This window comes from Cervus elaphus, chromosome 19, assembly GCF_910594005.1.
Source record: "Cervus elaphus chromosome 19, mCerEla1.1, whole genome shotgun sequence".
Lineage (NCBI taxonomy): Eukaryota > Metazoa > Chordata > Mammalia > Artiodactyla > Cervidae > Cervus > Cervus elaphus.
The window spans coordinates 41,995,438-42,067,526 of NC_057833.1; the positions used below are offsets into that span (position 1 = coordinate 41,995,438).

The window sequence follows — 72,089 nt, forward strand, 5'->3', positions numbered from 1 at the left end:
GTCCATGGACCAAATTTTGGACCACAGCCTTTTTTGTTTTTCTTTTTTCAAATCTCTATGGTCTATAAGCAAAGAATAGTTTTTGCATTGTAGGCAGTTAAAAAAAAAAACACAAGGAAGAATATGTGACAGAGATTATATGTATTCCATAAAGCCTAAAATATTTACTATCTGGAACTTTACAGAAAGATTGCCTGCCCCCTTTGTAAAGGCTTTCCTTTCTTTTCCTGCTTTCTTTACCCTTTCCAGCAGGAATCAACATTCCATCTCTTGCAATTCTAACTCCATCTTGACATCTTGCTCCCCAGAATACTTACACTGAAGTAATTAGTCTTTGCTACTACATGAAATTATTAAAATGTAATCATTAAAAATATTAGTAAAGGGCAGACTCAGGACCAAATCCAGGGCAGGTCTATGATTCTAATACACCAGACTTCCATGAGGATACTTTAGAGAATACTAGAATGAAATATTTGGAAGGTAATAAAAGATTCAATAATAGGTAAAATAGATTTGGTTTCTACTTTTATTGACTTTTTAACCTAGTGATTATAGGTATCGACTTAAGTGTCCAAAGTTTGGGGCATATTTTCAACTTGTTAAGTTATATGAAAATAATGATTGATTACACTCTTCTTTTTAATGTCCTTTCTTCATTTTAGAGTTCCACACCCCTGCCTTCTCCCATTGCCTCCTGAGCATCTCTACTTGAATGTGCAATAGGCATCATAAACTTAACATGTCCAAAATGAAACTTCTGATATTCTCTTCCAAACCTACTTTCCTGCAGCCTTCCATCTCTGGTTTTTAGCATCTCCATCCTATCAATTGCCTGGGCCAAAAATCTTGGAGTCATTTTTGACTCTTATTTTAACTTGCCATCCCACATTCAGTCAATTAGCAAAACCAGTTGGCTCTACTGTCAAATATTATCCAGATTATAATCACTTCTTACTACATGGCTATCACCAAGCCATATCTTGCAGGATTATTGGTAATAACTTTCTATCTGAACTCATGCTTTACTCCTTACCCTCCTATAGTCTATTCTCAACACAATAGAAAAAAAGATACATCTTATTTTAGATTTCATGTCTCCTCTGCTCAAAACCTAACATTATCCTTTCCTTTTATTTAATGACAGATGAAGTCCTTACAGGAGTCCACCATGCCCTATAGTTTAAATTCCCCTTCCTTTCAAGCCTTCGTCTCCTACCAGTCTCTTCCTAGCTTAAAGCATTCAAACTACACTGGTGTCCGTACTCTTTCATCCCTGGTAGCTCAATTGGTAAAGAATTTGCCTGCAATGAGGGAGGCCTGAGTTCGATCCCTGGGTTTGGAAGATCCTCTGGAGGATTCCCCAGTATTCTTGCCTGGAGAATCCCCATGGACAGAGGAGCCTGGCCAGCTGCAATCCATGAGGTCACAAAGAGTTGGAAACAACTGAGTGTAACTAAGAACAGCACCACTTTAGATAATTCAAATGGAAAGATCTTTCCCCCATATAATTGATTTTTTTTTCTTATTTTCCTATATATTGTTTCTTAAAAATAAGCTTTTCATTGAGGACTTCCATGACTTAATTATTTTATTTCAAAAAAGATTTATTGGAGTATAGTTGCTTTACAATGTTGAGCTTCTGCTATATAGAAAAGTGAATCATCTATACATATACATATGTCCCCTCTTCTAGATTTCCTTCCCAATTAGGTCACCACAAAGCATTGAATAGAGCTCCTTGTGCTATACAGTAGGCTCCCATTAGTTATCTATTGTACACATAGTAGTGGACATACTAGTAGTGAGTAGCATGGCAACCCACTCCAGTATTTTTGCCTGGAGAATTCTATGGACAGAGGAGCCTGCTGGGCTACAGTCCATAGGGTTGCAAAGAGTCGGACACGACTGACGGGACTTCGCACAGTGTATATATGTCAGTCCCAATCTTCCAATTCATTCCACTTCCTCTTCCTCTGTCGGTGTCCATAAGTTTGTTCTCTACATCTGTGTTTCTATGTCGGTCTTGCAAATAAGTTTATCTGTATCATTTTTATAAATTCCACATATAAATGATATTATGCAGTATTTGTTTTTCTCTTTCTGACTTATTTCACTCCACATGGCAGTCTCTAGGTCTATCCATGTCTCTGAAAATGGCACTATTTTGTTCCTTTGAATGACTGAGTGATGTTCCACTGTATGTATGTATCACATCTTTTTTATCCATTTCTCTGTTGATGAGATTTTTAGGTTACTTCCATGTTCTGGCTATTGTAACTAGTGCTGCAATGAACATTGGGGTGCATGTGTCCTTTTGAATTGTGGCTTTTTCTGGGTATATGCCCAGGAGTGGGATTGCTGGGTTGTATGGTAGTTCTATTTTTAGTTTTTTGAGGAACCTCCATATTGTTCTCCACAATGGCTGTTCCAATCTACATTCCCACCAACAATATAGGAGCGTTCCCTTCTTTCCACACCCTCTTCAGCATTTATTATTTGTAGACTTTTTGATCAGAGTCATTCTGAACAGTGTGAGGTGATACCTCACTGTAGTTTTGATTTGCATTTCTCTAATAGTTAGTATTGTTGAGCATCTTTTTTTGTGTTTGTTGGCCATCTGTATGTCTTCTTTGGAGAAATTTCTATTAAGGGCTTCTTGACCGTTTATTCATTGGGTTGTTTGTTTTTCTCATTTTAAGCTGCATGAGCCCTCTGAATATTTGTAACACTTGTCCAAGCTTCCCAGTTCTTGCCTACTTTAGTTTTTTTCTATATAGTTTATTACCATTTCTTATACTATATGTTTAGCATGTTTGTCTTATTGTCTGTATTCCCCATATGGAATGTAAGTTCTAGAAGTGAAGGTTTTTTTGTCTATTTTATTCATGGTTGGTTACATTGAACAAATCCAGGTCCACTGTTTCTTTTGTGGCAGAAAATACTTGGCTTCTTAAAAAAATATTATCAGAATGAATGAATGAATGTTTATGAACTCTGAATGGTAATAGTATATTAACATACACTTGAATGGAAGAAGAAAAAGAAATCAAAATTATTTTTACTTTGTGATACTATGAAAACAGTGAAAAGATAACAATCTCCAAAGCTTATCTTTGGGAAAGAAAATATGATTAGAGAAGATTGCATCAAATTATTAATTTTGTTTTTGAGTAGCACAGCACAGTATTGCTATTACAATATTTAAATAATTGTTTCTACCTTTCTATATTTTTCTACTTCATTATTAGTATTAGTTTTAATTTGTATTAGTTTTAATTTTATTATCAGGAAAAAAATATTGTGGTGAAAACTATCCTCAAAAATAAATTCTTTTGTCCTCGCTCTATTAGAGGTCATTTTTCTACTTGTATTGCACTCTCATCTAGAAGGAAATGTTCTCTGCTACCCCTGACCCTTGTTTCAGATGTCTGCTTGTTTCAGGTCTCTCTTAGGTTGTTGGATTTTTTTTAAATTAAGCAGCATCAGTAGCTACCTGAGGAAACCACAACATTAATGGAAACAGGAAACTTAATGGACAAAACGATTAAAAGAAAAAAAATGCCCCTTTGGGAGAAGAAAGTGCTCTAGTTCAGGTCATCTCATTTAAGAAATATTTTTATAGTTTTCACACTTTCTTCCTGCAATTGGTTTGTGTGTGTGTTTACTTTTTTCTTTTGGGGGGAATAGGCAATCAAAACAATAAGTTAAAGAAATTATGACATAAATAAAACCACAGAAATGTTATACAATTAAAAATAAATGTAGCAACATTATGCTTTGGCTAAGGACTTTTCAGAAATTTTCATATAACAAAGGAAAATAACTCAGTGATTATAATACAATAAACACTTACCTCCTTGAACTAATATTATTTGTTAAACAGAAGGCTTTCTTTAAAAGAGAATTTGCTTTGTATTAATGACTATTATGGTGAGTGATTTAAAAATAATAGAAAATGACAAGAAAGAAGGTTATTTACCAAAGAAATATGACAATAGCTTCTGAAGACTACCTCCTTTTAACTCCTTCCCTTCTTAAGTGAGCAGGACCCCTTGGGGCCTTGTGGAGGACAGGGACAGGTCCTTCCCCATACCCTCTGCTTTAGCTCCTCTCTGAAGTACCTAGTTTTTGATGTGATTTCCGGAGTTGTTTTGCAGATGAGAAAACCCCTCACCAAATAGAAAATGTTAATTACTCGATGATCAAGAACACATAACACCAGGCCTCCTGAAGCTTAAAGACTGTCAATATTAACCTCTATTACATCACCCTGTTATCTCACCATCAGCCAATCAGAGAATTGTGCACAAGTTGATCACATACCCTTTGACCCCTATTCCCTCATCTGGCTTTTAAAAGTGCTTTGCTGAAACCCTTCAGGGAACTCAGGATTTTTAGGACAGGAGTCACCCTTGCGTGGCCCTGCCATAAAACATTCTCTGCTCCAAACTCTGATGTTTCAGCTTGTTTGGCCTTACTGAACTTGTGCTAAAACTCTCACCAAAACAAACAAAAAAAACCTAGAATCATAAAATAGAACCATGACCTTAGAGAAAAGGTAAATAAACAACATTGTCATCTACTAAGCACCTGGATGTGTGTTTACACAGAAAATTTTTTGAGCACACTTGGTCCTGAGAGATAACATAACCCAGTGGTTCGCAATTCAGAAAGTGCATTAGAATCCCCTGGGAAACTCGTACCTAATACACTTTTCTCAGAAATTCTGATTCCCCTAATCTGGGTTTAAGTCCTTGGAAGTCAGAAGTTTCAAAAACCTCCAATGGTCAAAAGCTTCCACATTGTTATGGATAAGAACCACTGAGTGGGGCCAAGCTCTTCCTTTTACAAATGAAAAAATAGTGAATAGAGATCTCTATAGCTCACTGAGGCTGATCATTGGCAGAACCAGGGCTAGATTTCAAGTTCACTTTTCTTCCCACTTAACACTTCACCCTGCTGGGGCCTAGGAAGGAGTCTTCTTATTTATTTCCTATACCCTTTAGCCTTGTCTGCATTTAATGGCACTAGTCTATGGTAGGTGTTTAATAAATATTAGTTGAATAAATCCATATCTCTTGTCTAATTGCTGATATTGGCCATATGGGAAAAACCTGTCAATAGAAGATGAATATTCAAAATACCATGAGTTCTCCAGAGTTTCAGAGCATTGAGAGTGTTTTTCATTGTGTTTTTAAATCCAACAAGCTGTCCCTACAAAACCCTGGAAACTGCAGTAACTTCTGCCAGTTTCCATGGTACCAGCTAATTGTAGAGAGTTTAGGGCAAGTTGGGGGTACCTAAAGGTATATCTGGGGTTGGAAAGGAGACTGCAGAAATCTTACACCTGAGCTACACTCAAAAAGAAGGAAAAAAAAAAAAATCCATTACCAGATTTTACTAGGACCAACAGCAGGCTTTCAAATGTGGGAATATGGGGATGGCATGGAGTTGTCCCTGAACTTCTTGGACACAGATCCACATAGAAAGTACTAGTTGATGAGGAGGAGAGACAGCTTGGTTTGAGGACAGTGGCATCCAGAAGGAGGCGCCTACACAGAGGTGGGGTCTACTTGGTATGATTGACAACCCAGCTTTTCTCTTCAGAGTTCTTAGCAGCACTTAGGGATTTTATTTCCTCTCAAATTTCTTGGGCCTGGACCCATCCAGGAGAAGATTTCAATTCTGTAGAAAGAGTGGCGATCTGACACATCTGCCTAATTTAAAGAGACTGACAATAATCTTCATCTCTCGCCCTTAAGGCTAATCTCCCCATAGAACTCCACATAGAGCTCAATCCTTTGTTTACTAGCCTGTCTCTGTACTATGTAAATTGCTTAAGGAGTGGTTACAACTAAGGCTGTATCAATCATTGATACTTTTAGATAATGAGTGAATGAGTTTCACCACTTGCTTTCCTAAGAAGTAGTTTTGGTAATGTGTGTGTGCTCATGTGCTCAATCCTGTCGAACTCTTTGCAGCCCCATGGACTGTAGTCCAACAGACTCCTCTGTTCATGGGATTTCCCAGGCAAGAATACAGGAGTGGGTTGCTATTTTTGCCTCCAGGGGATCATCCTAGCCCAGGGATTGAACCTACGTCTTCTGCATTTCCTTCATTGGCAGGCAGATTCTTTACCATTGTACCATCTGGTAATTATTACAAAAACAATAATGGATTTCTAGCTGTCTTTCACTCTGCCAACTTGTAGGAAACACAACCAACTTAAGTTTTCACAGTGCTTTACAGTTGACTACTTTATTACTTAGTCATTCATTGTAGTATGTATCCTTTCTATGGATGAGAGAAATGAAGTAATCTCTCCTGACATTCTCTTCTATCACCACCCTTGATGAGGATGAAGCACAGTTGGAGAGCAATAGGGCATTCCAGTGGGTGGAGTCACTCAAATACTTGACAGGTGGCCCAGAGGCACCATAGCTATTTCCCAGGTATACATGGTGAGTCGGATCCTATCCTGAGACATCTCATCTTCCATGCAAGGCAATCTTGAAATAATTGATTAAAAAAAAAAAAAAATCTAAAGATTTATATTAAAAAAAATTTATTGAAAAAGAGTAATGCTTTATACAAATTCCCATTACAAAACCCTGAAATATCTATCCAAGTAGGGTAGCAGAGTACAAAAATATCAAAGTCAGACAGATTCTGGTGTCATGATTCTGTTGGCCATTTTGTACTATGGATTTCTTTTCAGAGTTTACCAACGAGTAACCACATGTATTAATACTTGCCCATCATTAGGATCTATGAAGGTAGCAGAGATTCTTTGAATTATACATTTTAGGAGCATAGAGTTTCAGGTGTGGAAGACACACTAAAATTTACTAGGTTCAAGTCCTATGATTCAGTCCTTTGGATAACTTCCCCTAGGTGGTTTCACTATGAGTTACATGTCTAAACTACCTATCCTAGCTATGTTAGCTGCCAGCTAGTAGCAATACCTCTGATAACATCACTTAACCAATATCCATCTTGTATACCCTTATAAGTTATTAAAACTAAAAAAATCTTCTATTCTTTGGTCAACACTTACACTTCTGTTTTATCCATTACATCTGCAAACTTGTTTTAGGTCAAGTCTGCATTCCTGAAAGGAGAAAATCTTGGCCACACTGATCAAAGAAAACTAAGACGTCCTTAAAGCCTTTTTTTTTTTTTTTCACTTAGCAAGTTGAAATTCACTTGTCTCCTCACTTGAGAGGTTGGTTAAAACAGGAAATCCATTTCTTAAAATTTCTCTTTTCAGTCATTTGAAAAGTAGTCTAAAATCTATGCACTTAAATTCCTTAATTCTTTCCCCCAGTACAATACTTTTCACCTTACAAAATCACATTTACATGTATCCTGTCTCACTGGATCCCCACAATAACCCTGTGAGGTAGGCAGGTCAGGCATTACAATCCTCTTTTTAGAAATGAAGCAATAAAACTAGGGCAACCTGTGCCTTGCCCAAACTGACACTGTAATTGATAGCACCAAGACTCAAATCAAGTCTCCAGACACTGAAGTCAACACCCTTTCCATTACAACATCTTGCTGAAGTGAAGGAGTTATTTTCCACAAACTGGAAAACTAAGAGCAATGGTTAAAATGGAACAGAGTGCCAACAAAATGGTGGCCACAGCTGAAAGGAAGGAAACAGGCCTGTGGAGACAGGAAGGTGCCTAACCATGGGAAGGCCTGTGTGTAGTTTTGGTTCAACGACTTCTTAACAGCCAATTTAGCAAATAGAAACACTACTTAGGCATATTTCATGTTCAAAGAATGAGCATAATATCAACTAATTAATACTCACACCACTCTACCAGCTGGTTAACTATCATTATCTCAATTTGACAGATGGGAAAAGAGGAGAAAGATTAAGTGACTTGCCCATAAGCTACAGAGAGAATATTTGTCATCAGATTATCACTATAGAAATTGGAGTACTTCATTCAAACAGTCTGTCCCTCTCTGGGAAGAGGTAAGCTATACAAGAAAACAATACAGTTAAGGAAGGGGACAAGAATAGGTAGTTTGGGAGGGTATATAACTGTGAATAAGTAGCTCAAAAAATTCAGTCAATAGAATTGTGTTACAATACTTGGAAAAGCAGCACACAGTTCCTCAATGGGACAAATATTTTCAAAGCAAATAAGTGTGTTAGAGGTCAGGGTACAGGAGGCGTATGGGAAAGTCAACAGGAACATACCATCTAGTCAAACACAGAAAGATTTGCTCCCAAAGCTCTGGTCTGCAAGAGACTCTTATTGACTTTAGGAATTAAACTATAGGCATATAAAATGTGTTAGATTCAAGAGTTAAGCTCAACCTCACAAAAAACAAAGGCATGAAGAATGATTGTATGATGACACAGCAAGTGCTAAAAGATCATGGTAAAAAAAATATGACACAAACATATAAAGAGGGCACATGTGAAGAACTGAAATAATTCATACTTGGTAAAGCAGGTCAGGTCTTCTGGGAAAGACACTAAAAGCTGCTGAAGGAGGGTAAGTCATATTTGACCTATTATATATGTATACATAAAGAAAGAAGAATTTGAAAAATACCAAATAAATGACTTAATCAAGAATTAAATATTTTTTTTCATTTTTTAGATATGTTTTAAGAATACTGGTACCAATACAATGAGAATAAGAACTCTTACTGTCTAATTTTTTTTTATAGAAAAACATGTTTATGTACATATCTATATATATTTAAGAAATGCTCTCTCTCCTCATTTGAGATGATTACTCAGTGGGAAGCAGTAATACAAATGGAAAAGCTTCCCCTCTGTATTGAGGAAAGGAGATAAAATAAGGCTAAGTCATTTTTAGCAATGGATATTTAAAAAAAATATATATGTTTTTTGCTGTAATACCACAGTTCAGACTACAATAGTCAAAAGCTAAGATCTTAAAGTCAATGCCAGTATTTCAATGTCCATTTTCTGTTGGTTCCAACAGGGTTGTCAGCTTTCGCTTCTATGTCACACATAGTCTTTCCCACTGGAAGGTGCTGGCTTGGGGTAGGGCCTGGGTGTTGGGTAAGATGTTGCTTTCCGGGGACAGGAGCAGCACAGCAGGGCACCTCCCAGAAGGCAGAGAGAAGCAGCGGCCCAGCCAATGAAGAGAGCCTGACCAAATTCATACCTAAAAAAGGAAAGGTGATACATTTGCTTAATCAATGAACCATTGGAAACTTCTCTAATGTAATTAAAGAATGAAATCGATATCACACTCATATTTTTTTCCACTTAAAAAAATCCCCTGTGATCCCTTTAAGTTTTATGAAGTATTTTAAGGTTTGTAGACACACACACAAGAACGTTCACATTGCAGTTGTTGACAATTTGCAACAGTAGATCAGGCAAGGTGGTGGTGGCAGGTAACACCAGGTTAATTACACAAATATTTCCAAAGACTTTTTCATGTGTAGGAGACTTGTAAAGCATGCTACATACCTTAAAAATCAAGTTTGGAACATGGTTCCTAGGCTAAAACTTAACAAGTCGTGCTATCACCAAGTAGCAACAGTATTCTATAAAAAAAACCTGCCAGAGTGTTTTGGAGACTATTAGACTTTTCAACAGTTAACCCTTGATAAACACTGAAATCTGACCTATGGTTTTGAGGAAAAAAAACTTCTAAACAACCCATTGATTGTTCTAGGTTAAGTTGATCCAGGTGGATGTATTAAGCCATATTTCTGGGAGAAGACGTGTGACTGATGGTGGACAATAAGGAAAGAGAAGGGTTGGATCTAGAATGATAAGGCCTGAGTTTGAATCCTGATGCAAACTCTCAGCTGCTGAATTGTGGGCCACAAACTCCATGTCTCAACCTCAGTGGCTGCTTCTCTTAAAATGATCCTATCTTCCTCACTGTACTACTTTTAGGATCATGTGAGACAGTGGAAGTAAGTACATAGTGCCTGGCAATTTATAAAGTGCTTTCATATCCAATAGGTAAAATTTTAGCTTATTGACCTCCAACAGTTTCTGTCCCTACTTTGTAGTCTTATGGGATGGGTTCCAACACCATCATGGCAGTATGTATTTTCCTATACATGGGTGATTATAAACAAAGAAGCACACCTTATCTCTCCACCACTAGCATTTTTCATCCATTCATCTTAGCACTCAACAAACAATAATTACATCTTAACTTCCCGACTCTGAATATAGTTATTAGGTTTTAAAGAAGTGAACACAGTGAGACAAAGAACCTTGTCTCTGATCAAAGGGTATCATTACATGAGAGCCAAGAGTCAGCTCTTTAACTTCCAAAACTTGCAATATTAAGAAGGATGCTCTTTCTAAAATCATTTTATGGATGTGATCAAACACAAAATTTCATAGTGGTAACATCCTTTTCATAAATAAAATAGTTTTTTAATAAATAAAATTGTTAAGAATGAAATTTCTAACTGTTAGAGGTTATTAACCTCTATAATAGAACTGTTTTTTCGATCAGTCATAAACTGTGTTTTGTTACAAATAATCACAATTAAGTGTTGTATCAGAATATACTTCAAAAATGAAGTTTCAAATATATTGGTATCTTAATGAATATTAAACAAAAATTAAAAATATGAAAAAAGGTCCAGCATACTTCTCCATTTGGAAAGTATACAGCTTGGAACTTTTCTACTTTGAAGTTTATTTTGTCATATCAATACATGCTGTTAAAGTAATTATCAAACTATTTTTAACATGTCACAGGCCATTCAAGTTATTTTCAATTTTGGCAGAAAATTCCATAAAATTCTGGATAGCAAGTCTGAGAACTCACCATACTAACTGGACTTTACAGAACATAAAAGGGTATTTTCTCAGAGAACAAACAATTTTATATGTGACTATCATTACCTGGCATTGACTGGGGTCATGGGGTCATAGAATTCTTGAACAATTCTATTGCCATACCATGCTGTGGCAACTAAAATAGCCAGACCTATGGAAATTCAAAACAAAAGACTGTTAATCACCATGAAACACTGAGCATAAATGCATGGCTCATTAAATTTATATTTTACAAGAATGATTTTTCATCAATAATGCTGACATTTTTAATTTAGTCAATTTTAATTCAGAAGACTTTAATTTAGGATGAATAGAGGTTCAAACATGATTTTTTATAAGTGTTCTCTTAAGACAGACAAAAATAACTAGGTTGAAGTTAGGCACATGAATGTTCATGTCATCTTATTCATTTACAGTTTAAGGTCCCTAGCACAAATAACATTCTTTTGGAAACATTCAGGAGATTCATGTCATTTAAGATCTCTTTAAAATAGATTGTTATAAATTAATGTGCTAGACTACTTTTGATAAAACCAAAGACCTTATTAGTAAAGCTCGTCACTTACAAAAGGGAAGGTAAAAATTCTTCTACATTCTTCTTGGCCAAAACGCAAAATTCACATTTTTGAAGGATCAAAATGAATGTAAATAGTTAGATAGCAGGAACACATTGGACCTGGCTCAGAGTACACCAATCACCTAAATTTCTACACCCCTATTGGCCAGATGTTCCAGGTCTTGCCATGAGATTCACTGAGATGCCACATCAGATCAATGTATGCAGCACACTCTCAATTTCTTATGCCTCTCACATTTCAGTGCTCAGTCTTTGTCTGGATTGTAGCTGGCCAGGTTCCTCTACCCATGGGATTTTCCAGGCAAGAATACTGCAGTGGGTTGCCATTTCCTCCTCTAGGAGATCTTCCAGTGATTGAACCCGCATGTCCTGTATTAGCAGGTGGATTCTCTACCATTGAGCCACCTGGGCAGCCCCACAGAAATCACTTAGTCAAAATAATATACTCTATTATTTATTAAAATAAGTATACAATACCTCAATTTTTCTTATCCAAAGAACTTGAATAATTTCTTTTTATAGTCTGGGCTTAGGTGGCGCTGCTAGCGGTAAGGAAAATGCCTGCCAATGCAGGAGATGTAAGAGACACAGGTTTTGATCCCTGGGTCAGGAAGAACCCCTGGAGGAGGGCATGGCAACCCACTCCAGTATTCTCACTTGGAGAATCCCATGGACAGAGGAGCCTAGCAGGTTACAGTACATAGGGTTACAAAGAGTCAGACACAACTGAAGTGACTTAGCACACAGTCTAAAAATTCATCAATTTAGACAGATTAAATATTTCTATGCTACACCCATTACCCATTTCCTCCTACAAAAAAAAGTGGTCCAAACTAATTGTCTCTAATACTTGAAAGGTAACACTGCTGCTTTTGGCTACTTGAGTAGAAAATACGAATACTCTGGAACTTGCAACCCTTACTCCTAGGAAGTCCGTGAGACTGCAGGAGTGATGGGTGGGAGTTACTAGAAGATCAGCAGAGGACAGGTTCTACTCAGTAAGTGTGTTCTTAGCCTTTGGTGTAAAACCTAAGTGTTGGGAATAAAATGCTCTGCAGTAGCAATTTGAATAATCTTTAACCAAATGTTTAGTAAAGCCACAGGCATTCTTCCTTCATTGTTCATGAAATCCACATACTTTTCTTAAAGAGAAAATGAGGAAAAAATCTAATTCTAGTTTTTCCTAGTGATAGATTATACCACTTTTGGAATTTTGGAATGTCATTTCCAAAAACAATAGACTACCATATATAGTTTATATAACAGTATTATTGTTGCTGTTTAGTCTCTAAGTCATGTCTGACTCTTTGTGACTCCATGGTCTGTAGCTTGCCAAGCTCCTCTGTCCATGGGATTTCCCAGGCAAGAATATTGGAGTGGGTTTCCATTTCCTTTTCCAGGCAATCTTCCCATCCAGGGATCAAACCTGTATCTCCTGCATTGGCAGGCAGATTCTTTATTGTTGAGCCATCAGGAAAGCATATGTAATAGTCTATTTCAAAACAATAGATACCTACTGTATATGACATATAATAGTCTATTATTTTATATACATACACAATGTTATATGCACACATTATCTTATTTAATATTAACTTTATTATAAGACTTTACAAATTAACTGTCCATGTCTTCTTCTGGCTCTCATTTTCTCAAAGGTCACATAATAAGATTTGAATAAAGCAATAAATACATATTTATTTTCTATGGAAAATGTAACCTCACTCTTTTATCAAGGTTTTTATTCCAAGACTTTTCTGTATTATTTTCTTTCTTAACTCATTTTTTCTCATTTCCTACCATTCCAACATTCCACCTGAACTCCAAATGCCCTTTCTTTTCATTTATCTATGGGTAAAACCTGTTCATTCCAGAATTAGTACTGCTTACATGGAATAATATCCTCCTCTTCCTCCAATAATCCCAGCCCCATTCATTCCATTCATTCACACCTGTATAATTACACCTTCTTCATGTTCTCTCTCACCATTCCCCATCTTTCCCATGTAGTATCAGTAGAGACACCACAGAAATTTTCTGAATTACACAGAATCGGTCCTCAGTATTTGCTAGATCGAAAAAATCTCTCCCTTCACTTGAGGAGACTGTTTCTAATGAACCAGTTGGCACCTGAAACCTCAGGGAATAGACCTGTCCACTGTGAACACAGATTTCAGATTTTTATTCAGTTCCCATTTGAGAATGTGAAAGTCAACTGGATTTAAAGTTTCTATGTCTTCATATTTTAAAGGAAGTGAATTCAATTGATTCAAGAGCAATAAAGCCAACATAAATCCAACATTATCTAAGGAAGCCAAAAACTAGACCTTAAAAAATGTCAGAAAGAGTTTGATAAGATCTAAGAGGGACAGGGCCTCTCTTACCTGAAATAAGAAAGATCACGCCCCCAAAGACAGCCATCCGCATCTTCTGTGCCTCATCGTCTTCCATGCACTTCATACACTTCATGCCAACGGTGGCCACAAAGATGGCTATTAGTCCCAGCAGGATGCCAATCACCATCAAGGCACGGGTTGCTTGCAGAGTGCCTGACAAAAAATATTTTAAAACATGTAACAATCATGCCTAGGCCAACAAGAGAAGAGTGGTAGAAAGTCAAGTATGTTTCAGTGTTGTATGGAAGACAGAAAACATAACCAGAAGTCAGGAGACCCCAGTTCTAGTGATGCCTTTGCAGGAAACCAACACAGTTTCTCCTCCAGAAAAACAAATATCTTACTGAATGATGAATAAGAATTCCTCCAGCTCTAACAGTTTATGTTTTTAACATTATATTCAAAACCCTCTGAAAAATAATTAATGATTTGGTTGAATAGGCTTAGAACACATTGTTAATTCTTACTAATGGAGAATTTCAATTCTGAAATAACAATCATATATTATCCTTAATGTTAAACCATTTATACTTTAAATGGTTTACAATATATCTTGGTAACAGTCAATAGCTTTACACTCCAGTCATCAAGCTGGGGAAAATCTGGGTGAGTGAATTTGGAAGACAAGAAATGAATTTCTCATAGGTTATCTTAGCTGGATAAGCAACACATATCTCCAGTGATGTGGGTGGGGTGGGAGATCTGAAAACCATTTTCTCAGAACAAAACATAATAGCCTTTGAGATGTTATTTTGGAACATAGTAGGTTTATATTCAGAATTATCACACGTGTTTAAAACTATTTAAATTACTATGTTCTAAAATGGCTGACAGTAATTCAATGTAGCACTTCTTAGGATTCCACTAATTTTCTAATTTCTTGCTCTTGTCATTGGTATACTAAGTCATGATCAAATATATAGGGCCAGGTTTGTGATATACCAGTAAATATATTAAAGAGTAAAAGTGTGATGCCATACCTATGGCATAAAGGCACAAATTTTCAAAGAAAAGTGAGTTGAAACTACACTGGTTAGATGAGTTTGACTTCAGATTTATTTCTTCCATCAAATAAAGATCATTATCTCTTTGACAGTGTTAACATATGACAAGTCTTTTTGCAAATATAAAAATTATTTATATTATAATAACAAAGTGTGCCATGTTATGGGTAAGCCAGTTACTATTCTTTGGGATCATGTTTTTATTATGTAAAGTATGAATGATGATATCTCTAACCAGGAAGTTGGAACAATTGACTTCCTAATGGTCTCAAAACTGGATGACATGATAGAAAGGTTTTATATCTCAGTATCTAACTTAGACTTAGGCTCAGTGTCAGTAATTTTAGGGTTGAGAATTTAGGCTACAAATCATAATTAACACTAAAGATTTCTAAAACATCAATTTATTTAAATTTGTTAATAATTCCATCCTTGCCATAACCAGGCAATCTATGATAAAATCATAGTAATCTCTTTCTGGAAGTATCAAAGACATTTTTTTGACTGTATATGAGAGATATTTGGGAAGCCAATATAAATTTTTACTTGATTTAATTAAAAAGCAAACTAAAAGCACTCTCATGCTCCCGTCATAGGTTCATTTCCCCATAAACACACGTGGGCAAGTGTGTGCCCAACTTATACACTTATTTGAAGATTGAAGGTTGGCACAAGAACTTCTGAATCAAAACACATTTCATGGATCATGGGTTACCAGGAATTATAGCTGCTTATAAGATTATTATGAAACCTCCCTTTGAATCACCAACAATACTATGGTATGAAGAGAAAAGTACCAAGGACTCCATAATTATGGTGTGTCCTTCCTTCTGGTTTGCCAACAGTTTTGCAAAGGCAATCATGCTCAGAAGGAAAATAAAAAATAAAATAAATAACCTCTTCTACATAACTGAGTTTTCCAATCTGGTCCTAAGTGCCACTCAGAAAGAAAGCATTTCAGTCAAAGGAACACTGGAAAAAGAGATGCTAAAAGTCTCAGAGATGATTCATGTGGAGGACAGGGTGACCACTCATCCATTTTGCCTGGCTCTCTAGGATTTAAAACTACAAGTCTTGCCTTCTGAGAAGGTCTTCAATCCTGGACAAACTGGGAAAGCTAGCCACTACTGGAAGATGGTTGGATGTGGAAAGTAAAATGGAGAGGGTTAGCAAGGTAAGCAGAAGGCATTTATCATGTACAATTTTGCAAGCTAGGGAAAAGGGTTTGGAGTTTATTCTAAATGTGAGCAGAAGCCATTTAGGGTCTTAAAGGAGGAATGAAAAGATTTTTTACCCTCTGTCTTCCTCTGACAGCCCTTCAAATATGTATAGCTTTTTACTTCTCTCAACCACCTTTTGCTCTGTCTGTCCATTAAGATCAATTTTCCAACCTTTATTGACCACTTTGGTTGCTTTCTCTGATGTCTATGTTCTCTACTTTGAGTTGTAGGGCTTCACACGAGATCCAGCTTCTATAATCATTCTGATCTGTACTTCATGTGTAAACAGCAGGCCACCAGCCCAGCAGGTCTGAGCACTTGGATCACAAGCTACTCTTCACGAGGAGTCTGCTGGGCCTCAAGCTCCTGAGTCAGGCCTGTATAAAACCACCCAGGCAGGGAGCGTAAATGGATCAACCACTTCAGGACTCCACCTTCAGTTGCCTGGGATTATCTCCTTTTCACAGTCTTCATCTCTTGAGTTTGTTCTCCTTTCAGTTCTCAAAGAAAACATATTTAATTCACACCCCATTTTATTCTTTCCACTACTTTACAAAATTTCTAAGGGAAAGGAACAGATATTTTGTTCTGTGTGCTACAAACCCTAGTAAGTCTTATAGTATAAATAATTATTTGCATAATGCATAAAAATAGCAGGAAAAATGGGGGAGAACCTATACTCAGGAATCGTATAAACCATATATTGCAAGGAGATCATGTTTCATTTTAAACAATCTGATAAAGCAATAGTGTTATTTTGTGAAGCAGTATTTTTTCATTTATGTCCTGACATCCACTGGCTTAGGAGATGTCTGTGTCTGTATTTTACAACACTAGATGGGCATCAAACACAAAATCTCATCTTGCTTCACTGGAGATATTTGGATGAATTCTTAACTATAGTGATATGTGGGGAGAAATGTAAACATAGGGGAAAAAAGGCTGAGAATCATAACAGCATGAAAACTCACTAGTTGGGCACATGTAATGGATTACAAATCAAAGTAAGCAAGTGTTACGTTACAAGTTATGAGGGTTTCACATGCAGATAGAATCTAAATTGCACAGTTTTAAGCTGGAACCAGATGAATCCTCCAAATTAATATCTTATGGAAGCTTTTTAAGTCAGAGAGCTAAAATATGTAATCATGGGCTCCTTGATAACTTGGCCAAATATTTGTTCATATTTCTATTCAAAGCTCTTAGAACAGTGCCTGGCAAGCTTCATGGATTATTCAATCCAGGATCAATTAATTTAAATTTGAATATGTCTTTATCTTTTAAAAATTCATATATAAGGTAAAAATATCTTTTGTGTTAAGCTTAATTTTTGAAATAATACTGAGAAACACCTCTTAGAAAGCCTCAAGATACTAAAATCTTGCTACATAAAGTCAGATCTAATTTAGATTATTAAAAGCTAGAAATTCACCTACGGAGAAAAAAAATCATACTTTTTGTTTAACCGAATCTAATTTTTTAAAAATTTCTAAATTATGCATCTAATGAGCTTCCAAGATGAAGTTTTTTCCTGGTGGAACAATGACCAGCAGGGCAGAGAAGTTGAGAAATATTTGAAAGCCACCAAATATTTTAGGCCAGAGAGATAAAGTCTTGAACTATTAACTCTGAGTTGACCTGAGTGGCTCCAATCTGAAGCAAATATGTTCCTTTCTGGCCCATTAAATTTGCCTCTACAATATTATTACCACTGATTAAAGCTGTCTTTGGAGAAAATGGTTAGCAAACATTCAAAAAGGTACACTATTTATTGTTCCTCATAATTATTCAGCAGTACATGGAGAAGGCGGTCTTTTAATTATACTTAGCTAGACTGATAATCTTGAGATTAAAGACTCCCTAAGGAGTTCTTAACACTTGCAACCTGAAAGTATAATTTGAAAACATATTCACAAAGATCTCTACTTACGAGACAAGAAATGAGTTAGAAGTTACTGATCTACTACAGAGAGGTTAATCAACATAGGCGAAGAAAGACAAGCAGAGACAAGTCAGTGGAATTTTTTTTTTTTTCTAAAGCATTTCTAAAGTCTTACTATACAAGCAGCAAAACGTCTTTAAATACCTGGCATTGTTCATGCTATTTACTAGCCATATTATTATATTATTACCCTATTATATGTCATAAATAAAGAAGAGTTTAATTATATCTCTATTTTCATGCAGTCCCTCTTTGCATCAGTAGTTGCTTAACAAGTATTAAGCAGATAAACTGACCACTGGGTGACTAGAACAAAAATACTCTTTTCTCTTCCGCAATTAAATGAACTCATCACAGACTGTCACAGAGCTATACTCCCATGACATCTTCACTTATTAAATTGTTCACTTTTAGTCAAGTTCAAAGTTTCTCAAGAGTCTTCACTGTTAGCATTTCCATTTGATTGATGTATGAACTGGTGGCCACTGGGTGTGACCTCAAGACTCCAACACAGTCAATAACTGTGGTCTGGGATAAGGCAGGACTTAACCGCTTTTCAGGATGTTCCAAACATCTTTGCTATCTTTTTTTGTTTCTTACAATAAATTGTCTCATGATTAAATGTGTGCTTCTATGTTACTTCTGTGCCACGTAATCATCACTTCAATCAAGGAAGCCTAAACTCTGCCACTTGCCTATGTCCTTTGCATCACGGCAGTTAGAACAAAGACTGTTGGTGCTGAAAGGAATCAACATTTGCACATTATCAGTCATCTTAGCTGCATTTCTAGGAACAAGGATAGGGCCTGGCTCATGCTGGTTGAATGGATGAATGAGTCATGGATTCATCTCCCTGTTCCTCCCACTCTGCCCTACTTTACAAGCGGGGAAACTACAGTCCAGAGAGATCAAGTGGCTCACCACTATAAACATGGACTAGTTCATGTAGAACCAGGGTCAGAACTGAGTATTCAAAACTTGGATTTTGACTTTTATCATTCCAAAAATGAGAACTAATTCTCAAAACAGATCTGAACACAAATGGCCCCTTAAACACCAGTGGTTCAGCAGGCCTAATGCAGTCTAGGGAAGTGTAAGGAGGTGCCCTCATCTCTGCCTCTGTGTCAGAGACCGTCCAAGTCAGTCATTTTATTCTTTGATTGAGCCTGACATCATGGTGAGAGTTCTGGGAAACTTCACCGACAACCAATACTCATTAAAGCGCACCTACACACATGTGGATTCATGTAAAGCAAGTTGAACAGGCCAGAGGAGCTTATAAACAAATTACAGAATCCTAAGGTTAGATGAGACTTACAGAGAGTCTAGCCTAACCTCCCATTTGTCTGGGACTTGGATTTTCCCTACAGCATTCTTTCAAAATGCTTATTTATTCCTCTGCCGGCACACCTCCCACCATGCAACCTCCTGGGGCAACCCAGTCTTTGGACAGCTCTAGCTATTAAAGTCAAGCCAGGAGAAGCAATTAACTAAGCACATGAAATAGGAACTAGCTTGCCAAAAGTTTGAAAACTGAATCAAAACAAGTCAAGATGTACAGTTTAATCAAGAAAAGCAACTCTATCTGGCACTCTCTTTTGCATATTCCAACTATCAGTCATCAGTGTCAATAAACATCGATTCTTGGATGGAAGTGAAACTGTCTCAGCCACAGTTAAACCACAATCCATGGTGTATTATTTGTTTACCCAGGAAGTTCCCCAATTACATTTTCATAAACTGCTTTGTAAGAACCATCTAAAGAAGCCTTGCTGTATCTCATTTTTGACATTGCCTTAAGCACACTGTATCCCTTCAGACACTGCCCTGTGCTCTTTGCAGCTGACACTAGTTAGAGAAGGGGAACCAGGGATTTTAGCACATCTAGTGCTATAACCTCTATAAATCCCAGAATCTGAGCCCTAAATTGCCAAGTGGGCTCCACTGGCAAAGAGAACAAGCTACAATTTTAAGAAACTTCTAAGTTTTTCACCTAAAAGCACTTTGAGGAGTGCAACTTGCTTCAAGGAGCACTAGTTATATGTACAGATAAGCCTGTTCACCTCTGGATATCACGCTACTACATCAAAAACAGCCAATGAATCACCTCCCAGGTCTCTACATCAGGTGGGCGTGAGCACAACTGTCCAGGTGGAGAAATGGAGACAGGTAGGCTCTCTGGGCTCCATCCAAAGGCATCTAATGAGTCACTGGCAGGTTGGGAAGTACACCTGTGAGTCAAAGCTCTCTCTTCTGAGAGCCAGTTTTGAGAGAAAGGCCTCAGCCCCACCTTCGATAAACACTGGCATTAACCAAAAGGAAAATAGGAACTGACATGGAGTTTAAAAAAAAATAAAAATCATCAGAAAGCAATCTCCAAAATGGGTAAAGGAAAGGTATTGTTTAGATTTTTCACCATAGCTTTAAAAATCATAACAGTTATGTTAACTAGGAATAAATGAAAATAAAACATTTTAACACATCATCATGTGTAGGGATAACCTGTTTCAGTGATTACAACATGGGTCGATCTGATTTCATTTGGCCGTTTAAGGAAGGTAAAAGGAAGTCTATTTGAACATGTTGAAAATGAACTACTAGTACTTTCCTGGTGGTCCATGGGCCAAGACTCTGCACTCCCAGTGCAGGGGAGCCAGGTTCAATTCCTGGTCAGGGAACTAGATCCCACATGCCACAAGTAAAAGATCCAAGGTGTCCCCAAAAAGATCAAAGATCCTGAGTGGCACAACTGAGACCCGGGGCAGCTGAATAAATATAATTTGAAAGATACTTAAAAATAAGAAAATGAATCATTTTGATCAGAGGAATCAGAGCTATACCTGGAATTGTCCTTAGAACCATCTCCATCTGCCAGGGCTTCAATATGACATGCCAAATGCCATACAATTCCTTACGCGTATTTACCCATGAGGAGATTCAATGATTATATAAAGACATATACTTAATGTACTCATTATATTTGGCATAAAAGAATCCTAATATGGGAACTCTGAAAAGCTGAAATGGCAACACTAAAAACCACCATGTGTACACTGACTCAGAAATTCCACAGGTACTCAAGAGTTTTAAACAGATTTGGAACAGAGTGAACAACTCTAAAGGGCATGGCTTTTGACAAAACCACACACAGGAGGTGGACAAAGCAACTGAAGTAAACTTGAGCGATGACTTGAACACTGCTTACCATCAGCACACAAAGGGGACTGGTGGGCAGGCTTGTTTGTCTAGGCCAAGGCTAAGGCAGCTTTTATTCAAGTTAGTTCAAGTGCATGACAGACACAAGTTCAGGACAACTAATGTCATATCTCAAGGAAGCTACTCTAGCGATGAATTGTTATTACCTAAGTAAGCAGGAATTTAATGAATTTCTGACAAAACACTCAGAAGTTTGTATTTTAAAAAGCAATAAAAGAAAAAATCCATCCTGTCACCCTTCTCTCCACCATATCTAGGACTATTTCTCTCTACATGATCCTGCACAAACTTATGAAAGAAAGAAGCCAGCAGTCATTACATAGAATTTCCTCTGTGGAAGACAGAAACTCAGAGAAGACCCGCCCTCTCTCTCCTGACTTCTGCATTCATTAGCTGTATCTCCTCAGTGGCTTCATTTTTTCCTTTATATAATGGAGGGAGATAATTTTGAATTTCTCTTTCTTCTCATCCTTTTTCCACCTGCCACCCACCTTCACTTTCCAAAATAAGACCATACAATCTACCTCCTCTGAAGACTCCTGGTCTGAGAGCTAAACTTTCTGGGGAATCTTAAGAGACTGACTTCTTCAAGGAGTCACTGGAGGGAAAGACTTCCTCACACTTGTTTAGTTCCTCAGTCGTATCTGAGAGTCTGCAACCCCATAGACTGTAGCTTGCCAGGTTCCTTCTGTCCATGGGATTCTCCAGGCAAGAATACTGGAGTGGGTTGCCATTTCCTTCTCCAGAGGATCTTCCTGACCCAGGGATAGAATCCAGGTCTCCCTCCCTGCAGGCGGATTATTTACCACGGAGCCACTGGGGAAGCCCCTCTTCACACTAACTGGATTTTAGAAGTCAAAAGAATCAGAAGATTCAAACTCAAGTGTGAGAAGACACTAGGTTGTGACAGTCTATGTAGGAACATGATTTCTTCTCATGATAACTCATAGTAGAGACAGAGAAAACAGTTATACTTAATAACTGGCATTATCTATTTAATTTTACAAACTGGAGATGCTTTCAGGCTCCAAACTTTTCAAGGCACATCATTTTCTTGCCCTAACCCTACAGTTCTTCAATTCTCACAGAATCTGAGAATGTCCAGGAAAGGCCTAAGAGCTCAAATTCGAGTTTGGCTCCCACTTGCTCAATTGCCACCCCACTCATGGGTATGTAAGATGAAACCCACACCATGAGAAGAGTGTCACTTAGGGAGTTATAGGAAAAATTAGAGCTTAGGTCCGGTTGTCCCTTTCCCTAAACCAGGGTTCTCTCTACTACCTTATGGCGGGGCACATGATCAGAAGACTTGATCCACTGACGGTTGACAGACATGTAATCACACCACAGAACCATTTGATAGCCACTACTCCAAAAGGGAGTCATTTGGGGTTGGGTCCCTGTAGCTCAGACAGTAAAGAATCTGCCGGCAATCCAGGAGACCCGGGTTCGATCTCTGGGTCGGGAAGATCCCCTGGAGGAGGAAATGGCGACCCACTCCAGTATTCTTGCCTGGAGAAGCCCATGGACAGAGAAGCCTAGCGGGCTACAGTCTGTGGGGTCGCAAAGAGTAGGACACGACTGAACGATTAACATTGCACCACCCTGAGTCACAACTGGGGGAGTGGGGAAGGCACTCACTGTTCAGATTCAGCAAGGAGTCGAAGACTTTGCACTGGATCTGCCCGGTGCTCTGCGACACGCAGGACATCCACAGCCCCTCGTAGATGGCCTGGGCCGTCACGATGTTGTCACTAGCATAGGAGTAAACCTTCCACTGGGGCAGCGCCGTGCTGACGATGGAGCCGATCCAGCCCAGAAACGCCAGGATGAAGCCCAGCAGCTGCAACCCCGCGTTGGCCATGACTCGCTCGGGCGCCCGCGCTGGCTCAGGCGCAGCAGGTGCACAAGGCGGAGTTTGCAGGTGCGCACCCGGGACTCCCGGGGGTGACGGAGTCTAGCGGAGAAAGTTATTGCAGGGAATCCTGCTCCCTGCGCTGACGTCGGAGAAGCTCCGGGACCCGCTCCGGGTCCGGGTCCGCGTCTTGGTCGGGGCTGCAGTTCGGAGGTGAGAAGCTGAGGCTGCTCCGGGACTGCGACTGAGATGCAGACCCGCTGGGCGCCGCGATTTAAAGCAGCCCCGCCCCTCGCCTGACCCGGCCGCCGCGCAGCGCCCTCTGGCGGTTTCTGGGCGGGTTGCGGGGAAGCGAGAGGCAGCGCGGGAGCCCGCGATGGGGCCCAACTCTGGGGACAAGGTCCTGCCAGCCAAGTGGGGACAACTCGAGGAGGATCAGGTACGCATAGCGTCCCGGTGCCGCTCTTTTCCTCTTTTTTCTCCTCTTGCCCTTTTCCTCTGTGAGCCTTCCCAGGCTTTGCGTTCATTCAATCCACATTTATCCAAAAATGACTACGTGTGTCTAAACACTAAAAAATGCCAAGATGAAAAATTAAGACCTCAAGGGACGCACAGTTTCATTTTCGACTTCCCGCCCGCCGATTAAAAGACATTTCTATGGTTCTCCACCCCTCTAACCTCCCTCACACACTTTCCTCCCTTTCCGTTCAGCCTCCTCCCCATTTTCCTTTCCTCCCAATGCCCTTTCTTCCCTTCGAAGTCTCTCTTAGACTCAAAAGAAATGTTGATACTTTATTCATTAGGAAACTGAGGCCCAGAGAGGAAACGTGATTTCCATAAGACCATACAGCAAGTTGATAGCATATGCAGAACTCTGGTTCTCAGCCCGCTCTGCCCAACCACATCTCAGCTTGGCCGAAATATTTGTCTTTTGAGCTTCCCTGGTGGCGCAGAGGTAAAAAAAAAAAAAAAAATCTGCCTGCCAATGCAGGAAAGAAAAGAGACACGGGTTCAGTCCCTGGGTCTGGAAGATCCCCTGGAGAAGGAAATAGCAACTCACTTTGGTATTCTTGCTTGGAAAATTGTATGGACAGAGGAGCTGAGTGGGTTACAGTCTATGGGGTCTCAAAAAATACCTCAATGAGTAGGACTTGACTAAGCACACACACCCATCCTTACGGAAATGCAGCCTACCCTCCACCACCCCTCACTGTACACACCCACACCCACACCCAGCCTACCCTCTGCCACCCCTACACTTGAACACACACACACACACATCATCATCATCCTCTTTCTCACAGCACTTTGTCTTAGAGCAGTGATTCATTCTCAGAGGGACCTGGCCACCCGGGCCCTCTGCCCCTCCAAAGGGTGTTTCATTAATGAATTCTTGGATGTTATTCATCAGAGGTGACAGCATCTAAAAAGTCCCCCCAAGTAGAAAGAGATCTGTCCTGGGATTAGAAGTCCAAGTTCTGGCTTTTGCGGTGTGACTGGCTGTGGCCAGCACCTCAGATTTTAGTTTATTCAGCCTTTAGTTTTGCTCTGTGGGTCTCTAAAGCTTCCTTCTTTGTAGTTGCTCAGAAGTACCTCAGATGCTGTGGTTTGGAATAATTAAAATGTTTTCCCAACCTCTCTGTGTGTGTGCTGCCAGTGTGGTGGGAGGAGAAGCTTTTATGGTTTTAATAAAAACAGAAGCACCTCCCAGGCAGAAATAAACTTGCAAAAGGGAAAACAAGATATGTTTCAATATTTCCTATGGCAACTGCCAGTTGGTATTAAAGAGGGAGTTAAAAAAATTTTTCATAGTGTGAATGAGAGCAGTGAAGAGAACTCTGCCCCTTGGGGGAATGTTGGTGATGCAGGAAGGGAAGCTATGCATGTGTGAGGTGAGACAGAATATGGGAATCTCTGCACCTTCTGCTCAATTGTGCTGTGAGACTAAAACTATACTTTTAAAGAAAATATAAAAAAGCAAAACCCCCCAAGCCCCACCACCCTCATTTCTACCTGGCTATCATCAGATACCTTTGGAAGGTTTCCAAAGGACAAGTCTGCATGGAGATTTAAGGACTAGCAATGAAGATGGTGGACTTCTTTGGTGGCTTAGTAGTAAAGAATCCTCTTGCAATGTAGGAGATGCAGGTTTGATCCCTGGGTGGGGCAGATCCCCTGGAGAAGGAAATGGCAACCCATTACAGTATTCTTGCCTGGTAAACCACATGGATAGAGGAGCTTCGTAGTCTACAGTCCATGGGGTCTCAATAGAATTGGACGCAACTTAGCAACTAAACCACCACCACCACCAATGAAAAGGGTAACACATAAGCTAGATGAAGAGATTTAATTTGGGATAAGCAAGAATTAAGCAAGTGGTGTCCTTCCTTATCTGAAAGCCTCCTCAGACCCTGGGAAGGCTCTCAGGCTGCTCTGTAGGGCAGGATCACATCCAGGCTAAGTCCTCAGAGTCTGGACCCAGAGTTATTAATTCTTTCTATACCCAGAGGAATGTTCTTTAGGGTCCTGTGAGAGATATCAATCATATTTGATTTATTTATTCCCCAGGACTGTTAAGCTCAGGGGAGGTTCTCAGACTTTGCTTAGGAGTGGACCACCATCATGTGAATCGAAGTCTTATCTTTTTGTTCCAGTCAATTCAGAATTAAGACTATTAAATTTTTGTCTTTGTTTTTTAGCTTAGGGTAATGAAGACATGAGTTTAATTCATTGAATGTATTTGTGCACAGGCCTTTTAATGTATATTAGGATCTGTTTTTATCAACCTACAGTTGTCAGGGAATTAGAGGGATGAACTCTGTGGTCAGTATGGCCCCATGTTTTTTGTTTTTTTAGTCCAGGTCTGTGTGAGACTGATTACTTCACTGCCCACGGCATATTTGTGAGGCTGTGGTTGATGCTGTTTACTCCACTGTGATCCATGCCATCTCTGGCATATCTAATCCTGTCTAGTTTTCTGTCCTTCCCTCAGAGCAGATAGGTGAGATAATGGCTCACCATAAATCCATCAACTTAAAGAGGAAAACAACTTACAGATATTGGTCTTTAAATATGAAGTATAAACAATATAGAAGGCTCTGTGATCAAGAAATTTCTAGAAAGGCTGGTGATAGTATGGCAAATACCCTGGCCAGCTGAGTAGGAAAAGCTGGCTAGGTATCTTCAGACAAATTACTTCCCTTCTCTTTCTCAGTTTCTCTATCAATAAAATTAGGAATTGACTTCTAGAAGGTCACTCAAGGCTAAAGCTTTATGACTTTAAGTAATTATAGCTGATACTAGTGGGTAACACACTATCATCACCAAATGTTTAGCTCAGAGGTTTATATATACCATCTCCTATGTGAGGTGACAGAGACACAGAGATGTCAGATCATGTTCCCAGGACTGAATTCGGTAAATGTTGGGGTTCCAGACTATACACTTTGACCCTAAAGCTCGCGCCTTTAAGCACTGTCCTACAGGAGTTCCCTTGTCAATCAAATTGAATAAGGGTCCTTGGCTTTTAGGAATTAGGCATCCTTATGTGTTTCTCTCCACTCTATGACTGACTTCCTGCTTCTTCCTGTCTCTTCTTAATCTCTGCTGCTGCCCACTAAGATTCTGCACTTTGGGGATCTGGAAGCATGTGGGGAGAGTGTTGCTGCCAAGGAGGGAAGTATGAGTGAAAACAGCACGTAGTCTGCTGGTTTACTCCATATGTGACTAATACTTGAGCTCAGCCGTGATCCTGAGAACAGGAATCAGTACAAGACATACACAGAGAGATGGAAGTAAGGTGAGACTAAGGGTGATAGAAGAGACAAAGAAACACAATCCTAAGAGATCCCAGAAATGGTGAATGATGAGAAATGCAAAAGTTGTTGGAAGGTAATTGTTTCACTTAGGGACAATGTGTGTTACTATTGACTTTTCAGGGCTTCTCAGATCGTAAACGCAGAGTGGATGAAAGTATTTCTAAGTAAACAATTGACAGTAGAATTATTTAGGACTTATGAGAAGAATCAGAGTACAAGTGTGAAAGTTTAACATGAATTCTAGCATTAGAACATGAAGATTACCAATACTAAGAATGTTGGTGCTTTCCTGTCATAACCAACACTTAAAACAGTCCTTTGAATCCCCTTGGGGTTTTAGAGGAGGTAGCAAGGTGTATGGTTTAAAACACAAACATTTGAATCCTAGTTCTATCACTTAGGGGCAGAGTAACTTCAGAAAATTTATGCAACATGTTTGAGCATTAGCTTTTTCCTCTTTAAAATGAAGAAGTAAAACTTTATTGTGTTGTGATGGTTAAGTAGGCTAATATGTGTACATTACTTGTGACAGTAGTTAGTACATAGTAGGCACATGGAATGATGGTTATTGTATCAGGTAGAACAGATATATTTATTAACCCAGCCACTTACAAATGATACGTTTGTTCAGAAAGACTCTTTTTCTTGCCCTCATTCTATTAGAATCTCACTTAATGTCATTCATAGTTGAATCATGGTGGCAGGATATGAACTGTTTCTAGCATGCAGATATAATTTTATGTTCAGAAGTTGAAAAGGCAACAATGAGAGGGATGGGGATTTTAGATGAGATGTCTCAGCTCCGTCTTGTGGCCCTGGACAGTTTTCACCTCCGAGTCCTTGGCAAGTAAGTGTCCTTGGCAAGTACTAAAGGCCAAGGGGCTTTTTCCTACAATGGGGTGAGCCAGGAGCAGAGGGAGGGTGGAGTCATGGTACCAAATGCAGATCAGCATAGTTCTTCAAAGGGTTAAGTGGGAAAATTCTTAGTTTGTGAGTTGTAACCAGTCTTTGTTTTGTTACGTGAACTTAAATTTCCTTCTTAGGTCTCCCCATAAGCTCCCAGCCTCAAAAATCTATCTCCTCAGAGAAAAAAAGAGGGAGAGAGAAAAAAAGATGGAATTCTACTATAAAATTGACTCTTTGAATCATAAAAACTTCCTTTGAAGCAAGTTGGTGAAGGATTGTTCACTTACTTTATTTTGTTTGTGTTCTGTTTGGGGGAAGGTTTCCTTTTAAACATCAGGGATGTTAGAAATAGCTCCCTAGTTTGATAATCAATAAGCAAGGTCAAATTGTGATATTTTACTTTAAATCTCCTTAATGTAACACTAACTGTATCAGGCCAAGTTCTCCAGAGAAACAGAATCAATAGGAAATATAGATATAGTTAGATAGATCATCCTTATATTGAACATAATGTTTGACAAGTTACAACGTGCTCATGTGTGTTGTCTTGTGTCTGACTCTTTGTGACCCCATGGACTGTAGTCCATCAGGCTCTTCTGTCTACAGAATTTTCCAGGCAAGAATACTGGAATGGGTTGCCATTTCCTTCTCCAGGGGATGGATCTTCCCGATCGAAGGATTAAAGCTGTGTCTCTTGTGTCTCCTGCATTGGCAGGCAGATTCTTTACCAACAGTTCTAACTTGGAAGCAGGCAAGATATTAATAATATCTTATATATATTATAACATTATATGTATATATATAGAGAAGGATAGATGTATTTCAAATAATTATTTATTTATCCTTTATTCATTCTAATTATTCTTTATTTTAGAGTTGACTCATGAAATTGTGAAAGCTTCCAAGACCAAAATGTGTAGTTAGGCCAGCAAACTGGAGACTCAGATAAGAGTTAGTGTTGCAGTCTTGAGTTCAAAATCTTGCAGTCTTGAGGATTCCTTTTTCATCCTCTGAAACATCAGTTCTGTTCTGAAGGCTTTCAACTGATTAGATGAGGCCTGCCCACATTATGTAGAGCAATCTACTTTACTCAAAGTCTAGTGATTTAAATGGTAATCACATCTAAAAAGGAGCTCCCCGGTAGCTCAGCTGGTAAAGAATCTGCCTGCAATGCAGGAAACCACAGTTCAGTCCCTGGGTCGGGAAGATCCCCTGGAGAAGGGAGAGGCTACCCACTCCAGTATTCTTGGGCTTCCCTGGTGGCTCAGACAGTGAAGAATCTGCCTGTAATGCGGGAGACCTGGGTTCGATCCCTGGGTTGGAAGATCCCCTGGAGATGGGAATGACTACCCACTCCAATACTGTGGCCTGGAGAATTCCATGGACAGAGGAGCCTGGCACTTGCAGCCCATGGCTTCTCAAAGAGTCAGAACACGACTGAATGACTTTCACATCTTTAAAAAATACCTTAACATCAACATCTATACTGGTGCTTGACCAAACAACTGGCCACTACAGCCTGGCCATGTCATCACACTAAATAATACCTAATTTATTTGGATCCCAAGAGCTTTATTTGCATGAACTCACTTAGTACTCAAAAAGCCAGTAAGTGAAGTATTGATCATAACAGATAAGGAAAGTGAGGCCCAGATAAGCAAAGTATTAATAGTTTGCCCCAAGTTACAGAGCTGGTAAGGACAGAATTGGCATCCAAACTCAGTAGGTCTGGCTTCTGAGGCAGAGGGCTTAGGTGGTGACCTGCACTAACCTGAAGCGCATGTTTATATTTATCTCCTTTGTGACTCTTCCAACCACCCGTACAGGGACATCGGCAGACTGAGACCTCAACAAGTCTCCAAGTCAAAGTCATATCAGAGTGAGTAGTAGGTGCTCAGAAAGTGTTGGATAATTAAGTAAATGAATGAACAGATGAATAGACTGATGGAGGAAGGATCTGTAATCTTGATGATGAGGGATCTGAAGCATTACCATGCAATGGTGAGTAAAATCAGTTTTGACTCTCGAAGAGATCCAGATTTTTTGTGGTGTGGGTGGGAGATCAAAACAAAAAGAAATTGCAATGTGATAAAGATTGTAATTGTTAATACCTTGGTCTTTGGGATAAGACTGAATTGATGTGAGACTGCTTTCTTTCTTCATTAGACACAATACTAGATAAGTTAGTGCATCTCTCCATGATTCTTCTTTCCCATATGAAAAATAAAATAAATGAGGTAAAGCAGAGAGTTGTGGAAAGGAAACAGATTGATTGAGATTGTGTCTATTGTATGCTGAGCCCTGTACCCAGAATGTGGACAACATTTAATCAATGACAGTTATATTGTAAGAACCTCGGTGAGTGTCCCAAGGCCAAAGAATAGAGAGTGGTAGGCTGATTTTATCAGGCTGAACTAAATATTTGAACTAAATTCCCAAGAATTTATATCAAAATGTAGAGCAGAGTTACAGACTGGTGAGCAGCATTTCAGATTTGGCCTGAAACAAAAGTTTCAGATTTTTTGTTTGAAGTGCCCAAGAGTTTTCCAAAAATTAAATTCATTTTAACTTTGAGAAATTAGAAGATTCCTCTTAAAAAAAGTCTAGAGTCTGATCAAAAAGAGATGGCCATACTGCGTAGCTCTGGATAGGCTCTTTGGTTTCCTATTTCTCCACAATGTCTGCTGTTCTTTCTTCATTCATTTATGTTACTTCTCTGGACACTATAGGCTCTTGATGCCAGTGTGCACATAGGAAGTACGTGTAGTAAGTAGCTGAATTGACAGGACTTGTATGCTATGCTAAGGAGTGTGGGGTTTATCATATCTTAGGCAATCAGAAGCAGTCACAGAATTTTAATCATGGGCTTGAGCAGATTTGTATTTTAGAAAGATTTTTCTGGGCTGCTGGAGCCAGAGATAGAAATCAGTTAATGAAAGGCTGTGGAAATAGTACAAGAATAGGTTGGTGAGAGAGTTTGGTCAGTGTCAAAAACAGCAATGTGGGAGGCAGAAAGTAGTGTATACCTGCCAGTGATGAGTTGAAATGAATCTGATATGCCTTTATGTGGTTTAAAATATTTATGCTGAGCCAAGAGTGATATTTTTTTAAAATGCTGGATGGTTTTGTCCATCAACACAGGACAGAAATATTATATATGTCCTTGCATTCAATGGGAAGCAGAACTCTGATTTCCTCTCTAAGTTTTAATCATTTCAAAGATGGAGGAGAAGCTGGACCTTTTGGATTGACACAGAATAAGTCTTTACAGTGGCTCCTTCCTAAGAGATTTTTCAAGGACAATTATATTATGCATGACTGTAAACTGTAAATTGCAACTCTGCTTGTTGTAGAGGAACAGGATTTGGGAAAGGGAGAATTGGTGAGGAAGAATGGGTATTAATGATTACTTCCAATGAATATATAGATGGGAATGATTAATTCTACTTGGGACTATTTGGGTTTTTTTCTTGAGGACAATAGAAAGACATGACAAGGTTTTAAGTAGGAGCAAGACCTGGTCAGGTTTGTTTGATAATGTTTTTAACAATGTTACTCTGAAGAGTAAGGGATGGGTGATGGAGGGGAATTGTGAGTAGGGTACTGCAGTACATTCCAGTTCAAAGAATGTGACTGTGATGTGGATAAATGCCGGAGGCCAGGACTTGGAGGCTCCAAATTAAATGGGAATAACTGGTTGGAAAATGTATGATGGGATTAGTTCATTGGTATGCTTACACCAGTTAGCTATCAAATGAAGGGAAAATTGAAATAGTGTAGTGAAGAGATTTCAACTTTCCCCTCCCATGCTCTTAATCATATGCACTCAGCTCAGTTCAGTTCAGTGCTCAGTCCTGTCTGACTCTTGGCGACTCCATGGACTGCAGTATGCCAAGCTTCCCTATCCATCACCAAATCCCAGAGCTTGCTGAAACTCATGTCCACCAAGTTCGTGATGCCATCCAAGCATCTCATCCTCTGTCATCCCCTTCTCCTCCTGCCTTCAACCTTTCCCAGCATCAGGGTCTTTTCTAATGAGTCATTTCTTCACATCAGATGGCCAAAGTTTTGGAGTTTCAGCTTCAGCATCAGTCCTTCCAATGCATATTCAGGACTGATTTCCTTTAGGATTGACTGAGCGGATCTCCTTGCAGTCCAAGGGACTCTCAAGAGTCTCTCCAATACCAGAGTTCAAAAGCATCAATTCTTCTGTGCTCAGCTTTCTTTATAGTCCAACTCTCACATCCATACATAACTACTGGAAAAACCATAGCTTTGACTAGCCAGATCTTTGTCAGCAGAGTAATGTCTCTGCTTTTTAATATGCTGTCTAGGTTGGTCATAGTTTTTCTTCCAAGGAGCAAGCATCTTTTAATTTCCTGGCTGCAGTCACCATCTACAGTGATTTTAGAGCCCCCAAAAATAAAGTCTTTCACTGTTTCCTTTGTTTCCCCATCTATTTGCCATGAAGTGATGGGACTGGATGCCATGATCTTAGTTTTCTGAATGTTGAGTTTTAAGCCAGCTTTTTCGCTCTTCTCTTTCACTTTCATCAAGAGGCTCTATAGTTCTTCTTTGCTTTCTGCCATAAGGGTGGTGTCATCTACATATCTGAGGTTATTGATATTTCTCATGGCAGTCTTGATTCTAGCTAGTGCTTCATCTAGCCCAGCATTTCTCATGATATACTCTGCATATAAGTTAAATAAGCAGGGTGACAATATACAGCCTTGGCACACTCCTATTCCTATTTGGAACCAGTCTGTTGTTCCGTGTCCAGTTCTAACTGTTGCTTCCTAACTTGCGTACAGATTTCTCAAGAGGCAGGTCTGGTGGTCTGGTATTCCCATCTCTTTCAGAATTTTCCACAGTTTATTGTGATCCACACAGTCAAAGGCTTTGGCATTGTCAATAAAGCAGAAATAGATATTTTTCTGGAACTCTCTTGCTTTTTCGATGACCCAGCGGATGTTGGCAATTTAATCTCTGGTTCTTCTGCCTTTTCCAAATCCAGTTTGAACATCTGGAAGTTCACGGTTCACATACTGTTGAAGTGTGGCTTGGAGAATTTTGAGCATTACTTTGCTCATCTGTGAGATGAGTGTAATCTTTGGCATTGCCTTTCTTTGGGATTGGAATGAAAACAGATCTTTCCAGTCTTGTGGCCACTACTGAGTTTTCCAAATTTGCTGACATATTGAGTGCAGCACTTTCACAGAATCATCTTTTAGGATTTGAAATAGCTCAACTGGAATTCCATCACCTCCACTAGCTTTTTTCGTAGTGATGCTTCCTAAGGCCCACTTGACTTCGCATTCCAGGATGTCTGGCTCTAGGTGTGTGATCACACCATCATGGCTATCTGTGTCATGAAGATCTTTTTTGTATAGTTCTTCTGTGTATTCTTGCCACCTCTCCTTAATATCTTTTGCTTCTGTTAGATGCATACTACTTCTGTCCTTTATTGTGCCCATCTTTGCATGAAATTTTCCCTTGGTATCTATAATTTTCTTGAAGAGATCTCTAGTCTTTCCCATTCTATTGTTTTCCTCTATTTCTTTGCATTGATCACTGAGGAAGCTCTCCTTGCTATTCTTTGGAACTCTGTATTCAAATGAGTGTATCTTTCCTTTTCTCCTTTGCATTTTGCTTTTCTTCTTTTCTCAGCTGTTTGTAAGGCCTCCTCAGACAACCATTTTCCTTTTTGCATTTCTTTTTCTTGGGAATGTTCTTGATCCCTGCCTCCTGTATAATGTCACAAAGCTCTGTCCATTGTTCTTCAGTCACTCTGTCTATCAGATCTAATCCCTTGAATCTGTTTGTCACTTCCACTGTATAATCGTACAGAATTTGATTTATGTCATACCTAAATTAGGTCTAATGGTTTTCACTACTTTCTTCAATCTAAGTCTGACTTTTGCAATATGGATTCATGATTTGAGCCACAGTCAGCTCCAAGTCTTGTTTTGGCTGACTGTATAGAGCTTCTCCATCTTTGGCTGCAAAGAATATAATCAATCTGATTTCGGTGTTGGCCATCTGGTGATGTCCCTGTGTAGAGTCTTCTCTTGTGTTGTTTTAATAGGGTGTTTTCTATGACCAGTGCATTCTCTTGGCAAAACTCTGTCTCTTTGCACTAACATATCAGATGCACTAGCTGTATATGTATAATATACAGCTACATATATGTATAATATACATATACACATAATATATAATATACATATGTGTACTTGTAATATACATATAATATAGTGCATAATCATTTCCACTAGATGTAAATATTTTCCAATTCAAAAATAAGATGCCTAACATTTATTGAGTCCTAAGTGTGTGTCCTCTACTTGAGACTTTTTAAAAATTAATTAATTTATTTGACTGTGCGGGTCTTCAAATTTTGTTGGAGCATGTGGTATCTTTAATTGCAGCATGTGGGATCTTATTCCCTGACCAGGGATTAAACTAGGGCCCCCTGCTTTGGAGTGATAAATCTTAGCTACTAGACCACCAGGGAAGTCCCTGCCTGGGACTTTTAGAAGGATAAATTTGAATTATCTCCATTGTATTGAAAAAGTATTATCTCATTATCCACTGTTTGCTCAAGGTATAAACTAACTAGCTGTTAAATTATTAGGTAACTGCACTATTTTATAATACTAGCACACTAATTATGATTTGTCTTCTAACACAGCTCAGTGATGCTGTGTCCTATGAAGTGGTTTTAGTCAGTTTGACCACAATGGCTGAGAGCAGTGGTTATATCTCCAGATTTCCTTCATTCCAGTCCTGGCTTTGCTGGTTGCTATCTGTATAACATAGACAAGTTAGCTATTATCCTTTGGATGCCTCATGTCTTCATATTCAAAATACAAATATTAGTATTACCATCATCATTGGGTAAAAAGCAGGGTGTTAGAAAAGGGTCTGGCATGTATTGACTGCTTATAAGTCTTTTCTCTTATAATAGTTGGTATTAGAGGAAGACGATAGAGATCTGAATCAGTACTAAATAGTGAGAATAGAGAGGGGAGCTAAGAAATTCTGCAATGAAAGAAGCTGTCTTATTGTGCTATGAAATGAAGTATAAGTACATACTTAAAATTCTATAACCCACTGAAAAATAATCAAAATAACTGAAATTAATTTTCCAAAGGCATGTGTGTGTTCAAATTAAAAACTTAACTCTCAGAATAAAATCTGCTGCTGTTTCAGTCCTCTCTCCCATCCTTTTTTTCCTCCACCTGTGAAAGAATTAGAAAAGACTATACTTATTCTATGAAAGTTGCACAAGGTAGAGATTAAACCAGGTGGAACCAAACTCAGTGAGTAAACAGGAGAGATACAAAGAGGACAAAGAACAGGACACTGCAAAATCTGACAGTTGGGAGTGAATTTTAACCGATTTTCTGTTACTCTGCCCTGTACTATCAGACAGCTGTGTGGGGTCAAGGCCACTGGATATGTGCAGATTGCCGGTTGGATACCCTTGACCTTGTTGCTGGCAAAGGCCAAGCCGGCTGGAATTTGGCTGGAAAATATTATCTTCCCTCTAGTAACTGTCTTCCTCTACACTAACCCTCCTTGATTTTAATGGTGGTTGCCACCACATTCCCACGGACTTCAGTAAATATTTACCGAGTACATAATCTACTAAACATGACTTTCGTACTTAGAGCAGGCAAAGACTTGTTTCTGACTTGCTACATTATTACTTTGTGGGAATTCTTTGAGTCCCTTGGCAGGATAGGGGAGAAGCATTAATTATAAACCAGACACTAACCGTAATGATCAATTTATTGGCCACACATGGCTATTTAAATGATAATTAAAATTAAATTTAAAAATTTAGTTTCTCTGGTGTATGTTTCAAGAGCTCAGTATAGTGAAGGGCTACATACTGGACAGTACAAATGTGGAATATCCCATTACCTCAGATTCTTCTACTGTTTAACACTGTACTAGAGTGTGCTGGTCACTCTTCTACAATTGATTTGACCAAATGCACAACCTCTACATTGAAGAATGTGCTTTTTATCTTCCTCCTAAAAATTAGTATATTCATTTCCTATGGATACTGTAACAAATTACCACTAATGTAATTATACATTTACTATCTTTCAGTTCTATAGTTCGGGAGACTGCAGTGGGTCTCGCTGGCCTATAATGAAAATGTCTCCAGGGCTTCCTACTGCTCTGGAGGCTCTGTTCCTTGTCTTTGCAGAGTCTCCATGCCGCCTGCATTCCTCGGGTTTGGCTCTTTTCCTCCATCTTCAGAGTGAGCAGCTCTGAGCTAGTCCTCTTCTCACTGCCAACTCTCTTCTCCCTTTTTCTGCCTCTCTCTTGCACTTATAAAGACCTTTGAGATAACATTGGTCTCATTAGGATAATCCAAAATAATCTCCTCAACTCAAAGTCAGTTCATTAGCAAACTTCATTCCTTCTACAACCTTAATTCTTCGCCCTTTGCCATGAAATATGACATATTCAGGTTTGAGGAATTAAGGTTCAGACGTCTTTGGGAAGGGCTGTTATTCTACCTATCTTAATGAGTTTTTATAAAGTACAGTGATTTTCCTTGAAGGGAGAGGCAATGTAAATATATTATAGGCAATTATTCATATGGTTCTGATTTAACAAAAATTCTAATTACCTATAATGAAATAATTAAATAATAGTTAATTATAAGAAAAATAAAATATTAATAAATATTATGTGCAGCAGGCACTAAGTTCTAAGATTCTAAGAGCTTACATGTATGAACTCATAAAGGGATGGGTGAATAGAGACATTAATAGTGTCTTAATAGTAGTGTGGGATAAGTGGAGACTCAGAGAATATTAATCAGGAAAACAGAATTCTCTTCCTAGCATAGTCACCTACTCACTTGTGCAGTTTCTCTAGATTTAAATTGTTGACACAGATAAAAGTAGAAGACCAGATAAATCTATCCTATGGTTCCTTCCAGTTCTTAAACTTTTCCTTTATATTTTAAGGTAGAAGAAGTTATAAGATTGGAGGAAAAAATGAACAATATTGAGCAATGCAGAACTGCCCCATGTAGCTTCAAAATAAAAGAGTAGGTACAGGAAAACTAAACAGAGGTGATTTAATTATAGAAAATACAGCATGTTTTTATTTTTGTTTCTGGTAAGATATAGAATAATTGAAGAGGTAAAGAAATGGATAAAAATAATCAAACTGAGCCTGAGCCTGGGAACTGTGGGTGCATTGCTTTACTAAGGATCAAAATGAGAAGGAGGAACACCAAGAGAACACACTTGTCTTTCCAGTTAGTTTAGACTGGCATTATTAATTAGTCTGAAATGTGTTTAAACACCCTTTCATCTCCTTGCTTTATTTTAATCAAGTGCTTAGAGAAACAGATGACTGTTATCGCCATTAGAAGAGCTACAATCTTGTCAAAGCGATTAGACTTTATGCAAATAAACCTTTGCTCTCAACAAAGTTCATAAACAACTGAGACTCTGTGCTGTAGCATTCACACATGTGGTATGCAGCAGCTCACTGAAAGATGACCCCAAAGAATAACATAAAGGCTATTTCTGTAAGAGAAGCTTTTTGAATTAAATAAATCTTGAATTCGTAAAGTCACAACTTTCAGGTCAAGGTGTTTAAAAGCTATTTTGTCTAAAGGCTGTCATTCTAGAGATTAATCAGATACTGAGAAATCTTTGTGCCAATAGTACTCTAAATATATTAACAAATTAGCAGTGTTGAGGGCATTAAACACATTAACTTAAATGTTGTTCTGTTGCCAAGTTGTGTCTGACTTTTTGTGACCCCACAGACTGTAGCATGCCAGGCCTCCCAGTCCCTCACCATCTCCCAGAGTTTTACGAGTTCATGTCCATTGAATCAGTAATGCCATCCAGCCATCTCATCCTCTGTCACCCTCTACTTCTTCTGCCATCTAACTTAAATGTATCCTTACTCCAAAACTATAGTTGATATTACATATACCATAAATTGGAAAAGTTCTCTGATTGGAATTGAAACCTATTAGATAAAACTACCTTAAGTCTATCTATTTTTCTCTCTTTTTCTCCTTTACCTTTTGCTTCTCTTCTTTTCACAGCTATTTGGAAGGCCTCCTCAGACAACCATTTTCCTTTTTGCATTTCTTTTTCTTGGGGATGGTCTTAATCACTGCCTCCTGTACAATGTCACGAACCTCTGTCCATAGTTTTTCAGGCACTCTATCAGATCTAATCCTTTGAATCTATTTGTTACTTCCACTGTATAACCATAAGGGATTTGATTTAGGTCATACCTGAATGGTCTAATGGTTTTCCCTACTTTCTTCCATTTAAGTCTGAATTTGGCAATAAGGAGTTCATGATCTGAGCTGCAGTCAGCTCCTGGTCTTGTTTTTGCTGACTGTATAGAGCTTCTCCATCTTTTGGCTGCAAAGAATATAATCAATCTGATTTCAGTACTGGCCATCTGGTGATGTCCATGTGTAGAGTCTTCTCTTGTATTGTTAGAAGTGGGTGTTTTCTATGACCAGTGTGTTCTCTTGGCAAAACTCTATTAACCTTTGCCCTGCTTCATTCTGTACTCCAAGGCCAAGTTTACCTGTTACTCCAGGCATTTCTTGACTCCCTACTTTTGCATTTCAGTTCCTTATAATGAAAAGGACATCTTTTTTGGGTGTTAGTTCTAGAAGGTCTTGTAGGTCTTCATAGAACTGTTCAATTTCAACTTCTTCCGTATTACTGGTCAGGGCTTAGGCTTGGATTACTGTGATATTGAATGGTTTGCCTTGGAAATGAACAGAGATCACTCTGTCGTTTTTGAGATTGCATCCGAGTACTGCATTTCAGACTCTTTTGTTGACCAAGATGGCTACTCCATTTTTTCTAAGCGATTCTTGCCCATATATAGTGGTAGATAAAATGGTCATTTGAGTTAAACTCACCCATTCCAGTCCATTTTAGTTCGCTGATTCCTAAAATGTCAATGTTCACTCTTGCCATCTCCTGTTTGACCACTTCCAATTTGCCTTGATTCATGGACCTAATATTCCAGGTTCCTATGCAATATTGTTCTTTACAGCATCGGACTTTACTTCCATCACCAGTCACAGCCACAACTGGATGTTGTTGTTACTCTGGCTGTGTTTCTTCCTTCTTTCTGGAGTTATTTCTCCACTGATCTCTAGTAGCATATTGGGCACCTACTGACCTGGGGAGTTCATCTTTCAGTGTCCTATCTTTTTTCCTTTTCATACTGTCCATGGGGTTCTCAAGGCAAGAATACTGAAGTGGGTTGCCATTCCCTTCTCCAGTGGACCACGTTTTGTCAGAACTCTTCACCATGACCCGTCCGTCTTGGGTGGCCCTACATGGCATGGCTCATAGTTTCATTGAATTAGACAAAGTTGTGGTCCTTGTGATCATGGCATCTGGTCCCATCACTTCATAGCAAATAGATGGGGAAGCAATGGAAACAGCATGAGACTTTATTTTTTGGGGCTCCAAAATCACCTCAGATGGTTACTACAGCCATGAAATTAAAAGACACTTGCTACTTGGAAGAAAAGTTATGATCAACCTAGACAACATGTTAAAAAGCAGAAACATTACTTTGCCAACAAAGGTCCATCTAGTCAAAGATATGTATTTTCCAGTAGTCATGTACAGATGTGAGAGTTGGACTATAAAGAAAGCTGAGTGCCGAAGAATTGATGCTTTTGAACTGTGGTATTGGAGAAGACTCTTGAAAGTCCCTTGGACTGCAAGGAGATCCAACCAGTCCATCCTAAAGGAAATCAGTCCTGAATATTCATTGGAAGGACTGATGCTGAAGCTGAAACTCCTACACTTTGGCCACCTGATGTGAAGAGCTGACTCATTGGAAAAGACCCTGATGCTGGGAAAAGTTGAAGGCGGGAGGAGAAGGGGACAACAGAGGATGAGATGGTTGGATGGCATCACCGATTCAATGTCGATGAGTTTGAGTAAGTTCCGGGAGTTGGTGATGGACAGGGAGGCCTGTCATGTTGCAGTCCATGGGGTCACAAAAAGTCAGATACGACTGAGTGACTGAACTGAACTGACTGAAGTCTATCTGTATCTCTACCTCCTTGTCTCTCTTTCTGTATAGGCTGTTTATCATCTGTCTGTCTGTGATACTCTGTAAAATATTGTGCAGCCATTGAATATGCCACACATTAAAATTCCATTGTAATTTGCAATTCTTCTTTTGATTCTAAAAAAGAAACATCTGCTCCTTTTCTTGGAAATTGTATGGTTTGTTACTGTCTGTTACACTCATTCACTCATTCAGTCATTTATCCATCTTTTACATTCTTCAAGGAAATATTGTTTGCCAGACACTGGAAATGTAATGATGAAAGGTTCATATTCCAGTGCAGGTGACAGGCACCTGACCTAACCTATGTAATGCCCTGTGGTAAGTCCTGTGAAAAATATAGTAAAGGGTTATGAAAAGAGGGGGCATCTCAAATTTGAGAGAGGAAGGAGAGGCTAGAGTTGGCTTTAAAATTATGTTACTTGAAACTGAACCTTGAAAGATATGAATGAATCGTTCATTATTTCTTTCATTCATTCACTCATTGCTACTCTGTCAAAGCAATGCAAAAAAAAAAAAAAAAAAAAAAAGCCATCCCTCTTCTCAAGTAATTCAAGATCCATTTGGAAAATGGACTTATTAAAGAAAAAACAAAAAACTAGAGTAGAATGATTGTTGTTAGGATAAAGCTATGTATGTGTGTGTTTGGCACAGTAGTAGTTGTGGTAGGGTGGTAGGAAGATGTAATGAGTTGGGGAAGGGAAATACCAGGCAAGAAGGTAAGGATTTCAGAAATAAAAGTCTGAGAAGTATTGGTCAGAGCATATGTTATATCAGGTGAATAGCCATGAAATATAAAGCTTTAAGGCAGACAATGAAAAGCCTGCAGTGCTGAGGACTTTGGCTTAATCTGATAGATTGTAAGAGAGCCCCAAATGATTTTATGTAAAAATACAGGACCTTTTCTCCTGTGTGCTCCTCTACATTCTTTCTGCAATCATCTCCTGCTCTATGTCGTAGGAAGTGAATCTTTATACTTGCATCTCTGGTCTCTCTTACCCTCTAATCAAAGAGAAACATCTTTAGGAAATCAGAGAGCTTACTTTGCGACCCCCATGGACTGCAGCTTGCCAGGCCTCCCTGTCCACCATTGCCCAGAGCTTGCTCAGACTATTGTTCATTGGGTCAGTGATGCCATCCCACCACCTCATTCTCTGTCGTTCCCTTCTCCTGCCTTCAATCCTTCCCAGCATCAGGGTCTTCTCTAATGAGTCAGCTCTTGCTGGTGCCCAAACTCATCTTGTCATAGTCATCCCCCAGATGCTGCAGGTGCTGGTTACTGACAACTTATATTTTAGCTCTAATGGGGAGGGCCTTTGGGCTTCCCAGGTGGTGCAGTGGTAAAGAGTCTGCCTGCTAATGCAGGAGATGTGGGTTTAATCCCTGGGTCAGGCAAATCCCCTAGAGTAGGAAATGGCAACCCGCTCTATTATTTAGAAAATTTCATGGAAAGAGGAGCATGGTGGGCTACAGTCCATGGGATTGCCAGTTGTTGGCCACTACTGAGGATGCATACATGAGCATGCGCAAGGAGAGGAGAGCTTTTAGCTAGTGAGCACTGCCTGGAAAGTTATGCAACCCTCCACTTTAGCAGTGATCAGTAATCAGTGGTTGACTAACATAAGGGTACAATAGCTCAACACCCTTGGATATAAGTAGTGCAACCTCTGTAAACAGTTGAGACTCCAGAGCTCTTCATGTGTTCAGGTTAAGGATGAATTTCTCCTGAAACCACATCTTTGTCTAGCTTCTTCTCTTGCCCTGTCCTCTTTCCCTCCCCTCTTTAAATGTTGATCTCGAGAGCACTCTAAATAAATCACTTGCTGAAGATTCTCTGCCTAAGACTCTGATTCTAGGGAGCCCTTTTTAAGATAACTTATGTCAGAAATGGTCCTGTCAAGCAAATTTTAAAGATGCAATTTTGGATTTGGATCATATACCAACTGGATGGCAATGAAGACCCTGTCCCTAATGATAAATGGTGACTTGATAGTTCCTTGGATATTATAGCAGTACACTTGCTAAGATGATGGAGATGTGCTAACTTTTACAGGGTCACTGGCATTCAAAAGGTTCAGGAAAAATAGTAAAATTAAGGAATATGGAATTTGGTAGTTACTGGTGAATGTCTGCTGGTACAGTAAGGAGACAAAATAATCATCTATTTAAAGATAAGCGTGAAAGTGAAAGGTCCTCCTTGGCAGTGTTTAAAGAGATCCTTGTCACCTGTAGCTGGAGAGCATACTGAACTGGTGAGTAGGCAACTGTCTTGATAGTGAGAGGAGCAGAATTTCAGAGAAAATGGAATACACAACCTAGGTGGCTCTGGATGCCATGATAAGACACATGTGCTTCAGAGAGTAGGAAAGATACGTTATATGAAGATCTGGTGGCTTGTCAAATCTGTGACCCTTTTAGCAAGTCAATGATCTGGGGCACTAGTCTAAGGTAAAGGGGAAATTACTATACCTTGTGCGTCCTAACCCTAAATAAGGAGCAATGAGCAGCAAACATCACACTCTACTGAATGATTCAGCAAGTGATGTGGAGAGATGCCAGGTTTCAGTCGGGGCCCTGAGCAAGACAGGACATGCGGAGGCTATAGTACGAGTAGTCATACCACTTGGGTCATGTGACCCAGAAGAGCTTATAATGGTGCATGCATTATTTGTGCCTGGAGTCTCTGGCAAGCCCCAACAAAATAGTTTCAAACAGGCAACTGAAATTTTTGGAAAAAAAGCATGCCAGCTGCAACAGAGAACATTGTTCAAAATGCAATTGCTGGAATGCTGTTGGACATAGTGTATTAGTTTGGGTTTTTTGGCGAAACAGAAGCAATAATATACAAAATATATTTATATTTTACAAATATAAATGAAATTATATATGTGTGTGCATTTATAATATGACTTGGCTTGTGTGATTGTGGAGGCCAAGAAGTCCTACAATCTGCCATCTGCAAGCTGGAGACCCAGAAGACCTGGTGGTATAATTCAGTCAAAGTCCAAAGCCCAGAAAAATGGGAGCACCAGTGTCTGAGGGCAGAAGATAGATATCTTAGCTCAGGCAGAAAGCAAATTAACCCTTTCTTTACCTTTCGGTTCTATTTAAGTCCTAAGTATATTGGATGATGCCAACCTGCATTGGTGAGGAACATCTTCTTTACTCAATTTACTGTTTCAAATGCTAATTTCTTTAGAGATACCCTCATAGACATACCCATAAATAATGTTTTACAGATATCTGGGCATCCCTTAGCCCAGTTAAATTGACACACAAAATTAACCATCACAAGTTCACCTCTGACAACTTGGCATCTACATATGTTTAATTTCAATTTTATTATATACTTTTATTGACGTACAATTGATTTAAATTTATATTAGTTTCAGGTGTACAACATGGTGATCTAATATTTTTTTAAATTATACTCTATTTAAAGTTATTATAAAATATTGGTTATATTCTCTGTTCTGAACAAGATATTTTATAGCTTATTTATTTTATACATGATAGTTTGTGCCTCCAAATCTGCTACACCTATCTTGCCCCTCCCTCATTCTCTCTTCCCATTGGTAACCATTGTATTGTTCTCTATATCTGTGAGTCTGTTTCTGGTTTTTTTTTTTTTTATTCATTCATTTGCTTTATCTTTTTTTAGATTTTACATATAAATGATAACATACAGTATATGTCATTCTCTATCTAACTTATTTCATTAAACATAATACCTTCCAGGTCCATCCATGTTGTTGAAACTGGAAAAATTTCACTCATTTGTGTGGGTAAGTAATATTCCATTGTCTATTCAGGTTTTTTCCCCCATCTTAAAATTGAGGTTTTTTTTTTTCCATATTAAGTTGTATGAACTCCTTATATATTTTGGTTACTAATCCTTTATCAGTTATATCATTAGCAAATATTTTCTCTATTTAGTAGTTTGTTTTTTCATTTTGCTGATGATTTTCCTTGCTGTGCAAAAAAATTAATTAGGTCCTATTTGTTTATTTTTCCTTTTCTTTCTTTTGCCTTAGGAACAGATGCAAAAGAAATATTGCTATGATTTTTGTCACAGTGTTCTGCCTATGTTTTCTTCTAGGAATTTCATGATTTACAGTCTTACATTTAGATCTCTAATCCACTTTGATTCTACTTTTGTATGTGGTATTCTAATTGAATTATTTTCACATGTACTTGTCCAAGTTTCCCAGTGCTGCTTATTGAAGAGATGGTCCCATTGTGTATTCTTGCTTCCTTTGTCATAGATTAAGTGACCATAGTTGCATGTGTTTGTTTCTGGGCTCTCTATTCTGCTCCATTGATCTATGTGATCGCTTTTGTGCCAGTACTATACTGTTTTGATTACTGTAGCTTTGCATTATTTTCTGAATTCAGGGTGTGTGATATTTCCAGATTTCTTTTATTTTTTTAAGATAGCTTTGGTAATTTGGGGTCTTTTGTGGTTCCATATAAATTATTTGTTCTAGTTCTGTGAAAAATATTATGAGTATTTTAATAATAATCACATTCAATATGTTGTTTGTTTTGGGTAGTATGGACATTTTACCAATATTAATTCTTCTAATCCAAAAGCACAGGATACTTTTCCATTTGTATCATCTTTAATTTCCTTCATCAATGTTTTATAGTTTTGGGGGTATAGTCTTTCATCTCTTTGGTTAAGTTTCTTTATAGTTACTTTATTCTTTTTGATGTAATTTTAAGCAAGGCAGTTTTATTCCTTCTCTTTCTGATAGTTCATTATTAGTATATAGAATAGCAACAGATTTATGTGTGTTAGTTTTGTATCCTACAACTTTACTGAATTCATTTATTAGTTTTAATAGTTTTTTTGGTGGAAACTTTAGAATTTTCTATATATAGCATTATTTTATCTACAAATAGTGACAGTTTTACTTCTTTCCTTCCATTTTGGATACTTTTTATTTCTTTTTCTTGTCTGATTGCTGTGGCCAGGACATTCAGTGCTGTGTTAATGGAAGTGGCAAGAATGGGCATCCGTATCTTATTCATGATTTTAGAGGAAAAGCTCTCAGCTTTTCACTAACAGTATGTTATTAGCTGTGGATTCTCATAAATGGTCTTTATTATGTTGAGATATGTTCTGTCTAGACCCATTTTGATCAGAGTTTTATCAAGTGATTTTGTTTACATCTATTGAGATGATGCTGTTAGTTTTATCCTTTCTTTTTGATGACATGGTTTATGGCATGATTGATTTGTTGGTATTGAGCCATCCTTGTGTCTGTGGAATAAATCCCACTTGATCATGATGTATGATCTTTTTTTTAATAAACATTTGAATTATATTTGCTATTTTTTGTTGAGGATTTTTACATCTATAATCATTGGAGATATTGGTCCGTAACTTGCTCTTTCGTAGTGTCTTTGGTTTTCATATCAGGGTAATGTTGACCTCATAGAATGAGTTTTAGAGTGTTCTGTTCCCTTTGATTTGTTGGGAATAGTTTGACGTATTAGCTTTATGTTTCATATAATTCACCTGTGAAACCATAAGGTTCTGACCTTTGATTTACTAGAAGATTTTTATTCTAAATTCAGTTTCACTACTAGTTATCAGTCTGTTCTGATTGTTTCTTCCTGGTTCAGTCTTGGAAGATTGTATGTTTCTAAAAATTTATTTGCTTCTTCTAAGTTGTCCAGTTTATAGGCATGTAACTTTTCTTAGTTTCTTATGACTGTATATATCTCTTTAATATTGGTTTTTATTTCTACTCTTTCATTTTTTATTCTGTTTATTTGCACCCTCTCTCTTTATTTCCTGATGAGCCTGGCTAAAAGTTTATAAATTTTGCTTATCTTTTCAAAACACTAGATTTTGATTTCACTGATCTTTTATTGATTTTTTTAAATCTCTATTTAATTTATTTTTCTTTCTAATCTTTATTGTTTTCTTATTTCTGCTTCTTTGGGCTGTGTTTGTTCTTTTTCTCATTCTTAATGATGATAGGTTAGGTTTCTTTTTTGTTGAAGTTTTTCTTATGTCTTGAGACAGGCCTATTTTGCATAAACTTCCGTCTTAGAATTGCTTCTGCTGCATTCCATAGATTTGGGAAAGTTGTGTTTTTATTTTCATTTAAGACTGCTATTTCTTTATTGATTTTCTGTCTGGTTATGTCAACTGATGTACCAGGGCTGTTAAAGTTCCATATTATTATTACATACTTATAAATCACTCTCTTTATGTCTGTTATAATATGCTTTATATATTTAATACTCATTTATTAAGTGCATATATACTAACACATTCTATATTCTTTTCTTGTACTATCTGTTTATCATTATATAATTCCCCTCTTTGCTTTGTGTTGTAGACTTTGTCTCAAAGTCTGTTTTGTACTGCTACCCCAGGTTTCTTGTTGTTTCTGTTTGCATGAAATGTCTTTTTCCATTCCCTCACCTAAACTCTGTGGATTTCTTTAGCTCTGAAGTGAATATCTTATAAGCAGCATAACTTTTTTTTTCTAATGAGTCACCCTTTGTCTTTTGATCAGAGCATTTAATCCATTGACATGTGAAGTGATTATTGACAAGTATGTGTTTACTGCTGTTTTGTAAGTTGGTTTCTGGTTGTTTTGTAGTCTTCTGTCCTCCTAGTTTCTTCCCTTGTGGTTGATAATTTTCTTTGTGGTATACTTGGTATATTTATCTTTAGTTTTTGTGTATCTATTGTAGGTTTTGATCTGTTGTTACCATTGATTTCATATATGTTGACATAACTATATATATTTGTTTTAAATTCATAGATGTTTAAGTTCAAGAACTTATAGATATATGTAGATATTCTAAGATATCTACATTTTTTATTTCCCTCCCACATTTTGTCTTTCTAATGTCATATTTTACATCTTTGTGTTTATTCCTTAATTGTTTATTGTACTTATAGTTGATTTTACAGTTTTTGTTTTTTAATCTTTCTACTAGATTATTTAAGTAGTTGATCCACAGCCTTTACTATATAGTTAGGCTTACTAGTGGGATTTTTCCTTTCTATAAATTCTTACTTCTGTTGTAGCCTTTTGTTTTTCACTTAAGGAAGATCCTTTGACATTTTTTTCAGTGTCAGTTTGGTATTGATGGACTGCTTTCGTTTCTGCTTGTCTGATAAGTTCTTTGTCTCTCCCTCAATTCTGAATGGTAATTTTGCTGTCTGCACTATCCTAGGTTGTAGATTTTTCCCTCCCAGGATTTTAAATACATCAAGGTACTCCCTTATGGCCTGCAAAATATCTACAGAAAAATCAGCTCATAGCCTTAGGGGGTTCCCTTATGTGTTACTTTTTTTCTCTTGCTGCCTTTAGAATTTTCTCTTTGTCTTTAACATTTTCCATTTTAATTATAATATGTCTGATGTGGATTTGTTTCAAGTCACCTTACCTGGGACTCCCCGTGCTTTCTGTAGGCTTCCTGGTGGCTCAGACAGTCAAGAATCTGCTTTCAATGCAGGAGACTGGGTTTCGTTCCTGGGTTGGGAAGATCACCTGGAGAAGTGAATGGCTACCTGCTCCAGTATTCTTGCCTGGAGAATTCCGTGGACAGTGGAGCCTGGAGGGCTACAGAATTCCTTCTTCAGATTCAAGAAATTTTCAGCCATAATTTCATCAAATATATTTTTGACCCTTTTCTCTCTCTTTTTTTTTCCTTCTGGGATTCCATATTACAAATATGGTATTGATGTTCTCCCATAGGTTCCTTAAACTATTTCCCCCCTTTTAACTTAGTTTTCCTTTTGCTGTTCTAGCTGAGTGATTTCTGTTATTTTATCTTCTAAATTACTTATAGAATCTTCTGTTTACCTAGTCCACTGTTAATCACTTCTAGTGTGTTTGTATTTCAGTTATGACCAGTTCTTTTTAATATTTACAGTACCTTATTAAAATACTCACTGTGTTCATCTATTCTTTTCCAAAGTTCAATTTCCATTTTATTACTAAGTCTTTGAACTATTTATCTGGTAAATTATGTTTCTCTCTTATGTTAGTTGTTTTTCGGGTTTTTTTCTTGTTCTTTAATTTGAAACAAATCGCTCTGTCTTCTCATTTTGCTTAAATTAATTTTTGTCTCTTGAAATTAGGTGAGATCATTATCTATCCTGGTCTTGAAATAGTGTGCTTATGTGCCAGCATCCCCATTGAGTCCGTGTGTGCCCACTGACTCTGGTGGGATAACTGGATCTGAACTGAGCGTGAGTCATGTCTTCCCTCAATATGTGCTTCCAGCCATCAGCTTAGTGGAAGGTGGGGCTGTGGATGGGGCGTCTAGAGCCAGAATCAGGTGGGAGCTTGAGTTTCTCCTCTGCTTAGTGATCAACACTGCCTTGTTGGGAGTAGGATTGGGTCCCAAGTTGCTGGAGTAGAAAGCCTAGGGATCTGGTCTGAGCTATTTCTGTTCCCACTAAGTGTGTTCTCTTTATCTCCCAGCACCCTCACCTCACCATAGAGGTGAGCAGTTCTGGAGCAAGAGGAGCTGCAGTGATCACCTACGGAGTGGTACCGGCATCCAGTTAGAGTTCCAGACCAGCCCTGATTCCACTGCTTTCATGTGCTCCAGGAGCAGCTGCCCTTGCCCCACGCATGTGCTGTGCTGAGTCCAGACTGGCTTTGTGGCCCTCAGATGCATTCCTCTCTTGGTTGTGGTTACCTTTGCCCTAGTCTCAGGCTGGGGTGCACATTGGAATGGTTGTGGGAAACCAGCTAAAGTCCTTGGCAGCTTAAATCTGGTTCCCCCAGTGTATTTGAGGAGTTAGCAAGTGTGTGTGTGCTCCTCATGACTGGAGTCTAGACTTCTTACAGCTCCTCAGTCAGTCCATGGTTTTCAAACCAGATAAGGGATTTCGGGCTCCAAGTCTCTGACATATGTGCTTCCAACCACTAATTCCCCAGGCTGGCTCTCAGAGCCTGTATAATCCTTCTCTTCTGTGTCACTTTTTGGGGGCAAAGGTCCCTACATGATCACTTTTCTTCCCTTGCTACGTGACTCCATGTGGATCTTACAGCCTTGGATGCTTAAAAGTCTTTCTGACCATCTCCAGTTCTAAGCGAACATTGATCCACGTGTAAATGTATTTTTGATGTGTTTTGGGGGAGATTAGCTCTGTGTCCTCCTACTCTGCCATCTTGGTTTCCTCCCCTCTACATGTTTTCTTAAATCACACTTAATCTCCAAATAATAAAAAAGTCATAGTTCCACCTTACATGATACAACTACCCTGCATACAACTGAAAATGCACAAATATTTTCTCCAGTGGAGGAAGTAAAATCCTTGAGTGATATTTACTCTTCTCCTGCTATCCCACAACTTAAATGCATGTATGCATGCTAAGTCACTTCAGTCATGTCTGGCTCTGTGCAACCCCATGGATTGCAGCTGGCCAGGCTCCTTTGTCCATGGAATTCTCCAGGCAAGAATACTGGAGTGGGTTGCTGTGCCCTCCTCCAGGGAATCTTACCAACCCAGGGATTGAACCTGCATCTCTTTATGTCTACCTGCATTGTCAGGCAGGTTCTTTACCACTAGTGCCACCTGGGAAGCTCCCCATAACTTAAATACTATGATTTAAAATTAACAATACTTAAAAACTGATAGAAAGTAAGTAAATCTAATGTTACATGGTAAGGAAATATGAGAGGAAAGAAAGCAAGGCTATTTGCTTAATATATGTATAATACACACTAAGTTTATTCATAACAATATTAGAAACAAATGCTCAAGGTAATTATAGTCCTTGTTTCTAATGCTAGGCACATAGTCATAACTGGTATTTATAAATACCTGCTTCTGCTCTTCAACCTGTATTTCTTTCACCCTCAGCAAGCACCTTGGCTGGTCATGGTTCTTTATGTGTTGGGTGACCCAAACTTTCATTTCCAAAGGATCTGTGCTACTGATAGTTCTCCTTGAATTAGGTTGTTGTACTTTTCCCTTGACCTTAATTACAGAGTGTAATAATACTAAGAGATGCCGTAACAGATTTCCTGTAATTCAGACATACTCTTCTGTACTTCCATTGTGAAATAGCAGTACAGTTTCTCCTTGGTAGTCAAGATCACAGGCAGAATAAATATCTGGCTAAGGGACATCAAGCCCCTGTGATGCTAGAGCTGCTCACTGTCAATTGGCTGTTGTCAGACTGACCGAGCCATAAGCTTTAGCACCTAAGCAGCAGTTACTTATAAAAATAAGTAGGGAGGTTTACATCTTAGATCAGCCTTAAGTGTATAAGTAAGGTGGACAAATAAGTATCTGGACTTGCATGTCACCCAGCACAGTCTCAAAACATACCACTCACAAAACTCACAGTTGTGGTCTTGTGGGTGATTCTTTGTGACCAACTTAGGGGAAGAAGAAAACAACCCAGACTTGGTCCATGCACAGTTTAGGTTGGAGTTTTAGTTTGGGTCCGAAATGAGTTGCTGTTACAGTATATCCCCACTCAGAGGCTGCCTTGAAAGATAATAGTGATGAGAAAATTCGAACTATAGAGAGGACTTTGGTCAGTACTATTCAACATCCAATTTTGTTGAGAGACCTGTGTCTCCACATAAAGATATACAGGAATGCATAGACAGTGGTGAATGGCTTGACTAATTGGTTGGAGGCATATAAGAAGTAAAATTGCCAATTTAGGGGCAAGGATGTCCAGGGAAGAATATGGATAGACAAAAAGAAATAGACATAAAATAAGAAGAATTTATTATAATATGTTAACCAGGTATGGAGGATGACTGGTCTGATAGATTATAAACCAGCTTCTGTGCTTGCTGAGTAGACTCTTGAATGGAGTAGGCATGATGACAGAGATAGGGACTATCACTGAACTGAATATCATGGGCTTCCTTCTCACACAAACTGATCTAGCTGATGCCACAGCTAAATGTCTATCTGATCTAGAAACAGATTCTAGTGCTGAACCCCTGATATAATACCATATTCTGAGAACACCAACCAGACACTTGATGATGGTAACTGGATAACACTGGGCCTCTCTTATTCTGACAAGGGCAATAATTTTTCTTGAGCAGAGTGACAAATAATCCAAGTATGTGTTTACCTTTTTTTGCTGTTACACACCTTCTCTTGCATCACAACTAACATTATACAGAACGGCTCACAGAGTGATCTATAGAATAAGATCTCATATATTATCTCCTCAGATCAAGATACATGTTTAATGGCAAAAGAAACATGATGATGGGAACATGGCAAACAAATCCTCTAGTGTTACCATATATTGACTTATCTAGAGGCTGCTGACCTGTTTAGACCATGGGAATGCCCATTTAAGGTACATCTGCAATACCAGTTTGGAGATGATAACCTGTAATGAGGACACTATCCTTTAGAAAGTGGTATACTTATCTTGAATCATTGACCATATATTTCAATGAGAACAGAAACCAAGAGATGGAGGAAGGAATGACTCCACTTCACAAACACTCCTGGCCTGACTGGAAGAATTTTTGTTTCCTGTTTGCTCAATTGAAGATCCTGTGGGCTTATTTCCTAGAAGAGGGATACATGCATGCTAAGTCGCTTCAGTTGTGTCCCACTCTTTGCGACCCTATTGACTGGAGTTACCACACTGGCACAGTTGTGTACACATGGGTGTTTTAACCTGATAATCCCAAGGAGGTATGGTTGCTGTTACTTAATAGGAGCATAGAGGAATATGTTTGGTACTTAGGTGAACTACAGGATATTTCTTAATACTTCCATGCCTAACCAAATTATAAATCAACTAGAACAGCAATCATTGCCTAGTAAGGGTATGATAATGGTGGTATCAAGTCTCAGTGATGAGAATGAACGTCTCACCAAATAAGCTACTGAGGCCATCTGAAGCTCTAGGTGAGAATAAGAGGAATTTAAAAGAAGGGTTAAGTGCCATGGCGTCACAAAGAGTTGGACATGATTTAGTGAATAAACATCAACAAAAAGAAGCAGAAGGTGATGGTATCACAAATTTTAAATCAATTGAAGCAAAGAATGCTGCGATTCATCCCATTAATGCTTCTCTTACAAATTTTCCCAGAAATTTAGACCAAGTCAAGTTCTGAGGAAGCTGAAAACAGATGGGAAGAGCTGGGGCTGGGCTGGTGCACCCATCCCCCCAGTGGCTATAGGGCTTGGCTGGTAATTGCTCAAGTTGGCATATTTTTCTGGAGGATTGCCTTAGGCTGTCTAAAGCTGTCACACCGAGACTTCTGAGAAGTTAAACTCTCTCCTCCCCCAGGGTCAAACAGTCTCCAATGCCTGTCTAATGCACGAATAAGGAAGTGAAACCCTTCTTTCTCTGGGCAAGAATACTTCTAGCTTTGGTCTATGTTCTGAAGTATCCCATAGGATTAAATTGAGCCTAAACCTTTCCTGATATCTTTTTTTTTTTTTTTTTTGCCTTTTTCCCTTTTGCCTTCATTCTTTGCCTTTTTCACTCTCCTTACTCCCTTATTGGAGAAGGAAATGGCAACCCACTCCAGCACTCTTGCCTGGAAAATTCCATGGTAGGCTCCTCCATGGGGTTGCAAAGGATCGGATAGTACTGAGAGGCTTCACTTCACTTCACTCCCTTATAGATTCAGCTGAGTACTTCCTCAAAGATCACTTACACAAGACTAACTGCCTTATGCTCTACTTCTCGGATACCTGATCTAAATCAATGAGGTGTGGCAATGGCTGCCTTCCTCTACCTAGGAACACAGTCTCATCTGGTGGTCACTTCCTGTGACTTTAGCTCTCTTGCCTGGTTTTGGTAAAGGCCCTCTCCTTTTCCCTTTTAGGATGCCTTGTGGTGATGGCTTTCTTCTGTTGAGAGTGCTGAGGTCTTTACCATTCCTTTGATCTTGCTTATGTCTTTGTGGACATCAGGAAGGGACATAAGGACAGTCACTTCATTTAACTCTTCTCCATTGCCCCATTTGTGCGTGACATCAAAGTCCTGTCAGGGTTCTGGTTAATAAAGTAGGGGCAAGCAGAGAGTGATCTGAAAGAGACACGTGCACCCCAATGTTCATCGCAGCACTGTTTATAATAGCCAGGACATGGAAGCAACCTAGATGCCAATCAGCAGATGAATGGATAAGGAAGCTGTGGTACATATACACCATGGAATATTACTCAGCCATTAAAAAGAATTCATTTGAATCAGTCCTAATGAGATGGATGAAACTGGAGCCCATTATGCAGAGTGAAGTAAGCCAGAAAGATAAAGAACATTACAGCATACTAACACATATATATGGAATTTAGAAAGATGGTAACGATAACCCTATATGCAAAACAGAAAAAGAGACACAGAAATACAGAACAGACTTTTGAGCTCTGTGGGAGAAGGTGAGGGTGGGATGTTTCAAAAGAACAGCATGTATACTATCTATGGTGAAACAGATCACCAGCCCAGGTGGGATGCATGAGACAAGTGCTCGGGCCTGGTGCACTGGGAAGACCCAGAGGAATCGGGTGGAGAGGGAGGTGGGAGGGGGGATCGGGATGGGGAATACGTGTAACTCTATGGCTGATTCATATCAATGTATGACAAAACCCACTGAAATGTTTTGAAGTAATTAGCCTCCAACTAATAAAAATAAAAAAAAAAAAAAAAAAAAAAAAAAGTAGGGGCAAGCAGAGAGTGATCTGATCAGATTAACATTTAGAAAGATCAGTTTGGCAGCAGTGTAGAAGATAAATTATAAGAAAGGCAAGTCTAGTTACAGACAGATTATTTAATGGGTTATCATTATAATTCAGAAAATAATTGAAAAAATTAAATTTCAATATCCATGGAAATAACATGTTGGGGGTAAATTTGAGAGATATATAGACAGTAAAATTGGTTTAAGGATTAAAATACCCTAATGTCCTGAGAGAACAAAATCACATATGATGTCTTATGAATTCATTAAATAATAAACAATGATTGTGTTACTACATCAAATACATTTACTCTTACCCTATAAGACCCTGTGGTCTTAATGGAGAATCATTCCTATTTTGATAGTTACTAAAAAAGGCAAAACTAAGTTAAATGTTTTACTGGAGTTATAAGCAATGTACTATGGAAACACATGATAAGGAATAGACATCATTCTAAGGTTATAAAACACAAATTTGCCTAATTTCTTTAGCTAAATGTTTGTCTTCAAAGAAATTAGTACATTACCCAAACATCTCTGATTAATTTCTTAAAGTCTCACAAAACCCATACATGGAATTTTAGATATACATTTCCCAGGGACAATATTTAATTATCTTAATCATATTCACTACTACTGTTAAAAATTGCAAAAAATGCCTATTAAATATTATTTAAATTGTCATTAGCATTTGATGAGTTTAATGTGCAAATAGATTTCTAACTCTAAATTTTCCTATAAGTATAGTGGAATAATGACTAATGCATATAATATTGCATATAAACTTCATAGTTAAACATGCTAGTTACTTTATTATGCACTATATATTATACATATATATGTGAAAGCATATTAAAATATATATATTAAAAATTGTACATGACTCTATAATTTTAGCCCAAATTTTTGTTTTGGCAAAACATTCAGAATTAAATAATTAAATTATCCCTGCTCCTCCTGACACAAGCAAAAGTGTGAAAATGTAAAAAAATAGTCAGTCCCCTACCTATGACTGAGTTCCATTCCAAGGGTGTGTTCATAAGTCCAATTTGTTCATAAGTCCAACAAAGTTAACCTAGGTATGCAACTATTGGGTTGATGGTACTGTACTGTAACAGGTTTATAATACATTTCACTTAAATAATGCATAAAAAACAAACACAAGAAATAAGGAAAACATGTTTTGTCTTAGAGTACAGTACTTTGAAAAGTAGTATAGTACAATAGCTGGCATCCAGTGAATAAGCAAGAACAGTTACTGACTGGAAGAGGGAGAGAGGGTGAGAGATGCTAGAGTTGAAGGATGTCAGCAACAGGAGATGGAGGGCAAGCTCCAATTTCACTCATGCTGGACTTTGATGCTGCAGGTTGTAGTTTCTTGCTGGTTTCAATTCTATCTACCTCTTAAAAAAAAGCAGTCCTGTGATGTCTGGGTAGTATCTCTTTTTTTCTTATTATGGATGACATGGTAGCACTGGAATGCATTCTGAATGGCTGCTGCAACTTTCATGTACCATTCTGCGTTCTGGTCCAGTGCCTCAAAAACTAACTTTGCCTCCTCAAATAAAGACAATCCCCTTGACATTGCCTGAGTCGTGAATCTCTTCAGTTATTCAGTTACTTCGTCCTCTGTCTCTCTTCATTCTTCCACTGGACCTCCAATTCCCTCGGATTTTCATTAGTGAGCTTCTCGTGATGCACAGCAAGGAGTTCAATGAAGTCATACTCCTGCAGATCCATCCTCCTCCAGATTTCACTGAGGGTCACTAGGTTGCTGTAGACCCTTTCTCTCCTCATCCACCTTCTCAAATCCATGAGAATCAGGAACAAATTTGGCAAAAATTCTTCCAAACTCCATTCATGGTGATGGCCATAACCTCACTCCATGCAGTCAATGTTTTTATGACCTTGTAGATGTTATAGCCCTTCCAAAATTATCACAAGTTTGTTCCTGATTCATCACTTGCCTTCACTGGCTGGCTAAAAAGTGTGACTTGAAAGTTTCAATGACTCCCTAGCCCATAGGTTGGATAAAGAATGTAGTGTTTGTGGCAGATATACTACATTGACCCTGGGATGAAAGTCATCCATAAATGGAGGAGGGTGGCCCAGAGCATTGTTGAGCAGCAAAAGAACATTGAATGGGAATCCTTCTCTAAGCAATATTTCTCTAACTTCAGGATGAAGTGATGGAAAAACTAGTCCTGGAAAATGACCTATGTAACCCAGGTTTTGGGGTTACTCTTCCACACAACCTTCGTTTTGTTTTTAAGGGCTCTCGAGTTCTCTGAATGATAAACTAAGAGAGACTTCAGCTTCATATCACTGGAAGCATTGCCACCCAACAACAGTTAACAGTTAGCCCATCCTTTGCTGCTTTATAGTCTGGCATCAACTTTTCCTTCTTACTGATGTGACTTCCCTCTGGTATCCTCTTCCAGCATAGTCCTATCTCATCCACATTAAAAACCTGCTCAAGTAAATATGTGCCTTCATCAATAATTTCTCAAAGCATTTCAGGAAATTCCCAGGCAGTTATTATATCTGAATTTCCTGCCTTGCCACTTACTTTTACATTATGAACGTTGGCTCCAGCCTTGAACCAATGAAACCAGTTATGGTTGGCATTAAAAAACGTGCTCTCCGAGTCTTCACCGTGTTTCTCCTGCAAGTCTTCATACAGGCTTTTCGCTTTCTCTTGAATCAGCACTAAGCTGAGTGGGACGCAACACTGATACTGATCCTACATCCACACACTGAGAAATTTCTCCATCTCCTTCATCCTTTTCTCCACTCTTTGATATGATTGTTGACATCATCACACAGCTAATTTCACATGATCCACAATCTTGTCCTTGTTCTTTTTCTTTCATTTTATTTATTTATTTATTTTTCATTTATTTTTATTTGTTGGAGGCTAATTACTTCACAACATTGCAGTGGGTTTTGTCATACATTGACATGAATCAGCCATGGAGTTACATGTATTCCCCATCCCGATCCCCCCTCCCACCTCCCTCTCCACCCGCTCCCTCTGGGTCTTCCTAGTGCACCAGGCTGGAGCACTTGTCTCATGCATCCCACCTGGGCTGGTGATCTGTTCTTTAGAATCATGCCAGGGGTTGAATGATTCATGTTACAAGAACAAGAGGTGTCTACCATCTTCTCACCTTGCTCCACTTTCTCAATTATTTTCACTTTTGTTTCCATTGTTATTGCTTGGTGCTTCTGAGCAGTAGCAGCTACATCACTGCTGTTTTTTTGCTTGCTTCCAGATGTCCTGGACTTGAATTAAAGATTCTCTTCTGTACTCTCTACAGTACTGTACAGTAAAGTACGTAAGAAAGACCACAGCCACTGTAGAAGGTGGACACACATAACAATGTATGCCAGACGTGTGAACTAACTTATGTGAGTGGACATGCAAACGAAAGCTCCTGTCTTTGCAAGCTCATATCTTGAAGGTTTGCATGTAGAGGACTTATTGTATGTAAATATTTCGGAGGACAGTGTGACCAGAGTATAAGGTTTATGAGGATAAATATCTGGAGAAAAAGTTTAACAATTAGCTGAGATCAAGCTGTAAAAAGTCTTCTTGTCTAAGTTAGGAATTTGTTTGGGATTTAATAACTGATTGGATATTGGCAAAGGAGAGTCAGATAACTGTGGATTTTCCATATTGGTTGATTAAATTGATATAATTTTATCTACCCAGAAGTATATACAGTGAATAGGAAGACTGGGCTTTTACTCAGAGAAAAGTGTAGGAAAAATAGGCAGAATTCCAGGATAAAGGAAGGGTTAATCTAGCAACTGTGCTAACACTGGAATTTGTGGATTTAGAGTGTAAAGGAATCTGACTAGTCACTCCTTCCTGCCCTGATACACACACAGTGCTGCTCTGTTATCTGAGTTAAACTGCATTGTGACTTCCTAGTTCTTGTCTTATCAACTCTCATGACTCCAGGGAGAGAGGTGGGGAGAGCTATTAGATGCAAGTAGACAAGATTCCGGCTTGGATGTATACTTATTAGATAATCAATCTTTCATAAATTCTCTGTTCCTTCTGTGGTATATCTCAATTTAGGGAATTTCTCTTCTCCTCCTTCCCAGATCACACACTTGCTGCACTTCAGGAATTTAATTTAACCTCCCTTAGTTACACATTCTTTGATTGCACTTAAGGAATTTGAGTTACTTCCTATCAGTTTTGAATCACCCTATTTGGCAATCTGGGAATCATTTGGACATACTCTTAGCTCATCGCTATTATTTCTGTCCTCTGTAAACAAGTCTAGTGTTTTCCCCAGGTTCATTCCTTCAGTTGCATTATCTCTTATTTCTTTATTTATTTTTTTAAAGATCCTGGCTTCATCTCTCTTTAGTGTAAGCAGCCTAAAGCTATGAAAGAACTCTTTGGAGAGGAAAAGGAATTCTGGTTCTAGTTTTGCCATTGATGGCTATTTAGCTTTAGGCAAATGCTTTACCTCATTCAGTTTCTGGATCATAAAATACAGGAAAGGGATAAAATAAATGTGCTTCAGAGACTTCCTATCCATAAAATTCTATGACTCGTAGTTTGTCCGAGATGGCCTGAGAGCCTGCCCATCTGTTTTCCCTTTATGGGCTATGATTGTACCTTTATTATTGTATTTATGGCATTGTACTTAAATAATCATTGTTGTGGTTTATTCATCAAGTCATGTCCGGGCCTTGCAACCCTGTGAGCTATAGCCTGCCAGGTTCCTCTGTCCATGGGATTTCGCAGGCAAGAATACTGCTATGGGTTGCCATTTCCATTTTCAGGGGATCTTCCTGACCCGAGAATCAAACCGGAACACATTTGAATACCCATGGACAGAGGAGCCTGGTGGGCTATAGCACATTGGGTTGCAAGAGTCAGACACGACTTAATGACTAAACAAAAACTTAAATAGTCATATTTATTTATTTATGTAATATATATTTATTGAGTTACTGCTGACTATATACCAGGTACTGGCAAGCACAAACAACAGAACAACTCCTTTTAGAGTTCACAGGGTAACTAAGAATGTGATGTGATGATATATGACTTGATGAAAATAGCAGAAGATAAAAACAGAGAATATTAAGGGATTCAAAAGGGATCTCTCCTGATCAGGAAAGTCCCCTCTAATACATTTTATACGAAGACCTAAAGGAGGAGTAAGGAAAAGGAAGAATGCTCGAGACAGAGGGAATAGCGTGTTAGAATGCCTGGAGATGGGAGTACACGAAGATTTGAAGGAAAGTCTGTAAAGTGAAGACAGGATGGAGGAGAAAGAATTACACAGAGGTGGCTGTGTGGTTAGGTTTTGTTCAGATCGGTTTGAACTGTCTTAAGGTTTTGGACGGTATCATGTGGGCAAAAGAAAGACGGTAAAGTTTAAAGTAAGAATGTGCCCTGATCATATTTAGATTTTGAGCTTCAATCTGGATTCATAATGATAATGAAAATAAAATAACTTTCATTGCATGCTTACTGTAGACACAGTTACAAATTCTCTCCTATTTAATCTTCACAATAATTGTATTTGTTTCCTAGGGCTGCTGCAACAAATTGCAGCAAACTGAGTGACATAGAGTAACAGAATTTCTTCACAGGTTTGGAGGCCAGAAGTCTGAAATCAAGGTGTCTCCAAGGTTATGGTCTCTCTGAAGGCTCTGGGGAGAGTCCTTCCTTGTTTCTTCCTATCTTCTGGTAGCTGCCAGCAATCCTTGGCATTCCTCCACTTACAGATTCATCATTCTAGTCCCTGCCTTCATCTTTACATTCTTCCCCATGTCTCACATTTTCTCCTTTGTCTCTGCCTCTGTGTCCAAATTTCCCTCTTATAAGGACACTAGTCATTGAATGAGGGCCTATCCTAGTGCATATAATGCATTTGAACTTGACTGTATCTGCAAATGATTACATTCTGAGGTTATGGGTAGACATGAATTTTCGGGGTGACACTAACCAACCACAATAACATTAAGAGGTTAACCTAGGTTGAGAGGTGAGGAAACCAAGGCATTGAGAGCCTAAGAAATATTTCTAAACTTACAAAACTAATGTGTGGCCAAGGCAGGGAGACCAGTTAGGCAGAAAGATGATGTTGTTGGTAGTAAGGATGGAAAATGTGCTTGGTCTTGGTAAATATTGAAAAAATAAAATCTGTACTATTTGTTAATAATCTTGATGTGAAGAGTAAATGAGAGAGAAGTTAAGTAAAACTCCCAGGCTGCTAATATGAGGAAATGGGTGGAGGTTCTACCGTTTATAGCAGTAGAGGACATTGGGCAAAGGGCAGCTTTGGGGAGAAAGGGAATATACCTTCTTGGTTGTCAGGGCTTAGTTTGGTGTACCCAGTGAAGCATCTAATTGGAAATAGATATGATAGTCTGGCACCCCAGAGAAAGGTTCGGGCTAGAACATCAGAAAATTGAATTATTTAGTTATGAGTGCCTATGTTGTAGCAGGTTCCAACACAGGCACCAAGGACATAGCTGTAAATGGAAAGGCAAAGTTCCTGCTGTCGTAGAGATGCCATTTTTAAAATTGAAGTATAGTTGATTTATAATATTCTGTTAATTTCAGGTGTATAACATAGTGGTTCAGTACTTTTGTAGAGTATGCTGCATCATAGGTAATTACAAGATAATGGGTAAAATTCCCTGTGCTTTATAGTATATCATTGTTGCTTATTTATTTTATATATAGTAATTTGCCTCTCCCCTCTTTCTACTCCTCTTTGGTAAACACAAAATTGTTTTCTATATCTGTGTGTCTGTTTTGCACATATATTTTTTTTAGATTCCATTTATAACTGATATCATATAGTATTTGTCTTTGTCTGACCTTTCACTAAGCATAATATTCTCTAGGTCCATCCATATTGCTGCAAAAGGCAATATTTTGTTTATTTTTATGACTGAGTGGCATTCCATTGTATATAAATACTACATCTTCTTTATCTAGTCATCTGTTGATCAGTATTTATGTTACTTCCTTGTCTTGGTTATTATAAATAGGGCTGCTATGAAACATTGAGGAGCATGTATCTTTTTGAATTAGAATTTTCATCTTTTCCAGATATATGCTCAGGACTAGGATTACAGGATGATATGATAACTCTATTTTTAGTTTTTAAAGGAAACTCCATATTGTTTTCTATAGTGGCTGCACTAATTTACATTCCCATGAGCAGTGTAGGAAGGTTTCTTTTTCTCCACATCTTCTCTAACATTTATTAGTTATAGACTTTGTGAGGATACCATCTTGACAGGTAATGGCAACTCACTCTAGTATTCTTGCCTGGAAAATTCCATGGATGGAGGAGCCTGGTAGGTTACAGTCTATGGGGTTGCAAAGTGTCAGACACAACTGAGAGACTTCACTATGCTACTACTACTATCTTGACAGGTATGAGGTAATACCTTACTATGGTTTTATTTGCATTTCCTAATAATTAGCAATGTTGAGCATCTTTTCATTTGTCTGTTAACCATCTGTATGTCTTCTTTGGAAAAATTTTTATTCATAAAGTCTCTGCCATTTTTTGATTGGACTGTTAGGTTTTTTGATACTGAGTTGTATGAACTGCTTGTATATTTTAGATATTAAGCCAATGTCAGTCTCATCATTTGCAAGCATTTTCTTTCATTTCATAGGTTGTCCTTTTGTTTTGTTGATGGTTTATTTTGCTGTTCAAAAACTTTTAAGTTTACCTAAGTCCCACTTGTTTATTTTTCCTTTTATGTCTTTTGCCTTGGGGTGCTGATCTAAGAAAATACTGCTACAATTTATATGAAAGAGTGTTCTACCTAGTTCTTTTCGAGGAGTTGTGGGCTTTTATACCTTACATTTGGTTTTTTAAAGTATTTGAGTTTATCTTTGTATATGTTTTGAAAGAATGTTCTTATCTCATTATTTTACGTGTGGCTCCCCAGTTTTCCCAGCATTACTTGTTGAAAAGACTCTTTTCTCTATTGTATTAGAAATGCCACTCTTAGTGGGGAAGTCAGATGTTAGACAACAAAAATAAGACAACTTCAAACAGAAAAAAGTTCTATGTAGACAATAAAAATGGGTGATACATAAGTGAATCATTGGTAGAGAGCGCCTTCTTTAGTTCGGACGGTATAAGTAGATTTCTCTGAGGAGATGACATTTGAACCGAGACTTGCCTGGTATGAGGATCTCACTTCATGGAACTCAGTGCACAAAAGCCTAAAGGCAGTTGTATTTTTGTATTTTGTGAGGAACAGAAAAAAAGGCCAGTGTAGCTAGAGCAAAGAGAACTTAGGGAGTGAATGAGGGTAGTAGGGCATTAGGCTGGGATTCCAAGGTCGGTGGGAAACCGTGAATGTATGTATGTGTGCATGTATGTGTATGTATCTTTGGATGTGACAATCTGATTTTTGTTTTATTTAAAGCCATGGAATAGAAGCTGTCACCCAGGGAGAGAGAACAGAATGAGGAAAAAGGAAGGCCTGCAGTTATTTTAATTTTATGAAGAGACTCATGAAGAAGAAGTGGTTAGAGATATGGTCAGAAATATGTTTTCTTACGTGCTTTCCCTATTACACTGAAAGCTGTTCCCCAATTGCCAAGAAAAGTGTCTTGTACCAAATTGTGCCAACAAATATTTATCAAATTAATTTCAAACAGATGAAATCAAATAGTAAAGTAAGACTCCCAATTATGGTATTTTTTATCAGTGATGCTAAAATTTTATTTTTTTCCAAAGTCTACCTCTTTGACTTTTTGACTTTAGTGTGTGTATTTTTCTTCACCATAACTGATACATAGTATAGTTTCTCAACCCTTAACTTTCATAGGATTTGACTGTATGACTTGCTTTGGCCAACAACATACAGTAGAAGTGACAGTATGTCAGTTCTGAATGCAGACCTCAAGGAGCCCTGAGTGTCTCTTCTTAGATTCTTGTACTTCTGCCGTCACTATGAGGAAGACATGGCTAGACTAGACCCAGGAGGAAGGTTAAGAGATGTATAGAATGTTGCTGCCCCTGTTGTGCCTGGTCAAGCCCAGCCTAGAGCAAGGTGCCCCTGGCTATGCTTTAGGAGTTTAAGTAAGTCCAGCCTAGATTAGCCTCAATCAGTTCAGTCAACTCATAAGCATAGAAGTTAGAAAAATGAAGGTATGGTGTTAAAAGCACTACATTTTGGAGTGGTTTGGTGTACAACCATTTGTTGCTGTTCAGTCGCTTAGTCATGTCCAACTCCTTGCAACCCCATGGACTGCAGAATGCCAGCATTCCCTGTCCTTCACTATCTCCCAGAGTTTGCTCAAACTCATGTCCATCAAGTCGGTGATACCATCTAACTGTCTCATCCTCTGTCATCTCCTTCTCCTCCTGCCTTCAATCTTTCCCAGCTTCAGGGTCTTTTCTAAGGAGTCAGTTCTTCGCATCAGGTGGCCAAAGTATTGGAGTTTCAGCTTCAGCATCAGTCTTCCCAATGAATACTCAGGGTTGGTTTCCTTTAGGATTGACTGGTTGGATCTTCTTGCAGTCCAAGGGACTCTCAAGAGTCTTCCAAAGTTCAAAAGCATCAATTCTTCAGTACTTATCCTTCTTTATCGTCCAACTCTCACATCCATACATGACTACCGGAAAAATCATAGCTTTGACTAGATGGACCTCTGTTGGCAAAGTGATGTCTCTGTCTAGGTTTGTCATAGTGAACTGATTTACCAGTCTTTTAAGGGGATGACCTAGTTGAACAAACTGTAGGATAATGAGGTATTGATGGGTGAATCAGAAAAGGACATGAAAAAAAGAAGTTTGTCATCTCCCACATCTGACTACATCCTAACATTTCATGAAGGTTCTAAGAATCCAGTAGGAATATCTGCAGATTTGGTTTAGAAAGGCACATGGTTTTGAGACATGATTGATTTTATTCCCTGTATAAACCCTGCTAAATTAACCCAAACTCTGGGGTAAAATGATAAAACTTTTGTACATGATATTAGTGCTTGGAGTTTAAGAATCATAATTTATGATGACATATAAACTTCATTATAGATGTTGGATTACATTATTAAATTACTTACCATCTTAAGTATATTGAAAATGATTTATTCATGGATAAAAAAGGAAAAATGACAAAGCTTATCTTTAAAGAACTAAGAACTGCTAATTTTGAATTTAAATTTAAATGTTGAGAAGACTATTGCCAAAATCAGGAGAACATGAAAAGTAAACTTAACATTAAAGGAGATGGTATCTGGAGTCAGGGATATACAGTGCTGAGTTTTAGCTTCACCACTTACCTAGCTGTGGCAGCTGTGAGAACATACCTCTCCAAACTACAGGAAGGATAACTGATGGCTTTGGCTGTTGGCTTTGAAATCCTTTATTGTGTTAGAGTTGAGGCCATGCCTTCCATGAGCTACTCAGGTCAGTGACCAAGAATGGCGAGATACCAAGCTGGCCCATTGTCTCTTATGACTTTGACTCAAGAAATCCCAACAATATTGCCAAAACTTCCTAGACTATGGGCAGTCTTAAATTCCTCTCCCTTTCCCCTTCATCCTGGGTCAGACTTGTAGTCTGGTTTCTCTCCCCACCTCCTCCAGATCTTTTCATACTTTCTTTCACATATGTTTCCTTTAACAAAATTTTTGTGCAGTTTATCCCATCTTGGCAACTGCTTCTGAAGGAGCCAGATTATCACAATACCCAGAGTCTCAGTTTTCTCACATGTTAAATAGAATGTATTCCATAGGATCTTAATAAGGTTTAAATGAATCAATGAATTTAAAGCAAAGTTTTACAGTGACTGGCATTTATAAAGGTTAGATTAATTAAAGGAACTTTTTATTGTTGTTATTGTTAACATTGCTTCTTAGTTTTTGTTTGTTTGTTTGTTTTTAAGTGAAAAACATGCATTAGCAGATCCTAGGCTGAGGACTATCTATTGCAGAGAAATAGGTGTAAAATAAATGGAAAACAAAATAATAATCATGAAGCATGAAGCACTCTATATACACAATTAATACAAATAGTCAAATAAATCACAAACACCTAAGACTATATCACCTGTTAGCTGCCATCTAAAGTGAAAGGTGATATTTGTTGCCAGGGTGAAATAACCTGGCCTTCATGTTATAGAGACTTTGGGGACCAAGCTTTCTTTGCTGATGGAAAAATTCAAGGGCATTCAGGTTAAACCAGGCCATCATCTCCCAAATATAAATAATGTTAGAGAAAGGTTTACAAGTGCAGCAAAATGGTTTTACTGGCTTGAATTATCCCAATAACTACATATCTTCAACATTTTGCTTAAGTTGAGGGCATACAGTTAACTAATGGTCTTAATTTGATAGTGATTATAATTTGGATCACACTTTATTCAACATTATTTGACTGAGAATGAAGCTGGAGGGCAACCAAACATTTTTTTTTTTTTTTTTAAGGAAAATAAGACAACTTAAAAGGGAAAGGGAGTTCAGTATGGCTTCTTTCTAAGGTCAAACATAATTAAAAATTTTTGAAGAATAAGGAAAAATTACTGAGGGAATTATTTTTCTTGTTCTAAACATTGTACCCAGCATATAAATTCTCAATAAGTATGTTATATTCAATTGTACTGAAATGCTTCAGAAATAGCATGCAGAATTGGAATCATTTTTTTTTTTTATTAGTTGGAGGCTAATTACTTCACAACATTTCAGTGGGTTTTGTCATACATTGATATGAATCAGCCATAGAGTTACACGTATTCCCCATCCCGATCCCCCAGAATTGGAATCATTTTTATGTAGATCTTTCCTACATATCTAAATAGAAGGATGAAAGTAGGATGAATAAGATGATCATTCAAAGTCATTTCCAGCTTTCAGAATATTTATAACAGTATTTTAGAATGTCTAATCCAATTGTAAATTCCACTTTCTGTAGTAAAGTATTTGAATTACTTATTTCTTATAGAGCTAATCAGGTTAACTTCTAATTATGTAATTAGAAATCAAATTATCTATGGTTGGGAAAAGTTGAACAAAAAATTGTTGTATTTGAATAAGTCAAAGCTATAATTCTGGGACATCAAATGGACCTTGAAATGTTGCTGTTGCTTTGAGAAGAGTTTGGGACCTCCAGTGAGCATCTTTTAGAATTTATCAGGACTCTGTTGCTTTCCTTATATTAACTCCTTCCGGCAATGAGTAGATCATTGGTTTTAAGCTGTTGTAACAGTGCTAAATTATTTCATATTTACGCTTCTCTTTTTTTCTGTTCTTCTTTCTACCCTTCAGAAATAGGTGTCAGACATACCTGTTTGTGATACCAGCTCAGCTGGTAGAATTGGTGTGTCCTTGGGAAAGGACTTTGACCTCAATTTACTCTTAATCTCCTCCTGAGCTCCTAATAAACTGTTGAGCCCACAGTAAATACTCAATAATATTTGTTGAATAGATAATTTTGTGAAATGGAATCAACAAAGTATTTACTCCAGATAATTATTATGAGGATTAATTCAAAGTCAGAGACTGCCAAACAGTTGGTTATCTTGTATGTTGCTGAATATTATGTAATTAACTATATTAATGTTAGCACTATGATCCTACCTTGATTCACAATTCAGACCTAGTATGAATAATCTTCTTCAATAACCTCTTAATTTCTCCCTGTTTTCCATTTCTTCTCTTTAACCCTTATTTTCCAAAGTAACACCGAAATTTATTTTTTAATATACATTTTATTACAAGTCCATGACCCATAGCTCCCCATTTGTTTTTATGGAAATGACCTTCAGACTCCTAACAGTAAAAAAAAAAACAGAAAACTAAAACTCATACACCCAAATCTGTGTCTTTAATTATTTATTTATTACATCCATGGATCACTAAGTTATTATGCTACTTATATTATAAAACCTAAAAGTAAAGCTTATAAAAGCTGAGATCATATTTAAATAGTTTAAAAGTTTTTTTTTTTTTTTTTTGCTAATCCTGATGGTTCTATTTAATATTCAAGCCAGAATATATACTTAGGATAAAGTCTATATTAACAATTGAGATATCAGATTGTCCTCTTACATATATGTTTTTCTGACTTTGCTAGACCTCCTTGAAATTATAATTTTTGTTTGTAAAATTTCTGACAGAAGGCTGGTTCTACTATTAAAAATGACAGCTCCGCTCTTCTCATGGAGTTGGCCTCTTTCTGCATATTAGTCTTATCTTCAGTTCATGGGCTTCTGCATTTATTTTTTATGGTTGCTATAACAAATTACCACAAACTCAGTGGCTTAAAAGAACAAAATTGTACTCTCTTGCAACTCTGGAGGCCAGATCTTTGAAATCAGTTCCACGGGGCTGAAACCCAAGTGTTGGCAGAGTGGCATCCCTCTGCAGGCGTGCTCCAGAAGCCTGTCCTTCCCTTACCTCTCTGCCTCTTCTGGCTTCTGGTGTGTGCAGGAATTACTTGGTTGGTGACCACATCAGTCCAGTTTCTGCCTTCATAATTACAATGCCTTCTCTTCTGTATGTGTCAAATCTCCCTCTGTCTTTTATTAAGATGCATGTGATTGCATTTAGGACCCACACTGATAATCTCAGATAATATACCCATTTTAAGATCCTTAATTTAATCATAACTGCAGAGTCCTTTTTTGAAAATAAGATAGCATTCAGAGGTTGAAGGAATTGCAACATGGATATCTCAGGTAAGAAAGTATTTTTCAAACCACCACAGTTTCTCTGCAGAAATGTTTAATAAACCTGCGTAGGCAGAACTCTGCAGTGATTCCCAAATTCTTAGTGCTTATGCCTCATTTGAGTCCCTCCTCTTGAGTGTAGATGGTACTGTGATACGATGTATTTCATTCCTGTGATTATGTTATGTTATATGGCAAAGCAGATTTCAAAGATGCACTTAAGGTCCCAAGTCAGTTTATTGAGTTAATCAGAAGGAAGACTATTTGGGTGGCTCCAGCTTAATCAGGCGGAAGTCCTTACAAAGGAAGAGATTTGAAGGCTGAAAGGTTTTTCTCTTGCTGGTCTTCACCTTCTCTTGGTGAAGATGGAAAGGACTGTGACTCCTACAGCCAAAAGGAGGTGAATTCTGTCAACAACTTGAGTGAGTTTGAAAGAGGATGGCAAGTGTCAGATAGGATGGAAGCCTCAGTCATTTCTTTAATTGCAGCCATATGAGACCTGAGCAAAGATCCAGCTGACCCATGCTGGACTCTTGACCATTGAAAACTGAGAAAATATATGGTTGTTATTTTAAGCCACTTAATGTGTGATATACTGTTAGTGAGAAACAGAAAATAGTAATAGAATAGCCAGTTCCCACAATGTGGTGGTTATCATGGAGAAGGCAATGGCGACCCACTCCACTACTCTTGCCTGGAAAATCCCATGGAAGGAGGAGCCTGGTAAGCTGTAGTCCATGGGGTCGCTATGAGTCAGACACAACTGAGTGAATTCACTTTCACTTTTCACTTTCATGCATTGGAGAAGGAAATGGCAACCCACTCCAGTGTTTTTGCTTGGAGAATCCCAGGGACGGGGGAGCCTGGCGGGCTGCCATCTATGGGGTCGCACAGAGTCAGACACAACTGACGTGACTTAGCAGCAGCAGCAGCAGCAGCAGTGGTTATCAGGTTTGTCTCACAGGCAAAAGGTCCAAGTCTGAAACTGGATGGAAAAAGCATGCATACTTTGGGCTTCCCTGGTGGCTCAGGGGTAAGGAATCTGGCTGCAGTGCAGGAGATGCAGGAGATATGGGTTTGATTCCTACGTTGGAAGATCCTCTGGAGTAGGAAATGGCAACCCACTCAAGTATTCTTGCCTGGGAAATCCTATGGACAGGGGAACCTGGCAGGCTACAGTCCATGGAGTCGCCAAGAGTTGGATGTGACTTCAATTCAGTTCACATCAGTCGCTCTGTCATGTCCATCTCTGTGACCCCATGGACTGAAGCACGCCCCTCGTCCCTGTCCATCATCAAATCCCAGAGTTTACTCAAACTCGTCCATTGAGTCGGTGATGCCATCCAACCATCTTGGCCTCTGCTGTCCCCTTCTTCTCCTGCCTTCAATCTTTCCCAGCATCAGGGTCTTTGCAAATGAGTCAGTTCTTCTCATTGGGTGGCCAAAGTATTGGAGTTTCAGCTTCAGCATCAGTCCTTCCTATGAATATTCAGGACTAACTTCCTTTAGGATAGACTGGTTGGATTTCCTTGCAGTCCAAGGGACTCTCAAGAGTCTTCTCCAACACCACAGTTCAAAAGCATCAGTTCTTCGATGCTCAGCCTTCTTCATGGTCCAACTCTCACATCCATACATGACTACTGGAAAAACCATAGCTTTGACTAGATGGACCATTGTTGGTAATGTCTCTGTTTTTTAATATGCTATCTATGTTGGTCATAACTTTCCTTCCAAGGAGCAAGCATCTTTTAATTTCATGGCAGCAATCAGCATCTGCAGTGAATTTGTAGCCCAAGAAAATAAAGTCTGTCACTGTTTCCACTGTTTCCCCATCTATTTGCCATGAAGTGATGGGACCAGATGCCATGATCTTAGTTTTCTGAATGTTGAGTTTCAAGCCAGCTTTTTCACTCTCCTTTTTCACTTTCATCAAGAGGCTCTTTAGTTCTTCTTTGCTTTCTGCCATAAGGGTGGTATCATCTGCATATCTGAGGTTATTGATATTTCTCCCGACAATCTTGATTCCAACTTGTGCATCATCCAGCCTACCATTTCTCATGATGTACTCTGCATATAAGTTAAATAAGCAAGGTGACAATATATCACCTTGACCTATTCCTTTCCCTATTTGGAATCAGTCTATTTTTCCATGTCCAGTTCTAACTGTTGCTTCCTGACTTGCATACAGATTTCTCAAGAGGCAGGTCAGGTGGTGTGGTATTCCCATCTCTTGAAGAATTTTCCACAGTTTATTGTGGTTCACACAGTCAACGGCTTTGGCATAGTCAATAAAGGAGAAGTAGATATTTTTTTGGAACTTTCTTGCTTTTTCGATGAACCAACCAATGTTGGCAATTTGCTACCTGGTTCCTATGCCTTTTCTAAATCCAGCTTGAGCATCTGGAAGTTCATGGTTCACCTACTGTTGAAGCCTGGCTTGGAGAATTTTGAGCATTACTTTACTAGCATGTGAGATGAGAGCAACTGTGCAGTAGTTTGAATATTCTTTGGCATTGCCTTTCTTTGGGATTGGGATGAAAACTGACCTTTTCCAATCCTGTGGCCACTGCTGAGTTTTCCATTTTTGCTGATATATTAAGTGCAACACTTTCACAGAATCATCTTTTAGGATTTGAAAAAGCTCAACTGGAATTCCTTCACCCCCACTAGCTTTGTTCATAGTGATGCTTCCTAAGGCTCACTTGATTTCACATTCCCAGATGTCTGGCTCTAGGTTGGTGATCACACCATCATGATTATCTGGGTCATGAAGATCTTTTTTGTTTAGTTCTTCTGTGTATTCTTGCCACCTCTTCTTAATATCTTCTGCTTCTGTTAGGTCCATACTGTTTCTGTCCTTTATTGTGCCCATCTGCATGAAATATTCCCTTGGTATCTCTAATTTTCTTGAAGAGTTCTCTAGACTTTCCTATTCTATTGTTTTCCTCTATCTCTTTGCATTGATTCCTGAGGAAGGCTTTCTTATCTCTCCTTGGTATTCTTTGGAACTCTGAATTCAAATGGGTATATCTTTCTTTTTCTCCTTTGCCTTTCATTTCTCTTCTATTCACAGCTATTTGTAAGGCCTCTTCATACCACCATTTTGCCTTTTTGTATTTCTTTTCCTTGGGGATGGTCTTGATCCCTGCCTCCTGTACAATGTCAGGAACCTCCATCTATAGTTCTTCAGGCACTCTATCAGATCTAATCCCTTGAATTTATTTGTCACTTCTACTGTATAATCATAAAGGATTTTATTTAGGTCAAACCTGAATGGTCTAATGGTTTTCCCTACTTTCTTCAATTTAAGTCTGAATTTGGCAATAAAGAATTCATATACATGACTTAGTGACTAAACAAAAACAAAAAAGCAATACAAAGTCACTTAGCCTTTTCTAAGATGAGATTAGCTAAACCTAGACAAAATTGTCCTTTGATAGGAACCCATGTAAACTGCCCAATGTGGCTGAATAAAGGAGCAGATGTGCCATTGTCAATCTCTCAGCCATGTGGGCTTCTCAATTTACTCATCTTAGGATATTTTGCTTAACATTTATTTGACATATAACTGATTGACTAGTTGAGTATCTGGCTGGTCTAACAATATCTGAAATTATCAACATGATATTTAAAGACCTCTACAATGTGATGTCAACCTGTTTTTTGATTACTCTCTCCCATTCTACCTCTCATCTTCTTGGTCCTTTTGTTAAACAATACTGAAACACTTACTGTCCTCTAAATGCACAATTCTATTTTCCATGATTTTTAAAAATTCTCTTTCAACAGCTTCACTGTGAATGCCCTGTTACTCTTCACTTATTAAGCTCCCTTTCATTATTCAAGATCCAGCTCAAATATGACCTCTTTTGGAATCTTTTTTCATCAACTACTGTATTTGGTATGGCTAAAATTTGTCAATGTCCATTAGGCCTTTGCACATAACTTTGGTATAGCACTCATATCACAGTATATTATAGTGTATTTTTATTGCTATAAAAGCATCATATATATTTATTGCTGAATTGTGAATGTCTTGAAGCCAAGAACTGCATTTTATCAATGTCTCATTTCCCTATTGTAGTGGGCATCCTCTGTTTTGATAATAGCACATTCTTTTCCTTGGGAAGGAATTCTTTCTTCATGTGTTTTGTGTTGACCGTTGCAGTCTTCTTGTCCCAATGTGGGCAAGACAGATTGATCAATCATCATACCCTAATGTCTTAGTTCACAGACAGGGCTGGCACAAGACCTAAACTGAGCCAATACAAGCCATTTCTACTTTCTAAAAATGACCCCAATAAGGAAGAGCTCTGTTCTATTCGTTTGTAAGATTTTGGGGAATGGAAGCTTAGACCCTCCTGAAACCATAAGCTGGATCTGGATAAGTGTTTTTCTCATTAACGAAATAATGCCAGTAGGCAGAAGAAGCAAAGAGAAGAGATGAGAAATCCTAAAAGACCCTGAATATGGATGTCCCCGAGGCTAGACCTAACCCTGGCTTTTCAGGTATCCCTACCTTTTCATGACAGCTCATTTAGGGCAAGTGGGTTTCTATATAATTTACGGAGTTCTGGTTAATACTTCTAAAGTATCTAACAAGTAGACTGGCTCACAGACTGAGTACCCAGTAGTTGTTAAATCAATAAACGTTATCCTAAAGATCTTTCATTTTTTTTTTTTTTTTTTGGTGAGAAAGGGCACTATTATATTTACCAGAAGGAGAGAAACTAAAAAGAATCTCAAACATATACAAAACATTTAAAACGTTATTATTAGGACTCCCTTGTGTTGGTCTTACTGTTACACACAACAAATCTTCCTAGTAATCTGGCCTCTGTTTCTCACACCATCATTACACACTT

At 38.3% G+C, this 72,089-nt stretch overlaps 1 protein-coding gene across 1 annotated transcript; it reads right to left on the minus strand.

Annotated features, from left to right (window-relative positions):
- Positions 1-6,551: 6,551 nt before the first annotated feature.
- On the minus strand, positions 6,552-23,289 carry CLDN1 (claudin 1). Its single transcript, XM_043874928.1, has 4 exons — positions 22,813-23,289; positions 13,778-13,942; positions 10,883-10,967; positions 6,552-9,164 (listed from the first exon to the last, which is right to left on the minus strand). The coding sequence occupies exons 1-4, from the start codon at positions 23,033-23,035 to the stop codon at positions 9,002-9,004; spliced, it is 636 nt and encodes a 211-aa protein (XP_043730863.1). The 5' UTR covers positions 23,036-23,289; the 3' UTR covers positions 6,552-9,001.
- Positions 23,290-72,089: the final 48,800 nt, after the last annotated feature.

Excerpts from the sequence above, each read along its gene's own strand:
- CLDN1 (XM_043874928.1), bottom strand. The coding sequence starts at position 23,035 with ATGGCCAACGCGGGGTTGCAGCTGCTGGGCTTCATCCTGGCGTTTCTG. Across the intron at positions 10,968-13,777 it reads CGTGATCTTTCTTATTTCAG|GTCTGGCTATTTTAGTTGCC; the intron begins GTAAGAGAGGCC and ends GAATTTCCATAG. Across the intron at positions 9,165-10,882 it reads ATGACCCCAGTCAATGCCAG|GTATGAATTTGGTCAGGCTC; the intron begins GTAATGATAGTC and ends TTCCTTTTTTAG.